This window comes from Anser brachyrhynchus (genome assembly GCF_964034855.1).
Source record: "Anser brachyrhynchus genome assembly, chromosome: 19".
Classification (NCBI taxonomy): domain Eukaryota; kingdom Metazoa; phylum Chordata; class Aves; order Anseriformes; family Anatidae; genus Anser; species Anser brachyrhynchus.
In genome coordinates this window covers 902,561-973,577 of record NC_137712.1, presented here as the reverse complement: position 1 = coordinate 973,577, position 71,017 = coordinate 902,561, and the positions used below count along the sequence as shown (strand labels likewise).

Below are 71,017 nucleotides of genomic sequence, written 5' to 3'. Positions count from 1 at the left end.
CTGACCCCGCCAGCGCTGCAAGCCTGGGTTTGGCGTGGCCCATGCCAAGGCTCCTGTTTTCCTTTGGGAGTGCTGGGCAGTCTCTACCAAAATAATGCCAGGGACCAGCAGCACATGGAAACTGCATGGCATCTCTCACGTTCTGCACAAAGCTGACTCAGTACTAAGCAAGTCTACAGACTTGTCAGGAGCATTTGGAAGGAGATGTGGATGTGAATGCCCTAACGAAGCAGGAGAGCAGCTGCTTTGCTCCGGCAGGATCAATGCAATCACAAGGAAGTGCTGCAATGAGAGAATGAGTACTGCAACCTGAGAATGTGACCCAAGCACATCTCGCGAGGGGACGCCAGCTCCACGCTGTGAGCTTATGCTGCGGTCATTACATACGGGAGTGCAAAAGAAGAGGGATGCTGCTGTCATGCTTTGGACAGAGAAATCAGACCAGGTGCCTCGGAAGCAGAAAAGCAGTGCTGCCAGTCTGCCCTCCGCACAGCACGTCTGGCACACGCTGTGTCAGGAGCAGCCTGCTCCGCTTTGCTGACAGTTTGGGAGTGACAGAAACTCAGATCTAAGTGCAACGGCGGCTTGGCAAGCCCTGCGGAGCCCTCAGAGGCAGCATGACGGGGGGACAGCGACTTGGGTGCTTGGGCACGTGTGAGCTCGAGCTTGGAGTAGATGTGAAAGTCCAACATGGCTCCTGCAGAGGGGCATCCGCAGTTGGTTGTTAACGTAGAGCTACTTAACCAGCAATCAGCCCAGCCTTGTTAATAAAATACATCCATTGGGATCACAGGGATTGTGCTGTATGCTGCTGGAGCTCTCAGGCTAATAGCAGCCTAGGCAGCCTGGCATCACAAGGGTTTGTTAGGTCCTGCAAACTTAATACATGCTTAGTTCTACATAAAATAGCTGGTAAGGAAGTAAATGATAGACTGCAGGGGCAGGCACTGCAATATAATAAACTCAGCTGGCACTTTTCCTGAGTTGTATTTGGCCTCCCACGTTCAGTGGAAGCCTGGCTGCAGGGCAGCATGTGCAAGCACACCGGTGCACGTGGAAGTGCCGCCACCCACACGAGCAGAAGCAGGACCCCCGCACGGTTTCCAGGTGTGTTGTCAGTGCCCGTAGCGGCTCGTATCCACTTGTGTTCCTTTCACGATCTGTCCCACATGAAAGAGGGGCCAACAGCTCCTGACTTCACATCAATCTTTAAACCTTTGGGTCCGCGCAGCTTTGAAATCACGCAGAACGAGCCTGCCTACCCAGTGAACGCCGCTGAGAGTATTTCTGATGGTGGGGAGTGGGGAGGGAAGCGAACGCATTTTTGTGAGAGTTGTCACTCAGCGAATTGTTCGGTGAGACACCTGATTGCAGTATTAGAAAGACAGATTGATGTTCTCAGGAAGATCAATGAATTCGCTAGGTTTCCTGATGACACACAGCTCGTCTCCCCCCCAGTGCAAGTGACAGCCTGCGCCTCGCTGCCCCGCTCCCTCCGACGGACGCAGGCACCCGGGGCTCGCCTGCAGCCCGCACCCACGGCCAGGCGGCTCCTGCACCGACCCACCAGAGGGGTGCCGGCAGCGTGAGACAGCCCATGGAAGAGCAGCAAAAATTAGCAGCAATTGGAGAGAACCAGAGACAGGGATAAATGAGCTGCTGGGCAAACTACGTTAGGAAGAAAGCAAGCGCTGAGCATGTGCGAAGCCAGGCTGTTAACTGCGACGGGCACCGCGCAGGCACGGGGCTGCAAGGAGCGGCAAGCTGTGCACAGAAAACACGTGGGAAATGGGGGGCAGGCTGTGGCTCGGGGGGCGTGGGGGAGGCCCCCAGGCTGGGACCAGCCAGCGCTGCTCAGCACACCCCGCACAGCCCGGCCTAGCGGCCCGATGCCCTCCGGCCTGGTGAGGGGGCTGGGGCGGAGGCTGGGGCGGAGGCTGCCGAGGCCGTGGAGGCCACCCAAGGGACACGGCACTGGGAGGGTGTCTGTCGCTGCTGCAGCACGGCGTGGAGCTCGGGAGGAGCTCAGCGATGGAAGAGCCAGGTGTTAAATGGGAAATCTGATTGTTCGTCCTTTGTTTTCCTCCTTCCATGCCGAGAGTGAATTAAGTCAAAGCCAATTCTGAGGAGAAGCAGATCTCTCCTACCATCCATCAAGAACGAGAGCACGGCTGGGCAGATCTACAAGCCTCTGAAGGCCTGTGCAGAGATGTTGTCCCAAATCTCATCTCCATGGCTCATGGTGATTGATCTCAGCTATTCAGATCTGTGGAGCTCAATGATTTCTGTCTCCTAACCTCTACCTGGTTCCTGGCTGTGTTTTATTAGGAAAAGATTCTTGTAGGATGGTCATGATTTAGAAATAAACTTAATCAGATCTAAAATAATGGGATTGAATCCGTTCACTGCTTGTAACCCAAATGTGCGTATCAAAGCTGCCCAGTAGCTATCCTGTGCTCCAGGGAAGTTCGCTTTACATGCTTACATTACATTTTGGCAGGAAACACAGAGTGAAAATGGGCCCTGGATTTCGGGGAAAGAAGGTGTTTCTGTGTCACCGGGCAAGCAGCTCCGGACAGAGCGGACACAACGGATCGAACAGGAAATCCAGGCCTGGCTTCCCTCTGGGTGCTCTTCCAGCCAAGCACCACTGGCAGCCGTGGCTCGTCTGCGGCTGCTGCCCTGTGGAAAAAGGGCTGTCAGAAGAAGTCCTGGCTGAACTGCTGGGCTGAAATGTGCCTATTTTATGCACCTTCACATTTGTAGGATGTTAAATACCTGCCTTTCTGAGCTTGGGGCACTGGTTATAATTTTAATACAAAGAGTTATAGACACGGGACTGGAGCTGACCTCAAAAAATCACCTCATCTCTCTATACAGCAAGGTAGGTCCACATATTCCTGGATGATTCCTAGCAGGTGTTTGTCTCGAGTCTGCAAAACCCTCCTGTGACAGTCCATAACCTGTTAGCTGCTCTAGAGTGTAACTTGCTTATGCTCTGGAAGTTGTCTTATTCTACATGGATTTTACTTCCTGCAACGTAAGCGTAATAATTCAGTCCTTCCCTTTATACAAGGAAAATGGACTACTCTTCTTTCTGTCTCAAACTTTTGAATGCTCAAAGACTTCAGTGAGTAGATCTCTGCTCTAAGCTAAGTAGTTCCAGCCCTACCAGTTTTCCATCACACACTGCATTTTCTAAAGCTGCTATTTTTGCATTGCCCCTGGATTTTCCTCCATTTTCTGTTTCCCTCTAAAAGCGAAAGATGAGGCCTCCCTTGTGAGGACTGAAGTGGAATTTCCACTTCAGGACAGAAACATGGGATACCCTCTTCCTCCTAGCACGGAATCTGTACCAGAGCATCACATTGCTGACAGATGCAGTGGTGACTGCAAACCCTGGATCTTCCCTGTCTTCTGCTGACTCAAGCAGCAACACATACTCTGCGTTTGCATTTGATTGTTCCTGCTTCCATGTAGAAGCGTGCTTGTCTTTACTGAATTTCACCTAACTGGTTTCAGACTACAGCCAAATGCATGCAAATTATTTTAAATTCTACTCCTGATTCTGAGATGCAAACAAATCTCTTTGCTTTGCCATCTGCAGCTTCTGCTTTCTGCCCAAGCCCCACATGCAATGCTGACAGCCAGCATGCCCAGGACCCGGCGACCACTCTCCATCGGCCTCCTCGGAGCAGAGGCTGAGGCCTCTTCCCTTGTGACACCAGGCTCAGCCCAGCCCAGGGGAGGCGGGGGAGCAGGAGTGCGCCGCAGACGTATTGCTGGTGTAAATTAGATCAGACGGTTACTGCTGCCTATAAAGAGGTCTGTGTAACTGCAAGTGCACCACTCCAGAGACAAACGCAGTGAGTTTTTATCATTGTAAAACGAAGAGGATGTCCTATTTAGTATAAAAGGTTTTAGAGGATAGGTTACAGTCTGGTAATGAAATCCAAAGGACATAGAAACAAGATAGTTTATACCTTTCGTCCCCGTTTAATGGATTTGGGGGATCGTTTTTGTTTTTTAGAAGTACATGTTGGGGAGCTTTACCTGCTGCTGCTAAACAGAAAGGGAGTAAGCCAGGGACTGTGAGCCTTGTTCTTGGAGCAGTGCATGTGTAATAGTTTTGCATAGTACATAAATTAGACTCCCGCATCCTAAATTACTGTTTAACATGCATTAGAGAACATGAATATTTTAATGGGCAGAACACAATAGGAGAGAGTTGCTACCCACCGCGCCGTCGGTGAGCTCTCAGTTCTCGCTGGTTATCACCGCCGCCAGACACGGGCACCCGAGCGGCTGCAGGGCAGGCACCGCCTGGGCAGGACCGTGCCTTGCAACCACCCCGGCCTGGCCTGGGACCCTGCTGAGGTGGCCCTTGGGGCCGGGCAGGCTCTGCCATGGGGAGCACCACGGGGTTGGGGGCCTTCACCTGCGTGCCCCCAGCCCCAGCAGCGGTGGCTCCGTGGGGCAGCGAGCCGCCCAGCAGGTGACGACCGTTCCTCTTTGTGAGCTGGCCCCGGGCTGGGTGCCGGGCCCTGCTCCTGTGTGCAGCCCTTGGTGGCCAAGGAGCATTGCCCTCAGCAGTGGCTTCTCCGTGAGCTCTCCTGGGGAAAGCTCTACCTTCTGTGGCAGCTGGCAGCCCCGGGATGCCGGGCAGGGGCTCTGCCTCTGCCAGGATTAATAGCACAGCAGACACCCTGCAGAAGAGCAGGAACTGGAAAAATTAGCTATGCCCAAACTCTGCTAAATGACCTGGCAAACAGTTCCGTCCCCTCCCTGTTTGTGCCTGAATACATCTTATTTGTCAATGGAAAAGTTTCCTCCTAATGAATTTGCCACAAAAAGGAGAAAAATGGCTGTGGCCTCAACTCTGAGAAAACGGCAAATCTGATCATGGCAATTAAGCAGGCACACGAGATGGAAAATGTGTGGGCTTCCCGGAGAGAAGGGGTTAAATTGCCATGGAAACAACCATGCATTATTTACATGGCCTAATGAATAAAACATTTAAGTAGTAGGCTAATAAATTTCAGAACACAAAGCAAAGTAAGCTATGATTTAAATATATGCCTCTGATGAATATAACTTGAGTTATAGAGCTGAAGCAGTGGGAGACCCAGCTCAGTTTTACACCCTCATCTCACTAACATGAAGGTATATCTTCTTTTTAATAAATGATTTTTCCAACGAGCACACAAATTGGCATGAAATTCTCTCCTGTCAGGCATCCTGAAGCCTTTTCTAATAGCTTTTCTTGTGAATTTCTGTTGAGGTAGGAATGCTTTTGTTTTTGTTTTTGTGTGTTTTTTTTTCTCTTTTTTTTTTTTTTCTCTTTTTTTTTTTTTTTCTCCTCCTGCACATTATGCCAGATTTCAGAGCAGGATAACATTAGCAATCAATTTGTTAAACTGTTAGCAGAACATATGTTGGAAGGTTTCAAACAGACCCAGACTGAAAGATGTGTTGTTTATTGTGTATTGTATATACGTCTGATCCATATGGCTCGAAGTGCAGCATCCCTTTGTTTTCTGCCTGCTGTGGGTTTCTGTGTGCTCCCTGCGCCGAGCAGGAGGCGGACCAGGGGCAGCGAGCAGCTCACGAGCGCCGGGCTCACCACTGCCTTTGCTTGCGGAGGGCACAGGGTGGGCTGCTGGGGTGAGGAGCCAGCATTTTTGACGTGCAGGACGGGAAAGCCCTCTGCAGCCAAAGGTTACCTCTTTTGAAACATCTCTTTCTTACATTTCCCACTGCTTAAATGGTCCCGAGGGGTAGGGCCGATGTACATTCCAGGGAATACTGCATGTGTGAAGGGGATCTATTGCACCGAGTGAGCCGATCTGTCACTGATTTCCAAACGAACCCTCGGTTTTCACAAGCAGGACACTGAAGTCTTCCCCAGGCTCAGAGCGGTTCCAGCCGTGCCCCCCGCGGTGCAGCAGTAGGGCAGCGGGCAGCGGGGCGGCTGGGGAGGGGGCGAGGCGGTGTCCTGGCAGCCCTGCCTCTGCCGCCTGCTCCTGTCGGAGCCGGGGCTCCCCCCGCAGCGCTCGCTCCCGCCTGTGCTGAGAATTAAGGTTTCTGCTCAGGAGTGAGGGGCTTGACCACCCACCCTGCAGGCAGGTGGGACGCTTTTATTACCTGCACCATTTTCTTACCGTGGACAGGTTGAAATCTGCAGTTGCTATTTTTAGAAGGATGATATCTATCAATTCAGGTAGCAGATTGCTGGCCACGAAGATAGATGAAACAACAGCTGGTGCTTCTGAAAGAGATCAGGATGGTGAAATAGCTGCTGCACGCTGAGCCCGCACACTTCAGTCGTCAGCGGCCAATTTGGATGCAGGAGGCCGCGCGAGGCCCACGGCCCTGCAGCCGCCCCAGGGTGCTCCTGCGGCTGGGGAGCCCTCGTGCTGCTCCCGGCCCCGCAGCCCCTGCGGTCCCCTCTGCCCCCGCTGCCCGCACCAGCACCTCCCGCTCCCCTCGGCCGGCCGGCGGCTGGGTTGGGCAGCGCGGGGTGGGCAGCCTCTCCCTCACCACCATCCCCGCAGCCGCCGCTCGGCCCGCGCTGCAGGCTGCCGTGGTGCCCGTGTTCCCCAGGCCGATGGTTGCTGCCACGGGTGCAGTGGGTGGTAAGCCTCAGCACGGCGCAGCTCAGCCCTTCCTTCGAGCTTTAGCTCTTCTGGCTGGTTGCTGAGCAATTGGCCCCTGTTGCAGCTCTGACAGAGTAAGCATCACTGTGGGATGGACTCATTTCTGGAGGTAATCAGCAAGCAAGCAGGCTTGCGCTTCACTAGTCAGTTGTTGCTTTTTTTTTTTTTTTGACAAATTTTGCTTGGGAAGATCTCAGTACCTCATCACTAGCAGCCTTTGAGGAAGTCCTCAAAGCCCAGCAGATGAAAGGCTCACAGATGATCTGGGTACAAAAGGTTTCTTGTTTTCAACAGAAAAGTTGGCTTTGATTTCATTCATTTTAAATTCTCTTTATTCAAAAAGCATAATTTAAGCTTGAATCATGAAATATTTGCTAAAATTAAATTTTGAATGGTGTACATCTTTGCAAAAATGTCATTTTTAGTCCTAAAACCTGATGTCTGCTGGAAGAAGTCTCAAACTGGGTGGCATTTCTGACGAAGCAGATAAGCTTCGGAGACAACATCTCTTCATCAGGTCAATGCGTGCCCAAAAGCAAATTCTTTTCTAACAACTTGCCAACTAGTCAATAAAAAAGACATTATCCTTTGCCTTGATCATCAGGATTTTTTGGTTCAGAAAGAATTATTTTCTGGAGAAATCCTGGAGTTAAAGAAAAAAAAGGAATGAAGGATAACATTGCCTATTTGTAGACAGGAGTTGGGGGGGGGGGGGGGGGGAGAAAAACCAGATGAATTGTGTTGTCTAAACAATTTGTTATGAATTATCCAGTCAACTGTAATGAAAACATATGGACAAAAATCTCAAGAAACTCCTCCAAAGGTTTGAAATCTGAGTGATGCTGATATTGATTGGGTGTATTTTATGCTGCTTGGTTAAATGGTGCTGCAGTGCAGGAAAGGGCACCTGAAAGAATTGGTATGGCAAAAATTTCACTGTATTTTTTTTTTTCATACCAGAAATTATTTTGATCAAGCTTATGTTTATGAGTGTGCAAAGTTATTGACTTCTTTTAGGTGAAAGGCTTGTTTTGGAGATGGTTAAGAATGTTAAAAATATTTTTAAAGCATATTTTCTAGGTGTCTAATGCCTATACTTAAATGCTGCTGTGAAATATTCCTACAAAGGTTCAATTTTTGCTGTTGAAATAGCCTTCCTCTTTATTTTATTTTTAAAAGCCTGAAGGAGACTCTCTTAACAATGAGTTGACTACGACTGAAAAAAAATGTATTTACATGGAAATTACAGATCTTAATGTTGAGGGTTCTCAATTACTGTAAACAAAATATATACTTATAGTAGTAACAGAAAAACTGTACTCCAAAAGGAAAATGGAAGAGTTTCAGAATTTCAGGAAAAAGCAAAGAGCCTTTTAATTTGTATAGGAAGCTTTCAAAATGCTTCATTTTATTCTGATTTTGGGAGGACTACCTGAACCTTCAGGGCGTCCTTCAGCTTCGAAGGAATGCGAGGTCTGCTGGTGCACGGCATGCTTTCCCCGCTGCCTCTGGTGGGTCTCGCCCTGCAGATGGGCTGGGAGGGGTCCCTGTGCCCTGCGGAGCCCCCCGCCACGGGCAGCCCCCCGCCATCCCCTCCTCATCGCCCCCATCCCGCTCGGCACCCGCTGCCCTCCGAGGGGCAGCTCCCGCGGGAGAGCCGCAGCGCCCGGCCTGCCTCCCGCCCCGTCCCGCTCTCCCCCCATTAATACCGCCACAAATTAAATGACAGCGATGCAAATGCAGAGTGCGGCGTGGGGAACGCTGCTGCCTGCATAATGGCCGTCATCGCTGCCTGCATCCCGTCACTCTCCTCCAGGTAATTAATTGCCCTGTAAAGTGCTTTGAGATACACTGTATGAAAAATGCTGTATAAAAAAGACTGATGCAATTGAGCTGTTGGTATTTAAAGTGGTAAAAACCAAGATAGGAAAACTGTTAGCAAATACATTTTTCGTCACTCTTCAAATGAGAAAGGTCCACAAATGAAAACTCGGCTAATTTGTTACACACACACGCACACACACACAGAGCAGTGTTACGTTTAAGGTACAGGCGTATACAGGCTAGAATCATAATCTCCATGTGAACTAGTTATTTATAACTACTGACAGTAGGAATTATGTGAAATAAACATAATTTATAGTTATTCCAGGAAAAGCCATCAAAATGAAAACTGATAAAGGTTTCTTTCAGCTAAAAAGGTATCAATTTGTTAGAAACCAATGGGCGATGTTAATGCACCTGACAGAGTTATTAATATATTTCCAAACTACATAATTGTTTATAGGCAGTCCACCTTGCTGGGCCAGGGACCACGGTGGTGGCTGTACAGTGAAGGGTGCTCTGGGGTCAACTTATCCATGGACTGTCTTCTTTGAATTGGCAACTCCTGTGTTTTACAGCAAGCACCAAAAGCAGCCCCGGCGCTGTGACAGGCGTGGATTGAAGACCGGGGCACAGCCGGGAGGGATGCACAGGGCGCTTGGGCACCGTGCTGGCAGGGGGCCGCTACTGCGAGCCCTGCATAGCCCCTGCCCCAGCCCCGTCCCCTACAGGGCACTGCCACTGGCTCCTCTCCAAGAGCTGGGGCTGGCAGGGTCCAGCACGGGGCCGCAGGGATTAAAGTTGAGGTCCCCGAGTCAGGGGGCTGAGGAGCATCCCCAGTCGCCGGGTGGGACAGCACGGTCATCACGGCACCGCCGGCACCCCCCTGCCAGCCGGTGGCTGTGGCTGGGTGGGATGGTGACAGCACCGTGTCATGGTTGGCGTTCAAATCCCCTACCACCATTACTGCTTTTGTATGTGGATTGATGGGATTGTCTTCCTGGTAAATTCTATTTTTTATTGACAAATGCTTTATTTCCTGCAGACGTTGCTGTTACTTACTTTACTACATAGTAATTTTCATAGCAGAATGTGAAAATAAACCCTGGGACCAGTCTTTTTGTAGGATGCACCAGGCACCACATGCAAGGCAGGGGCAGAGCAGAAGCAGTGGAAGGGGCACTGAGCAGAGCAGTGCGTGAAAGTGAAGAGCTTCAGAACCTCTCCTGACAGCAGTAACTGCAGGAACTCAGTGACTCATTTTCATTTCTTCTCAACAGTTCACCAGAATGCTTCGGACCTGCAGTGACATGCTCTGTACCCGCGTTTAAAATGTACCTGTAAAGGCTTCCCAGAGCTTTTCATTTGCTGCTTTTACGGTTCAAGGGCTCTCACCTGCATTTTGTATTATTTAATATTGCCACAAAATTTGAGAGAGCAATTTCAAATCAAAAAAGAAAAGAGCAAAGGAGAGATCCTCGATCCAGCACTGTGCTTCTACCTGTAACAAGGAAATTGCCAAGCTGTAGAAGAGTTTGTTCAGGTTAGACTCTATTCACAAAGCTAATGTTGAAAATCTTTGGTAAAAATGTGGTTCTAGCATGCCAGCTGGTAAAGTGTTTCAGCCTACATACATGAAAAAACCTCCACTGGCTGTATATAGAAGAATGACCTCTGCTGCTGGAACAACTTTCTCATGTTTGCTGTGGGCACATGTGCACATGTTCTCTCTCCAGATTGGTCAGATACGGAGTACAAAGTTTTTTGTGCATGCTTCTTAAAGGATTCAAATCACTTAGCCAGATCTTTCCAAGAGATTTTGATCTTTTCTTGATCTGGAATGAAAGATTTGGAAGAAAATTTATTATTTATTAAACCAATGATACAGTGTGGTTTGCTGCTTTGTCTCTAAGCTTCCCTTTATCCATTAACCCTTTTGGCACAGTTTTTCCCCATGTTTTGCATTACTGCAAGGAGACTTGCTGCTCTTGTTACTTCAGTAATGTCCCTTATGAGCCACTGTTGATTTTACCCTGTCTGCCACTGTCCATAGCACCACAAGAACATGCTGTGGTTTGGTGGCCTATCGCAGGTACTGCATGAGGAACCGCAGTGTAGAAGCCTCCCATAAGCTATTCCCTGCAGAGCTGGAAGTGGTCAACCCCAGCTGGGACCACCTAGTTCAGCAAGAGGGACCCCAACAGATTCATATTTCAGTCCTAATTTGTGATCCGTTCCCACACTGTTGGGTCTTTGTCGCTTGATGCTGCTATTCAAGGTATCCCCTTGGATCGTCACATGAGCAGCTCGCTTGGCTTATTTGATACTGCTCTCAGTCGGTTCAAATCTTATTTATCAAATAGACAGCATTTTGTTTCGATGGGTGATTTTTCATCTTCCATTAGTGAAGTTGTTTCCAAGGTTCCCCAGGGCTCTATATTGGGCCCGTTGTTATTTTGTGTTTATATGCTGCCACTGGGTTATATTATTCATCAGCATGGAGTAGCTTTCCATTTCTATGCAGATGATTCTCAAATTTATTTGTCTGCTAAACCTAGCGCTGTCTCAGCTGTCTCTGTGCTATCAGCCTGTCTCTCTGACATCACAAGATAGATGTGGCAAAACTTTTTGCAGTTAAATTCAGACAGAAGAGGTGAGGCCTGCCTCGATACCAGCATTTTATTTCCTGCGATGACACTCGCAGTATGATCACTACCAGGATTTCATCGTCGTGTCCCCCCTCATGCACTCCTGCTGTACCTAGCTGCTCCCTGCTTGATTTGTTAGTATGCACAGCATTCGACACTTGCCTCTGTCTGCAGCGTGATTTGTGGCTGCCATCGGAGGTGCTGTTCTGATGCATATTAAGGCGGTGGGATGGGGAACGTCATCCCCAACTCCTGCTTGTTGACAGCCCCCAGTCTGCAAAGGCTTCTGTTTATCTGCAGCAAAGTGAAATGGGTGTTTTTGAAATGTTTCTATGTTTGTGCTTGTTTATGATCCAGTAGCATTTAAAGTACAAGGTACAAACCCCAGGTAGCCCCGTGTATATTCTTTCTACAGATGCAGTTTGGAGTATTTACTTGTTAAGAGAAGAGCAGACAGTCCTGAACTACTGAGGACTGACGCTGGATCTCTCTGGGTAAACCACTGTGTTTCTACTCCTGCCTCTCAGCTCCTCCTTGCGGGCTGGGGGCAGCCTGGATGCTCACCTCCCGCTGGCTGTGAGCCAAGCAGTGCAAGCCCACACTTCTCAGGAGTTTTGCACGATGACAAATGCATTACAGTCGTTGGTATTAAACCTGAAATAGCTTAAAGCATGCATGTGACAGAATGCAATAAAGCAGGCTGTGGGTTTCAGGAGCTGTTGGTCAGAGGAGGAGCTGCTTCGAGCCCCTTGCTGGGTGCGGGGGCTGATGCGCCGCAGCATGGGACTCCCACAGCGCTCCTGGGGGGCTGCTGTGCTGGCGGAACTCATGGTGCTGACGTTAGCACAAGGCTTGGATCGCACTGAGGATGAGGGACGTTTGGCAGAGGCCACCAGGAGCTGCAGCCCGATTAGCATCCCCTTTCACTGGCGTGGGTTCGTTTCCTTCTTCAGCAGCATGCCAGCGCGGCGTGGCGCAGCCTCTGCCAGTGCTCAGGGTCCCTCAAGCCCATTTCCCTATTTGTGGTCATCCCGGAGCAACCCTGGCTTTCACTCTTCAGTGTGCTGCCTGGATCTTTAAACAGTCCTTCAAAAATAGTCAATTTGTTTCTATAAGGATGAACCAACTAGCTCTTTCAGAGACATCAAATAAATCCATTTCATACATTATTTGTTAACTTCATCAAATAAAGCACAATTTTATGGCTTAAATGTCACTCTCCACAGCTCATTGAGTTCTTAAAAACAGCAGAGAGACTTGCCTGTTTACAGAAGCAAAAATTAGGCAGGCAGCTTTCAGCTAGTGCAGGGAAACTGTTAATTCTTACACTAGGAAGAATCATAAAATATATTCAATGTGGAGAGTGTGTAATTTGACAAAGACAATTTGATTTGTCCATGGCTTTTAAAATATTCATACCACTTTGATGGACTATAGTTTTATAAATATGGATTACCATTAACTGGCACAGGCAGTCGCTGCCTACAGATAGTGTTGCGTGAGGCTTGTTCGGAATGAAGGCGTCCAATAAAAAAAATCATTATCTCTGCCTAAAAACCCTAATCAGTAATGTTTGGTTCATTTGCAGCTCAGAGGTCAGTAATTCACTTTAACTGCTTATGTGTTTGTGTCATTTGGGAGGAAAAGGGCTTCATGGTTTTACTCCTCAGATCTAGAAAGTGCCTCTGGAGCCAGGAGGCAGGCAGGCACCGGAGGAGGGGACGGAGCAGGGGGCAGCCGCGCAGCCCCTGGCCAGGAAGAGGAGACGACAGCAGGGCCAGCGGCAGGGCTGCCCACGCAGCATGGAGCCAGCACAGGAGGCCGTGTCTGGCCCACGTCGAAGCTGGCGAACAGCATGCTGCGAAGGCACAAGAATATGTTGAAGAGTAGGAAAGTCCCTATCCTGGATGAGAAAACGGGAAGTGGCTTGAACTCAGTGAAACTCCTGATACTCATCTGCAATTTGCCGAAGAAATGCCTCCCTGTTGTGCTCGTGCTGTTTCCACGGCTGCAATGGCCTGGCTCGCCGTGTGAGCACGCCACGCATGGCCTGGTGGTCTCAGTCTCCTGGGAAGAAGTGCGGCGGCGTGCGGCAGGTACAGCAGCAGCTGCAGCGCCAGCAAGACCGAGGGAGCAGCGCGCAGCACCTGCCTACCACAGCGGCAGCTGCGCAACCCCGGCTCCCTGAGCGTTCGTCCAGGCAGCAGCAGGAGGCCTGGGGAAGAGCCGTGCTGGCGGTGGGCTGTGAGCGCGGGGCCATGCTGCACGGTGAGGGACGGGAGGTCCAGCGATAGCGTCTGCGCCGGCACAGCCCAGCAAGGGGTCAAGAAGGACGTGCAGAGAAACTTTACTGCTGCATCTGTCAGAGAGTTAAAGTGGCTCTTTAAGATAAGGAAAAACTAAGAAGTTGATAATAAAACAAATAAAAAAATAGAGCTGAAATCCAAGGAAAACAACTATAAGACTTGATATTGCTTTTGTTGGCTTCAGATCAGAAACAAAGTCTGAGAGTACGGGTAATGAGCATGTTACACACTACTTCAGGCTTGTTGAAGCAATAAACCAAAAGCTAGCATGTTCTTGGCATAAACTATTTTCTGTACGGTATGTACACAGTCACGCATCTGCAAGAAAGCGCTCATGAGTCTAGTAAGCAGCCCGAGAACCTGAATTAGCCGAGAAGTGCTTGAGTTGCTAACAGTAATTCAACTTGTGAAGTAGCTTCGGTTCCCAGCCCAAAAGTTTATTCAAGTTAAGAAAACACATCCTCGGATTAAAAAGAGTATTGCACCACTGTCAATTTTCAGACGTTGCCATCAGGAAAAAAAAATTACATTTCAGGCTGACGAGCGACTAATCAAGGCAAGTGAAACGGTGCTGCAATAAATTACTCCACAGCGAAATAAACCACACAAACAGACCGATGATAATAAATGTAAATTATTTCTCTGAAGAAATTTTCTTGGTATATGAGTAATACGAACCATCAGGAAGGAGTCTTCCTTAACATTAATTACAGAAAATGACAAGTGAGCTGATGACTGCGAAGGCTCATTATCTGAGAACATATTCACAACTTTGCAATTTGCGCGAGATGTACTCGGGCTAAATTAATCTCCCTTCTTTGCATGAGCCTCTTCTAATTTTCATGTTATTAACAGGTTTGCAGTATCACTCAGTGCTTGTCACTCTAATCAGGTTTCGGCATGTTCGCAAAAGCGAAGTGTCATTTATAAGGATAAGCCCTCATAATGGCGCTCTCTTTCATGTGGAGAATTCTACAAGGTTGCTTTTAATAAGGTCCTTTAATCATCTCCCTTTGCTCAACTTTTGGCCCCTCTGTTTTTTCATGAAGAGTCATTAAAAGACTTTGAAGTTCATCAGGGATGAAAAATTCACGACATTGTTGCAGGCGGGAGGCGGCGGGGCGCGGGCTGCGGCCGGGCCCGGCCCAGGGCAGGCGGCGGCGCCCCCGGGGTCCCCCTGCCGCCCCCCGGCTCCCCCCGGTACCCCCGGGCTCCCCCCGGCTCCCCCCGGCACCCGGGGGCCGCGGGGCGGAGGCAGCGGCCGCCCCGGCAGCGCCGCCCGCTCCTCCCAGCCGCGTGCACGCAGCGGCCGCCTCCCTCCTGCTCCCCCCCCTTCTCCTCTCCTCTCCTCCGCTCTTCGTCCTCCGCCTCTCCTCCTCCTCCTCCTAATCAGCAGGCCCGGGGGGGTCGGGGGGGCCGGGGGAGCGGCGGTGCTTCGGGGGGAGCGTTAATGGAAGGCGACGCTGCTGCAGGTTTGCGGCGTGGCTGGGCTGCTCGGAGGTTAACCGTCTTCCTCTTCCTTGACTCGGTAACACCGGACTGGTGTTTACGCTGAAGCTTTTGAACGCAATGGAAGGAGGGGGAGCGCTTTATTAAATTTTTGAAATTCATTTAAGCAGGGATAGCGTAATGAATTGCCAGATCTTGTGTGCACGTTGTCCCCGGAAGCAACAATAATTTAGGTGGACATAAACCAATATGTAGATTAAAAATGTTTAAGCCAAGTGTCGTAAAATATATAAAAACATAAGGCAGAATTAACATATCAAACTTTAGCATTATAAGTAATGACGGGTCAGATATAAGGTTATGTCTGCAAAATTGCATTTCAATATAATAAATCCATTCAAACTCTGTCCAGAGACGCAAATTGAATCTATAGACGAAGCAACTGCAATCCATTGAATGTTATGAAGTATTCAAGTGAAAACAATGCATTTAGAAAAGGAAATTGAGTATTTTAAATATACAGGTGCTTGGTACTTCCATATAGCTTTATGCTCGTACAGATTTGTATACACTGCATACACAGCCTACTTTTGACAAAGTCCTCAAAATGATGAATTTCTGATGGAAGACTTGATATTGCAGCAGATCTGTTATGCACCGCTTATCCTGTAACACAAACCATTAATAATAATCACACTTCCCACCGTACCGAGCTCTCTCGTTAGGATTTCAAAGCTTTTGTCACTCCACACGCCCCGGGAGGTGGCAGCGCGCAGCGCTCGGGCGCAGGCGTGCGAGGAGCGGGAGGGCCGGCGCAGCCCTGGCTCCGCTTGGCCCCGCGGCCGCGGGAGCTCCCTGCTCCACCTGCACCCCGCGCCACAGCAGCATTTTGCCTCCCTCCGGTTTCCTTAGCCTAACTGGCCCAAATGCTGGAAACTTCTCGCGGAGTTTCCCTGCCTCCTTCCTCCAGCCCAGACAGAGCAGGAGACACAATGCTAATGAGCGTGGCTGGGATGCTGCGAGCCCCAATATCTAATGAATATTTGATAGAAGCACAGTCCTTCTCTAGCTACATTAATGCATTGCTGAGCGTTATTACTGCTAATAATGCACTGCAAGACCGGAGCACAAGACTGGAGCACCGAGCAGCTCACATTTGCTCTGTGGCCTTGGGGAGGAGCAGAGCTGGCCCCGCGCTGCTGCCCCGCAGAGCAGGGGCACGCGGGCAGTGCAGGTACCCAGCTGGGAGAGCCTGGGCAGTGCAGGTACCCTGCCGCAGCACCTGGGCAGTGCGGAGAGGAGGCAGGCAGTGGTGCCCCTCGTGCCTCTGGAAGCCTCTGGCTGCAGAGGTGGGCAGGACAGCCGTCTCTCCGCCGAGCTCCCGCCAGTCTCCCTGCGGGCTTGCCGTGCTGCTGCCCTGGCCAAGAGGGGACCGGTGCCTTGGGGCCATGGGGCAGCTCGTGTGGCCAGCGGCAGGGGAAGGGAAGCGGGGACCCTTCCCACGCAACTCGCATGGAGCAGGCAGGAATGGGGGAAAGCAACAGGCAACCCCCGCAGCGGGGTGAGGGACGGCTCTGGCGGCAAGGCCTTGCAAATGGAGATTAAAAGGTGCTTTTGGGAGCTCGTGTGATGGGGAACGCAGACTTTAATAGACATGTTCATCTTTCGGCAGTGTGTTTTGCATGTAATAATGTCAGCACACTTCTCATTCTGGCAGAAATTCCACAGATAATTGGAAAGAAGTAAAAATGAAAACATTAGAATTTGCCATGTCATATGTTAACTTTTTATTATTGTATGATGCCAATGGTCCACTGACAGATGCTGTGTTATTAACATTTGATTAAAAATCACTTCAGGTCTAAAGCAGCCTGTTCAGAAGAGAACATCTTGACAAGCCTGGTGGTTTGTGATTGACAATTAATAACATTCTGTGTGTCACAACAGAGATAGTGTGACTTATTGGTGCTGGTGTAATGCAACACTTTTCATCTGAGCTCTTCAAATTGGTATATAGAAATAGGAAGGAAAGAGTCTAATTCAGCTGACTTTGATTACAAACAAAAGAGAGTCCATGCAGGCTTCTCCATCCCCTTCCCCAGAGCAGCCTGGCAGCAGTCAGAGCCCGCAGCCTGCCTGTGCGCAGCAGGGGACAGACTCTGCTTTTGTTACACAACCAAACTTGCCTGCAAAACCTCAGCATTAGTCTATGCAGGTATAACAGTTCTTTGTAGTGGTAAAAAAAATTAAAAATAATAAAAAAAATCTGCTTATTTAGCAAATTAGAAGGAAATATGATTCACTTTCTTAAATATGAAAATAATTCATATCTGGAAAGATGGTATGTCAGCCCTCTGAGGTTCGGCTGGGGACTCTCCTAATTGCGTACTACTACATGAGATTGGGTGTCTGTCTGTCAATAGTGAAATTTGTTAAAAATATGTAAACTATCTTCTTTGGATAAGGTCTGCAATGTACCATTTTAATTGCCTTTACTCTAGCAAAGGTGAAATTCTCATGAACTTTTATTGTTCTTGACCTACTTGAAATAAAGCTTTAGCAGCATTATTAATTATTAATGGCTGCATTACAGTGAGTAGAAATCTGGGCAGCTCTGTTTAGGAGCAGTCTAGACCCCTGCAAATCCAGCAAACCCCACCCAAGCGAGCCCTTGCCAGCTTTGTTCCATTATTTATTGGGAACGCCTTTCCAAGCACAACGGAGCAACGTGCCCTTTGCTCAGAGGCAGCAAAGAGCCTCGACGACTCCTGCAGAGGAACGGCACCAACATGCTGCCCGCGCAGAAGTCCCAGCCTGCAGGGCTGGACGTGCAGTGCCGCTGCAGGGGACAGAGCCCGGAGCACTCGAGGACACGTTCGTTCTGCTCAGAGGGGTGGCGAGGAGCGCTGGCGGGTCTCGGGGGCTGCGCGGTCGGCCTGCCAAGCCGGTCAGCCACGCAGGGCCCCCTCCCTCCCCGGGCGCTGCCTTCTCCCTGCTGAACTTGGGCCGGGCTTTGCCACGCAGAACAGGGTTACAGCTACAGACTGAAGCAATGCAAACACTTTCCCAGCCCTAATGCAGTAAGCAGGGGAAATAATTACAGATTTCCAAGGTTCAACAGGGAATACTTCTGAGAAATGCGTCCTCCACTGGGAGTTTCATAACCATTTAATCTAATTTTTCTTGATGTTTTGATCTTCCTTTTAAACAAGGCATTTGTCATTAGCTTTCAAGGAGACAAGTTGCTAATACATTACACTCTTAAAAGGCCCACAGTTAGTGTCAATGTCTTCTGATGGCTGTTCACTAACAGCACATGAAAGAATTGCCAGCATCAGTTCCTCTCCACTTGGTTGCAGCAGCGGTGACGGCACCAGCCCCGCCGACGGGGTCGCCTGTCCAGGGGGCAGGAGCCCAGCTCTGCCCGCCCGCCCCTTTTTTCCAGGGTGCTTTCATGGTGCTTTCACCATCTCACTTGTGCTTGGATTGTTCTGGGCACTCATGAACATTTCTAAGTGGATATAAAGTGAAGATTTATTAGGAGAAGGACACTTAAGTGAGAATAAATCCTCTACCACAGAAGTCCTGTTCTCCCATGAATTTCACCCCTGAATAGGATGACAGTCTCTGACATCATAGTGGCTGAAGGCAGCTCTGGTTACTAATTAGCTCCAATGAAGAGCATGGAACAGACAGAGCCAAAAAATGGCAGGAGGTGAATTGGAGGAGAGAGGTGCCCGTGCAGAGGTTGCAGGTGTGGTCCTGGTGGTCCCCAACACAGCAGCACCCTGCAGCTGCCTCCTGGCCTGAGACAGCCTGGGGGAAACTGCAGCAGTCGTTGGGAAAGGGGGTTCAGAGCTGGAGGGTGAGGAGAACAACCTGAAGCCAAACCTGAAGCCAGGGCTGTGGGACAAAGACAAGCTGCTGCTTCGGTTTCTTTCCAGAAGGAGGAGGCACAGCCGCGCACTCCAGCCCAAACTGACTGTGGGCACTGCCCTAGCCTGCCACAGGGCACCCACTGCAGGGCAGGGCGGGCAGCTCGTGGGGCACCACAGTGGGCTCTGCACCCTCCGCGTGCTTGGCCACGCTCCAGGAGCACAGCAGGGCAGCGGAAACCTGGTACAGGGACGGGGACATCTGGAGGGACAGGCACCCGTGAACCTGCACACGCACACGAGCCCCGCTGCAGTCGCTTGTGCCCCCTGCGTGCTCTTGTGCCACCTTCCAGAGGGCTTGGGCTGGCAGCGTGCAGGCTACGCCTGCGCCTCTGCCCATCAGAGGCAACCCTTGGGCCGGCCCGGGCTGAGCAGCTGCTGCCCTGGGGGCAGGGTGGGCACAGGGAGGCTGCACATCCTGACGCTGCTGCTCCAGTCCTCAGAGTGGGAGCAAAGCAGATAGAAAAAAGTTTTGTTTTGTCTTTTGTTTTGTTTGTTTGTTTGTTTTTACATCTTGGATGACATAACTTGCATATTAAATAATAATGAAACAATAAATTACAAGAAACTAAACCAGAAGAATATGTGGAGTTTGGAGTGTTTATAAATGAATAAATCATTCATGATCTATAAAGCCGATGTAGCTAAATGCATCATTTACTGAACTTGAAAGCATTTCACAACATATCCACCTCTAACCAGCTGGTTTTAAGGACAGACGTACAACTCCACAGAAATGTCTGTTGATTAGTGGCTCGTGGAGATTTGCAAAACCCATTCACTACTCTGTTGGTAAGAGAAATAACACATCTTTGATCATTTTCAGTATTAACATCTCCATGCATCTCACGGGGCTGCCCACCTGATTTTCCAGGCAGTTCCTGGGGGCAGCTGGACGGGACAGATCCTGGCTCCTTCAGACACCCGCACACGTCAGAAAATCCACGAGAGGCGCCAGGCGAAGGCAGTCTGAGGCTGCCTTCGGGGGCTCCAGGAGCAGCGCCCCAGTAACTCGGGCAGCTCTGAACCTCCCCTCCCGTTCCTCGCGGTGCAGCCCAGGCGCTGGCGGCGGGGAGCAGGTCACTGCTCTCAGCTTCCCCGTCTCTCACTTCAGGTGGCTGCTTTTATATGCCCCGTGTTGGCTGCTCAGTGCAGAAGCCTAAAAGCTGTTTGATGCCATCTTAGCAGCAATCTTCATGCGTGGAGCATCCTGGCCACTCTTCCAGGTGAAATCCAGGAGGAAGGCAGGCACCTGGGAGGCAAAGATCCATCGCTGCTGCTCTGCGGAAGACCGGAGCCATCAGACAGCCATCACCAATGTATCTGTGCTCTTGGGTCTCGTGGACCTAGAAAGTTTGCTCCGTCCCACGGTACCCCAAGCTGCAAGAGCTGCTCCTGGCATTAATTGTGGAGGAGACCAGAGTGGCCTGGTGCTCCTTGTTTTAATCGCTACACCTGTCATATGGTAATTAATGGGTGCGGGATTTCTTTTGACAGGAATTCAATGGCCTGGAACAGACTTTGTGCCAGTCTTTTGTGCCTCAGGCAAAGTGCTTACTAAGTAATTTTATGGATACCAAGCTCAAACATTTCACAATTAGCACTTTGCTTGCTTTCCTTTGTAAAAGGCAGGGCCTTACCTCTCCCGTTGTGGCTGACAAACCAGCTTCACAAAAGCTTAAGGTGCTCTTTGCCAAGCGCTGTTTTTGCAGGTATCAACCTGTGGAGCAAGCTGGTTCTGAGCAATGGAAATCCCTGCAGAGTCAGGGGGTGCCCAGGGCCCCCAGGGGATCCTGCCCCAGGAAAGAAACCAGGGGTGGCATCACATCGCTTCCCCCCCCTAACCTTCCCTTCCCTACCACCCTTGCACTTCTCCCAACACCTTTGATTGCCAGAGATTTGAAGACAACACCAGGCAGGAAAGCAGCTCTGCCTGCAGGAGCAGCAGGCCAGGCAGGACGAGGAGCGGGGCTGCTGGCAGAGACCTCCCCGGGAACCTGCGCAGCGCTGGAAGCAGGGCAGGGCGCGCTCGGCACAGAAATATCTTACAGTAAACAGAATATTGTTTTATATGAAACCATTAAAAAGGTCCCTGAGGGCGGCCCTAAGTATATATTATATTTTACTCTGAATCCCTGTTTTGACTTGACTTTATAACAAAACCATGTTTTCTGTATTTAAGCAGATGCAGTAAAGGAAAGGTCGTGACTGGTGCTGACATGGAAATCTCATTTGGCTCATGGGTCCCCTTAGGGTCTTTATGCTGTGTGGTACTTTAAACATATTTCAAAGTACAACACTAAATGTCACCCTTTAATAGACAGAGGCATTCCGAGTGTTTCTTGAATTTCCTTGGAAAGTGCTTTCCTGAAGTCAGTGGCTCGGTGATGGTGTGGTTTATGCCCTGGTGCAGCAGGGAAGGTTCCGTCAGAGCCGAGCAGTGGCACTGCCCTGCCTGCAGTGAGAGGCACATCTGCTCACCCCACCTGGAGGTTCAGGCCTGGCACTGGCTTTTTACAATAGCTGAGAATCAGGAAGAATTGCAGAAAAAAAAAAAAAAAAAAGACAAAGAAAAGAAAAAAATTTTTTTTCACATATTTAGCATATTTTAAATTAATTTCCTTCTTTCCCTTTCCTCTTCCTATTTTTCACACTTGTTCAGCAGCTCTTTTGGGACCTTAAATAGTTAATTTGACTTTTTTAAAGTGCTTAAGGTCTAACAGAATCTTTACAAGTCACTACAGCCTGGTCCTCAATCCTGAAGTATCTTGAAAGAGCAGATAGATCTTACTCTGCTGCCAGCCTCAATATACAATGAAGATGAGCAGCTAGCCAGATGGCCTGGAAATTTATTTTATTTCCAGAGAATTCATTTGGTTAATTTCTTCAACAAATAAGAAATTTACTGAAGAAAATCAGAGGGATTAACACTGGTGAGGAAGAACTGAACTGCCTTAAAGTAGCTACAGCTCTGAAAAAAAAACAGCTTCATTACAACAGCAAGATTGGGCTTTATTTGAAAATGAACGTTTTCATTTACAGCTTATCCTACAAGAGGGAGGGGCAGAAATGTTCCGTAAAGTCTGAGAGGTGAATCCCTGCTCAGCTGCACGCACCATCTGGGCTGATCCCAGTCAAATATCAGTTCCTTGTTTGTGCTCCATCACGATGAGTATTTCCAGTTTTACAGTTCAGGCAAAGGAAATCCAAAGAAGCCACGTGCATCCAATTCTGGCTCTTGGAAGGGTCATTACCATGGCGCTTCTGCAACCAGCCTGGACAGGGAATCATCAGGATCCTGTCCTTGGCTCTCCACAGGGCTAAGATTTATGGTCAGTTTATGCTGTGTGTAGTGTATGCAAGCTTATTTTTCTCTTAGCTGCTATAAAAATTAAAGATTTAGGTATATACTGCAAAAGGTACTACCAATTTTATGTACTGGCATTTCTCTCCCATGATCAGGGTATAAATCCAGCTTTTTCAGCATGTCTATAAATTACTCTTATCAACAGGGCAGTTACAGGTCAACTAAGCAAAGCCAGATAAACCTTTTGTAAGTTCTCACTATTGTTATCATAAACCTCTCAAACACTTTAGGGCTGCTTTGTTGCGTGTCCTCACTTACAATCAAACGTGTCTTCTCCAGAGCTGTCGGAAAGGTCTCTTCTAATAACATTTTCTTACTTCTGAATATTTACCAGTGCTTTTTAGTTAATTGGTGGCAGTCTGCTTGGAAATTGATTCTGCCAAAGAGCCGCGTGCTGGCTGCTCAGTAGCTGATGCGACACTCATTCAATTTGAGTTTGAAAAGCACTTCTGGAATTTCATCTGTTAATTCTGTTCTCAGAGCGAGGCAGTGGTTGCCTGCACATACGTACAAGCATTATTGCTGTCAGGATGTCCCTGTAAATAGCCAATTTTTGTCTTATGAGAAGGATCCCAAGAAAACTAAAGGACTTATCATGGAAAGCAGGAAAACTTTAATGTACCTGCCCAAAGAGGGACACTGGTTACCGACTTCTCTCCAGATTCACACACTGAAACCCATAAGGCACGGTAAGTGCGAGCAGCCTCACCATAACAGAGCCACTTCTCCCCAGGTCCCAGGTACGAGCCAGGCTCCCCGTGTGAGCCGCATCCCCTCTCCAAGCAGCACCAAGGGGCAGGACCCTCCTGCTTGCACTGTCCTGCTCGCTCAGAGGCCACCGTGCTAGAAGCGCTTCCTTGTGGCACGGCCACCAGTGCCCAGAATGCTTGTTGCGAGTAGGGCAAATAGGATTTGTACCTACATGGTTCTGCAGTTTTCAGAAGACAAGTTACAACAAAAAAAGTTAATGTGACAGTCACCAGAGGTGAGGTAGCTTTAGGTCAACATCCAATGCTTCCAAACCAGTCCAACAGCATCACTGCACATTTTCCCCTCTACTTTTCATCCTATCAGTCCTCGCAAATATCTCATTTACTGTGATCATTGTGAAAAACAATATTTTTGTAGTGTAAATGGAAGCAAATATTTGAAGTCACATGGTGCTTTCTTTGCATTAATTAGCAATTTACTGAACAAATATTGCTGTGTAAACCAACAATCAGTATCTTGTAATTAAAAGCCTGTTCATGTTTATCTGTAATCTTTCCCTCAAGATAAATACCCTCTGAAAACCAGCCTACAGATGTTTCCAAAATAAGTAAAATAGTCTGATGATTCGGACCATGTACATAGATGATGAAGATCACTCTAACATTTTTAAGCCTCTGTCTGGACAGGGATGAAGACAGTGAAAAGCAGCGTGTGGGGGCATTGGCCAGCTTTCCCCCCCTCTAGTGTGGGTTTAGGGCTGCAGAAACTTCGTCGACGGCCCTGCCTTTATGCCAGCTGGGTGCTGAGCAGCGCTGCTCTGCCAATACGCCCTGAGCTGGAAAAACCAGAGAGCCCGAGGTACAGGTATAGTCAACACTAATACAAGCTCCATGCATGCGGGCAAATCCCCTGAACATTTGCAAATACATCCGTGCCCTGCGTACTCAAGCAGCTGCATTTTTAATAAGCCACCGTGCTCTTTTCAAGGGGTTAACTTTTGAAGATACTTCTACAGTTCCACACTGAATTCTCCCCAGTGGAAAAAATTCTAATCTCCATTAATATTTAAAAATGAAAGCACTGTATTCTCGGTAGAATACCAGACACAAGGACAAATTAATCTCTGGGGTAACCATTGAACTCAGTCGCATTACACTAAAGATACGATTCTCCAGTTCCTTCTGCTGATTAAAAGTGAGGCTAAAGACCAGGACTTGTGGGCCTGTCCCTGATGCGTTCCTTACTCAGAACGCCTCAAACAATTTCTGGGAACAGTTCGTTTGCAGATGTTTGCCTGGCAGTTCGTCACCTGTGCCACACCTGATGTGGAGCTGCTGGCCGAGCCCCGCGCTGCCGCCCACCCCGCAGGCTCCTGCCTTGCAGGTGTCAGCACCTTCACCAAGGGCGGCGGGCGCAAAGCCAAATATTTTCTAAGCAGTTATGGCTTTTTATTTTCTAAGCAGTTATGTTTTTTCAGCCCTTCATTTTTGAAGGCCAAGCCATGGCTAACACCAGTGCCATGCATCTTGCTCTCCAGGACGTTTCCTGGCTGATGGGAACCCACTCCACTGCTGTGGCAGCCTGAGTGCTCAGTAGCTAGCAGGGATCTCGACAGGAAAATTCACAGCAGGTGTGTGTGTGTGCATACGATCCAATGGGGGGCTTTCAAACAGTATCATGTAAAAAACATTATTGCCAAAATAATGTTAGCAGGAAGATATTTAGTTCTGCTGGAAAATAAAAGTCAGCCGTTAGCTGGTAAAGGAGCTGGGACTGTCCCCCCACACGTCCCTTTCCCCACTCGGCCCCGGTTGCTGACTACCTGCCTCTGCCAGCCTGGGCAGCCAGGAACCCCTGCTGAGGGCTGCCACATGCGGGCATGTGGATGAGAAATCCAACTTCTTTAAGTGTTAGTAAGAAATACTTCCTAAATATTTATAAACATAGCCCTCTATCTTTTTACACTAACAGATATTTTGCAGAGTTCTCAGGCGTTCATGCACCTGTGCGATAGCCTTTAGTGGGGATTTCCCCAGCTTTCCAAGGTATGAGCCCCGCTCAGTTCACAGAAACACCTCAGAGACCTTAGCAAAGGAGCAACCACCACCTGAGGGCTGAAACCACCACCTGAGGGCTGAAAGGGTTTCTGTTCCATCTCAGGGGATTGTTCTCTCCAGCGCTCACGCACAGAACTGTATTCACTCGAGCTCTTATACACCAAAAACGCCCCACCATTATAAAAAGGTGGAGCTTTGATTTAAAAGTGTCTGCTTAAATTGTAAGCAAAATATTCCAAAGGCATAGCACAGTGAGAGGTGTTTGGATTCAGGACTTACTCTGTTCCTGTTCAAAGGAAGGTATGCTCCATTTCTGTTTGTGCTTGTACAATTAAGGAAATACCTTCTCTAAAACAGTTTCATATTATTTTCCATGCAGGATCTCCATCCCTGCACTTAGTTATCGATAGCTGTTTCCCCGTCACAACTTTTGTCATAGGGTACTCACATTCTACCAGTTAATGTTTTGCAGAGTCAAACCATAAAATTGCTACATTCGGTAGAAGTCATACATCAATAAAAATAAAAATTTGAGTCTAGTCCCATTTTGTATTTAACCCATTTCCTATTGGCAAAGCTTGCAAAGATCTTTAGCCTCCAGATTTCCCCTGGTCAAACAGCATAAGGTCTGAGTGGCATTAAATATCACTTTTGCATTACACACATTTTTCTTTCATATAGAGTGTCATAAGTGGATAAAAACCCTGATATTCTAGGTACCTAAAGCACAACACAGCTTCTACTGAAGGGACCTTTAGGGATAAGAGGCTAGTGCACTGTTAAAGATTAAAACCCAGCCGTCTGCTTTTATGCTTGAGAGTCCTTCGCAACTCCCTGGTGACATCACATTCATCTCACTGTATTTGAAAAATGCATTTAAATGTCAAAACTAAAGTACCCAAACAATGGCTCCTTAGCACACTAACTGTTAACACATTGCTTAGCCAAACGCCTTCCTCAAGACATATGGGACCGGCTTTATCCATAAAATATACCACAAGAAACACACAAAGTCCCAGAGGAAATAAATACTCTCTGCTGTACTCTGACCTGGTTTTTCCTCCCAAAACGCACTCATGAAGACATGTTTCACTGCAGGAGTGGACATCAATTTCAAATACCTTTCTGCAACATTGCACCTTTGTATGGCTGAAGAGATCTTCTCCAGGCTGAAGCTGCAGGGCTGAGGTTTCCAGAAGGGATGGATTCATGAGAAGGGCTTGCGTTGACTCCACTGTCAAGCCCAGTTCTGTCAGGAGCAGGGGGCCCTATGGGAAAAAGAAAGCAGAAGTTTCTGATAGCCAACCCGTATCGTCTCCCACCCTGCGAGTGTTTCGCATCCAGCTGCAGGTGGCCTGCACATACCCGAACCAGGTCCCCTCCGTGCTCGCGCGCTCTGCCTACAGCCCCAGCAGGCCCCCTGCTGCTGGGGTACAGCCCCGGGCAACCTCTGCCGCCCTCCCTGCTGGCCCTGCTTTGAGCACGAGGTCAGACCAGAGACTTCCTGAGTCCCTTCCAGTCTGAGCTAACCTATGATCTCTCTTGCTACCACACAAGCTGTTCCAGGGATATCTCAAGGTTTACATTTGGTTTGGCTTTAGTGCTATGCTCTCTCAGCCCAGCACCTCCCCGAACTGATACAGTTGCTACTGATTGCAGGTAAGGCAAAGACCTTGGTGCTGCGCGTGAGCCGCACAATGTTGATGAACTGCCAAGCGCCACGGCATCTCTCCGATAGCAATGCAGAGAATTGCCATCGAGCATTCTCCTACCAGCAGCTCAGAAGTATTCGCGAACGGGGCCAAGCCTCTCAGCAGGACTTTGGTGGGTATGTCCCCGGTGAGTTCAGACTTGGATATGTGGTTACCTCCAGGGCCACACACAGCGTATGCTTCATCCCAATTGAAATAAAAGTGTTCAGATCAATGAATGCAGTAATTTACTTCAGACAGACCTAATCAGAGCAAGGCAAAAGAGAGGCAACTTTGCAAAATGCAAATGAACTTGACGTCAGAGATGCAGGTAATGGGAATTCAATGGCTGTCTGTGTACAGAGCAGCAGAAACATTAGCTGCCCTTAATTCCAGCTGCTTGAGTAGGGATGTGGGTGGCAGGTAGGAGAGGAAACAGGCTCCTCTTTTATTGAGTGAGAACAGAATGCTCAGCTTGGAGGTTCCTTAAAAGCCCTCTGCCCTGCCCACCTCTCCCCGAGGGCTATCTAAAGCTCTGCACACCCAGCACCCCAGGGGCGTCAAGCTGCTGAGATTTCTCTTCTCCCTGGACAGGTCCCAGTGCTCTGAAAGCACAAGATAAAGCTCAGCAAGGCCGCCCTCAGTCCGACAGGGAAACAGAAACTGCTCACAGCCAGTAGCTCCTACTGGGGTGGAAGAGCCAACAGCCATGGGGCTGTGGAAGGGCAGAGGTGGAAAACAACTTTCTTAACTGATGAGGCTTGCCTCCAAGTAGCATGAACGCCATTTTCCTCTGCTCAGTAACAAACTGCTGCAAAGCCACTCATGCAGCTGGCTTGGCACTGAGTGAGCATCCTGTAGTGGGCAGGGCAGGATCAGGACTCACAAACCAGTCTGTAATGGACTGTGCTGATTTTTGCTGCATTTTAGGCTCTGAAGAGAAGCATCACACCTTCAGACCAACTCAAGGCATTTGTGCTTCCCCACTTAGGGACCCCATGCCAGGGTGCCCCGTCCAGCGCAGGGCATTTCTGCGGGGTGAGTGCAGCCCCAGGCAGCTCTGCAGGGAGGCAGCTGGGTTCGGGGGGCTGGCGAGGGGCTCCGACACCAGGGAGTCCTCGTATCGTGAGAACATCGCAGTGACTACTGGGGAGGGCCGGCCCTTGATCAGAGCTGGCAGCTGGGAACCACAGAGCAGCCATGGAAAGGAGTGAAGCCTGTGACCAGTTTGCTGGGAGAAGCCCCGTTTTCTTTTGGCAGTTTGGAAATGAAGCAAGGGGAAGCTGTGCTCGTGCCATGGCACTGATACTGCAGAGGAAGTACTGGCTCTTTTTCAGAGAAAAGCAGTTAGGTCTTCATAATGGACTGCAACTTTCTAGAATAATTTAATTTTTTCCTACTGTTACGATGCCAGAATTTCAATCAGACAAAACTGTATAATGGATTTCTTTTGCTGGGCATGTTACATAAATTGCATATTCAAGTACTATAAAATATTTGTAACAGACAGGTACTTTTCTAAATTGGGTCTGACAGTAAGCAATAGTGACTGGAATATTTATGTGATGGCACCTATGTAATGAGACAAAATACAGGGTGTGAGACTGTGAAAATGCCAGCAGGAATCCCATACAGCAGCTTCCAGCTTTTCTCCCCTGCTGCACTGGGATCCCAGACCAAACAACGGCTGTCATCGGATAGTTTTGGCAAAGCCCATCAAAGTCTCGTCAAAATCTAGAACAGTTTTTTGGGTTCCAGTAGCTGTCCCAGGTACAGGAGCTGTCATTGTGCCTCTGTAGGCTGGGGCAGCAGGCGAGCCCTGCCAAGGGCTGCCTCAGGTGCATTTCCTGCATTTGGGTGCCCTCACAGCAGGGGTACCGGGAAAAACCCCTTCCCTTCACTGCTGTGGGCATCCTCAAAAACACATCAGCCAAGCACCCTGGCTCCCCCAGGTGATTGACTGTGCAGTGCCAAGAGCAGCTCCTGGCGCGGCCTTGCCGCTGCAATCCGTCACCACCCGGAGCCCGACTGGTGCTGCACAGCCCAGCCTCTGCAGAGACACCGGCACTCTGCCTGCAGGAGAGGCTGGGCCTTTGTCCCAAGTCCTTTGGCACTGGGAGGCAGGTTGCGCTGTGGCCAGCAGCCCCCAGGCTGGCTCCGAGCAGCTGGAAGGATGTTCTTGCCCATACCGCTGCCCCCAGCACTCACCCGAGGACTTGCTCCATTGCCAGAGCCTCCCTGAGACTAAACACTCCTTTCACTAACATTTTCTTGACGATCACAGTTGGCGGGTCTGTATTTAGCCTTTTTACAATTAAAATATTGTATTGATACAAATAGGCTCTGGCAGCCGCTTCAAGAGGTTTTTAATTGAATGATTATTGTATTAAATAACTGTTTTTAATGGAGCATGAACTTGCTTAAACAGTGACTGCGGAGCTATCGAGGTTCCAGAGAATTTCTCAGGTATTTCCAGCTTCTCACCAATAAATATTTATGTCACGGCAGCAGCAGGATTTCCTGGCTGGCAAGGTGGATGCTCCCAGCCACAGGGAGCGCAGCCCTGGGCCGAGCAGGAGCGCTGCAGGTTGTGGCTCCGTGGGACCCACGACCCCCCCACAAGGGTCTGAAGCCAAACCATCGCCTCGCTGCCGGCCACCTGCCCCCTCCACAAGGGCATCACAGCAGAGACCTGCCACAGGATTACAGTGTGCTGCCCTTGGCATAACGCCAGTTTCCAGTGGACAAACTCCTCCACTTGGAGCTGTTTTATGACAGCTGCCCGCAGGAGCCAGGCAGCTGGATGCGCAGCGCGCCGGCCAAGGGAGCGCCGTGCCGGGTGCTGATGCCCGTGGGCAGCGGGAGCCCCCGGGCTCAGTGCCGGCCTCCTTGCAGAGGCTGCCGCAGGGGCGTGAGTGCCGGGTGGGCAGCAGGACGAAGGGAAAGGAAAGCCAGACCTCGCTAACCCTTATCACAGGGCAGCTGCAGCAAAGGCACGCCGAGATGCGGTTGAGCCACGGGGCCCTGACACCCCCTGAGCCACAGCCTAGGGAGAGCACAGCATCTGCTTGTCACTAAAACCTCTGTGGTACAGACACCTCGGTCTATCTCGCTTCAACAATAGCTCACGTCAATTCATATTACACATGAACAGCAGAAGCAAACATGAAGATGAACCCTCCGGAAAAGGCTTGCACAGTTCTTCAGCATGAGCAGGATTAATCACATAATAATTACCATACCAAGTGATAATACTTGCGTCAGATCAGCCTTGTCTCCCCAGCTCCCAGGCAGAAGGGACGTATTGAAAGCAGGGGAAACAACGGTTGTGGTACATCCTTGCATGAACAGCAACACCCCCTTCTCTCCCCCCTTAAATCATCGCTTGCATTAAGTCCAGATTTCATGATTTATCAAATCAGGAAGCAAGGCACCAAGCCAGCAGACCCACGAGCCCTGTGAAAGGCTCAGCCTTCCCTTTAACCTTCTGCTTCTGCTTCCAGCAGTGCCTTTCCAGCTGCGTCTACCACAGCTTCTGAGCAAGGGCTCCTTTTGTCTGCGGTGCTAAAGCACTACAAAACACAGCCAAATATGCCAAGACCCAGTAGCAGGACCTACAGGACATGTTTGACCAGCAGCACGGTGTCACTCCTCTGGGATTTCACACCAGCACATCTCGGGTGAGCCACAAAGCTCCCGGCAATAAAATCTCACTGCAGAGCAAAAGAGGACCCACTTGCACACACCAAGCTCTGCGTCTACTCAGCGCCTGGATGTTGCTGGCAAAGCCACAAGAGAGAGGAGGACGTGGCTGGTACCCCACCAACCCGCCGGCAGGAGGGAGAAGCCCTCCCCTGCTGCGGTGGCCGCCGCGAGCCTCACTTCTGCACGCCGACGAACGCTCAATTACTCTCCCAGCTCATGCGGCTGCATACAGCGTGCACTATTGGCTTATTGCCTCCATTAAGGCTCCAATAACTTAACAACAGATCAATAAACCATTATCACCCTCCGGCTTTGAAAAGCCAGTCACCCCAAATCCACCCAGCTCCGATAAGTCCAGTTTCTCATCACCAAAAGGCAGAGGCGATTTGTTAAAGCAAGGCGCTGTCAGAGCATCCTGTGCTCTGGGGGGGCGAAGGGCTCCCTCCCGCCCACCTGCATCCCAGCACCCTGCACCCCCGCCTGGAGCCAGCAAACCCCAAGGCTGGGGCCCGCCGGCCCCGCTGTGAGAAGCACGCCGCAGCCCTGCCCTGTCCCCAGGCCCGCAGCCCCCAGCAGGCTCCCCACGGACCCCCCCCGGCCTTGCCACGCCACCTGACGCCCTCTCCTACTGGTTTCCGTAAGAAAAGTCAATATTGTTATTTTAGCATTTAAACACCTGTATGGTTCTCACTTCTAAGAGTAAATTTGCAATTTGAAGTGTTAACAATTTATATTACTAAAAACTTAAATTAATTCAGCAATTTTCAATAAATCACATGCAGCTCAATAATAAGAATACCTTTTCTACATTTGGATTCCTTCCATTACTGTTCCTGTTCATCTTGTGAATAAAACAGCTTTCTAAAAACAGTGCTATTTAAAAGTATTTTCTGAAAAGTGATATTGAATTGATACATTAGAGGAGAAAGTTAAGTTCCCTTTGTAAGAATCATACACTTCCTTAACAAAGAAAGTTGTCTCTGAATGCAGTAATTTAGTCCTGAAAAAAGTGACAAACAAATAATTCCAACTAAACTAGAGAAAGAAAAGAAGTGACTTTTAATTATATAATCTTTTGATGAATTTATTTCTGACAGTTTTATAGGCTGACAAGAGAAAGTATTTTATATGCAAAAAACGTTATTCACTCTCAGCTGTTAAAGCATAAAAATTGTCAGATGATTTTAATACAGTTTTAAGTTTAATGTTTATTGTCAGAAAAAAGTCCACAGCAATTACCAAGTCACATGGACCTTAATTCTTTGCATTTCTGACAGCAAAAACAATAAAATATGTTTTTGCCCAAACCTTTTACTGTACGGATTTATGAGGTTTAAAAGACAGCTGTTTTTCTTTTTCTTTTCTTTTTTTTTTTTAAAGGAACCAAACTTCTAGTGATTTTCCAGCATGAGACAGTCACTTATCTTAACATGAGCAATTATTAGATAAGGCTCTGTACCTACCCCTGAGTGCATAGTTCAGACTTCTGTACAAATAAATATGCTTCCTCTCCATAGCCATCTAAATTAAAACAGTTTTGTTAAAAGAAAAGTTTTACTTCATAGCTGGCAGTCCTTTCCCCAAACCGTGCTCTTCTGCAGAATGAGGCAATTTAATTCACACCAATTTTCATCTGTCCCAAATCCTTTGGAGGTTCAAATATTTCTCAAGGAGATCGAGGACAACATTAAAACCTAACTTCTCTTATTTACCAGTGATGAGATTCTCTTGCATTTAAGGGGTTTTGAAAATGATCTCTGCAGCTTACTCCTGTAGATCTGGGATTCCACGGTAAGAAGCAACCCTACTTACATACCCGTGTGCAGGATTTTAGAAGCAGCTCCTCTTTTTCTCTTCCAGAATACTGTCAGAAACACCAAAGCGTTGTCCCCTCTGTGGTGACAGAGGTGCTGAAAAGAGGACTTTGCAGCTGAGGTTTCACCAGATGCTTTCAGTGTGCCCCGCTAATTCTATGGGGCTTGCTTTATTTTGCCTATTGGAAAGGTTGGGCTCACAAAAGGCATAGTGTGGCCTGCAAAGGTTGTGAAATGGTACATAACTAATGATTTTTAATATCAGAATAATGAAGCCAAGCTGAGAAATATTAATCTTTAAAAAAAATGTAAAGAACTACAGCTCTGTTTCCATGGCAAACCACATTTTGCACATTATCTATCAACCGGGGATTACGGTGGCATGGTAAATAGAAGGGGTAAATACAAGAGAGAGGCACTGCGTCTCCGTCTGCAGAAATCAGCGGCGCTGCCAGCGTGCAAGTGTAGCAGCATTCTCTACAGCTGACAGCCGGCCTCACCAAAATGGCAAGGTTTCCACCCAACCTCCCCAACCCCTGGAGGCCCCACTGTGCCTCAGCCCCAGCTCCCCATGAAACCCCTGGCCTAGGGCTCAGCACCTCACTGCAACAAGCAGTTGACTAACAGGGGTTTCTCTACATCTGAGTTTATTTCTTGTCCTCGTATGGGAGGTTTTAGAATTTGCTGTCACAGCAGCAGCAGCTGCCTCATCTTTGCTTTGAAACACCCGTTTGCTGCAGCTGCTCTCCCGTGAGACATACTGAACTGCTGCCTTTGCTGAAGGGCACCTTGAATGCAGCTGCAGCCCCTCCAGGCACTGCTGCGCCCTCCTCGGGGCGGGGGCTGCTGCACCCTCCCGGGGATCTGGGAGGTGGTGGGGAGCCCACAGCCTCGGTCCCAGCCGGAGCAACGCTGCCATGTACCTGAGGAGCCAGCTCTTGCACCCCATGGCACTCGCCCCCACCAGCAAAGGAACAAGGAAAAATCCCACCCCAAGATTTTGCAAACTTCCTCGAGTTTGCAAAACCCTGCTATAAATAGACCCCTAATAGGACACTGTAATGGGATACAATTTATTTCCACATCTGATGGGCTGACCTTCATCATCACTCGAGGCTCTACTTGTCATGAATTATGGGCAATTCACTCACTAGTGGAAATAAATTGTATTACCAGTGCTCAGCATCGTGTCCTCTGCACGGCACACACAGATGGACAACAGCTCTTTGCCAGCGCTGTCAGGAACTCGCTTCCTCCCATACTGGTGCAAAATCCTCCTTTGGGGAGCCACTCGGCAGCTATTCGACCAGACAGGTTTCATGAGCCAGCTCAGGAGGTGCAGGACGGCAGCAGCCGCCCCGCGCACAGCCTGGGGCTGCACGCAGCATCACCGCACCTCCAGGGCAGCGCTGGCCGAGCTGCCGCTGGCCTCCTGGCTTCCAGTGCTGTGGCACAGAATCATCGTCCCTTTTTCAAAGGGGATTATAGGGCTTCATGGGGATTAGACTTAGCAATCTGGGCCCTGTGCCCCCCAGAACACCATCTGCCCCTGGCTCCTGCCTTGCTCCACCCTACCAAGCCCTCCACACAGGTGACAAGTGAACAGGAATCTTGAAGAGCAGTCATACCATTAATCAAGCACAATTAAGACCAATATAAACAAAAGCATTTAATGCTGAGCAGAGCCATGGCGATGTTAAAAATGGAGGCTGGCATGGCGAGCTGCACTGACCCCAGGTAGCAGAGCCCGTGTGCCAGCCTGCCCCCCCAGCATCCCCCTCGTGTTTCAGCATCGCATGTCGGCATACGCTGGGCAGTGGGGCAAACAGGGCGCAGCTCCCAGAGCCTGGACACTCACACCATCAGTCCCAGGCCCTGTGCTGCCCCGGTCCCCACACACCTCCAGCCGCCAACAAAAGTTTGACGTTTTGCACGGGCGTGTTGGTGGCAGCAGTTTCAGAGCAAGCCTAATGGATGCATTCAGGCTTGTGATTAAGCATGAGCCTACGGGTACAAAGCAGTGAGCTGCTGTGCTTAAGGCCATTTGTTCAGCAGATCGCTGAACAGGTCGCTACAGCCCTGCTGGAAATAGAAGCACCAGCACAGGACCGTGGTGCACCAAGGGCTTGGTGGGCAGCGCTGTGCTGCGACTCCACGCTGCTTCCCAGCGGTTAGCAGCACGGAAAGGGCAAAGATGGGCCACGTGGGTGTGGGCAGGAAACAAGAGAGGTGCTCTGGAAAAACTGCCCTATGGACCCACAGCCACGCAGATGGATAAAGGCCACAAATCTCAAGTTTGAGACACGAGGATGCAAGCAGTGTAACAATGCTTGGAAGCCAGCACAGCGATTTCTTAAAATAAACCCTTTTCTTCCTTTGCTCTTTAACAGGCAAGTGTGGAACATGGAACAAAATTGGGTTTCATGCAGAAAAGCTCCAGCACGCAGCTGGGCCGGGGGAGCAGGGTAGGAGCCGCCCCCCACTCGTGGTGCTGCTGCGGAGGCGCGAGCAGCCCCGGTGCACACGCAGCGCCCTGCCTCTGCCGAGCTGTCAGCGGGCTGGGAGTTATTGCCAAGTTCTGTATTTATAATGTGCTTGCCCATGCATACACAATAAAGGATTTCTTGAGCTATGTGGTGATGAGCTCCTGTGTAGCTCAGATTAGAGAAGAGCTTGCGGTTAGTATTATGCAAGGCACACATGAAGCAGGAATTCATTATTTCATGCTAGAAATTCTGTACCTGGAATTCTCCTTAAAAAGGAAAGAGCAGCTCAAGCTTGCCAAAGAGCAGCAATCCCCTTGCTCCCCACGAATGTTTCCAGCCCCTCTTTCTCCCAGCAAAGCCCCATCCCTGCCTGCAAGAGCACAAGTGGTCAGCCTGCACCACAACAGCTCATTAAAGGCAGCAGCAAATATCACGGTTTATCAACAAATCATCAAGGCCCAGACCAAGAAGTGGCCAAACATGAGGTAAGTTAAAATCCACAAGATCAAAGAACAAGCCACCCACTACCAGGAGACACTCCGGGCCCTGCCAGGGGGGCAGGAGCAGAGCAGAGCTGCCCTCCCACCAGGACCCCGCAGGCCACCAGGGCCATCCCTTGTGAGCACCCTGCATGAAGAACACTCTGAACTTTGAGGGCTTCGGCTCCCATAGCTTGGCTTCCCAGTACCAATTTGTTATTGAGCTGGCAGCTTTATAATTAGCTGAGAGGAATTTGCTGTTCTGTTTCCTCTTGGATTCACACAGGTGAGATCTCACAAGAAACTTCCCTTCCCTTGCCAGCTAATGAACTTAGCTGCTCCCCGAAGACTGAGTCCCTTCTCCAGGTCTGAAAATACAGTGAGGATTGGATACAGCAAGTAATACATCAGCATTCTTCAGCCACTCTGGCTTGTTTGTAAATAAATTAAGTGACAGAAATGCCTTCTGCTTCTCCTGATGTAGGCACAGAAATAATCTCTGCAAGCCAGTGGTTCAGAGCTCCTTCCTCAAGCCATGGAAGAATGTCAGTGCTTCTCTGCTGCTTGAGTCAAGCCAGCTAGCACTTAGATGACTGATGTGCTCTTGCTGCTAACACCTAGGCAGTAAATCAAGAATTAGCCTACATGAAGTCTAAAAGGAAAAAGATTCATTAAAAGTTGAGCCGCAGAGGAAAGCAAGTTTTGTTCTGTAGTTCAACATAGGCATATTGGAAGGAGGATCAGAACTGCAGCAGCAGAGGAGTCCAGAGACTGAATGCTTTTCCTACACTGATGCAAGAAAACTGAGTCTATCCTCCCTAAACCTAAGCGCTGTCTTTTCTCCTGAAAGTTACCCAAGGCACGGATTTCACAAAACACTAGCTACATTTAACCTTTATGACTCTTTTTTTCCCCTATGGACTAGCTAGAGCTTAAAGGAGATCTAAAATCCGGAAGAGACTTTGCCCTTTTGTCAGCACCATGCAGTTACTAGGAGCCCCCAGGAACACAATCAGCTCCAGCTCCCCCCACACACCTCACCCCCAACATGCAGGGCACCCCCTCAGCCCCACACTTATGGGGCTGACCCCACATCAGGGTAGGGCTTCTGAGTCAAAAGGCCTCACGGCTGCCCAGCTGGGTGATGGCTGCTGAGCACCCTCCTAGGTAGGCAGCTGTGTGCTCCGGGGGCCAGCAGCGCTGGAAGCAGGGGCTGGGGCTGGAGGGTTGAACGGAGACTGCTCTAAGTCTCTTGCAAAGCTTTCTAGGCTAGGAGGTCCTACTGCAAAGCAAGCGTATGATGTTTTCCAGTGGGTAGAGGTTTAGAGGATAATATATACTAAACGCTTGTTTCTCTTTCTGTCTTGTAACTGTGTAGCATCAGCTTCTTCTTGCGCTATGCTAGCATAGTCTAGAAGCAGCCAAAATCGTTCAGCTGCAGCCATCAGGGTTTTGTGGGGTGCAGGTAAAGGAGGTAATGGAGGTGTTCTCAGTGTGCTATGAAAAGAGAATCTTTTTCTCCCAATACTGTGGCTCTCTTCCAGCCCCTCTATAGCTGAGATATGCCCTGAGAGGCTTGTGGAGCCCTTTATGGACTTTTTTTCTAGCTTCTTCTCAAGGAGAATGAAGGTCCTGACCTCGTTTCCTGGCTGCCTGAAATGATCCTTTTCCATAGCTCTTCCTCTCTCTTTGAGAGGTACATGAGCACTTAACTATCTTCTTTTTAGTGTTGGCTCTAAAACAAGCTTTCCTGTTTTTTTTCTTTGTATATAGCCCTAGTATGTAACTTGCTTTATGAAACATGGGCAATTTCCTAGAAAAAAAGGCCACTCCTATGAGAAGGTATAGGAGAGTCCCAATGGCTAAGCAAGAGACTCCGAGAAACTTCTGAGTGCACGTTTTAAAATCAAAGCTTGGGGATGCAAAGAAGCATTGTAAGCAGGTGCATTATGCCTCTTTGTGCATAATGCTTTTTTTTTTTTTTTTTTTGGTAGCTGCTGTGGACACCCTCCCTTCCCTTGAGTCAGACGGCTCAAAATAGATGAGTGCCCCGTGTCTTTGATGCCGAGAGCTTCCTTTGGTTGAAATCACTTTAGTTCAAATAGACTGAAAATACCAGCTTATTTTTAATAATACATCATTATTAAAATGCTTATAGGACAAAAATCTGTCACTCTTCTTAATTATTTCTGCAGCAACTCAGTGTATGTTTTTCAAACAGTAAGGTACTACAAGGGTATTTTTCCTGTCTTCCTAGCTGCAGATGCATAGAGAATCCTAATTAAAACCTTTAAGTCTCATTCCATTTACAAGAAGGAGTGTATCATTTTTCTTTCAGCTTTTTTAATACAGGGTCTCAATGCCCATTACAAAAATTCCAATGCATCTTTGAAGTTAGCAGCTAATTATATTTCTCCAAGTTATATATCTGGAGTTCTAGAAGTGGGGAAAGGCAATTACTTTTTTTCTCATTTAGCATAACAATCTCCAAAGCTTTATTGGAGCTCCAGTGAGTCATGCTATAGATCAGAGCCCAGGCTGGGAAGAGGAGGAATTTGGGGGTAAGGCAGGATGCTTACTCAGCTCTTCCTGGCTTCTTCCCTTGTTAGTATGCCATCCCCACCAGGATGCTCTCTAATTGTTTGTTGAATGACCGCAATGCTTTTTGCCTCAATGACTTTGCTTGGTAGGTCATTCAACACATTCATTATGGGGGCACCTGCTAGCACGGCTGTAGCTAAGGGTCTGTCAGCATTTTACGGGAGTTTATAACTTGGCTGTAAATGCTTGTGTGGAGCTGAAAATTGTTGCATGATTTCTCCCAGGCAGAAACAGGCTGGTTCAGCCCATTTGTTACCATGTCACTTCACCCAGGTGCTGTCTTCAGGCTGCAAAGAGCACAGCTCCTTTCTGTGCCCTGGGGCCACTGTCCTCTGCTCAGCACCTGCGCTGCGCTGCTGGCTTCGGGCTGGGGCCGGCTCTGTCCCCTGCAGCACAGCAGCCATGCGGGGTGCAGTCCCCCTGCTGTGCTGCTCCCCCTGGCAGCGCCTGACACCAGCCTGGTGGGAGCAGGGAGGACGACAACCTCTGGGCACCGCGGGGCTCCAGGCGCCCTGCAGCAGCTTGTGGTGCTGGCACGGGTCTGCGGGGGGCACCTGGGTGCTGGCTGGGGGCCTGGTCCCAGGGGAAGCCTGGTTAGCTGCAGCCTTCATTAACCTTCCTTAGCTGAGTCGTTACAGGCTTCAGCCTGACAGTCCTCTGCTACTGCTTTAGAAAGGTCGGTCAGTTACACTCAGAACTTTGCCTCTTTTCTTTTCACAAAAGTAAACCCAAATGTTTCCTGAGATGAACCTGAAAGTTGTGCATTAGCCCAAAGAAATGCATATCTGGGCAAGCTGTGGTACCTGATGATCGTGGGCATAAGTAGTTCTGTTTGTTTTCATTCTACCAAGGCTGCACTTGAAATAATGTGGAGAAAGAAACAGAAACCAAGTAAACTCTTCCACATGCTGGAACATGGGGGCGAAACTGAAGCCAGCTCCCAGCCGGCTCACAGCTCAGCCCCCGTACTTCTGCCCCGAGTACAACAGCTAAGGCGATGGGCACCTCTGCGCCTGCCTGCACCAGGGGCAATGTGTCTACCCCCTGGCAGCTGATTTATCCCCTTCACTTCTGTGTGTCTTATTGTTGGGGCTGTCTCAGACCCTGACTGTTTCTCCAAACTTGTCTGCTAGCACTCCGCACAGATGCTGACACCAGGGGTGAGTTCCCAGAAGTGTTTTTTGGGAACAAAGGAAAAGGACCCAAATGGACGGAGACCAAAATGGGTCTGGGCAGCTCTGTTGGCATCAGGGTCTCTTTACGGTTCATCTTCCTGCGAGCTCTCACCCTCTCTGCAGACGGAAGAGATGCTGGTGGCGTCAGGAGTGGAGGAGAAACAAGCAGGCCCCGCAGGCTCCAGCCCCTGCTGCTGCTCCCAGGTGGCAGCCACGGGCCCGTGGTGTTGGAGCCCCTGTGCCCTCCTGCGGCCCGGTGTGAGGCCGGGTGTCTGCAGCCCTTTACTGCCTTGGTTATTGTGTTATTGGTCTGAAAGTGCTCCCAGAGCCTTGGTCTCCAGTGTGCTGCCTTGAGTGCTTAGCCCAGAAATGAAGTCCGAGCTGTGCAGTGATGGGGAAATGCCACCCTCACTTGCCCTGCACCAGGCAGAGCCACTTCCCCGTGCCTCTGAGGACAGAGCCCTGCTCTGGGGCGTGAGGACCGGGCAGCTGGGCCTGGCCCCGCGGCCGTGGAGCGGTGGTGGTCGCTGGGTCAGGGCTGTCGGCACATGTGGGCTGCAGCACAGAGATGTTTCGCTGCTGGGGAACCAGCAAGAAATTAAATTCTCCACTTGGCTGGTCTGGGTGACTCGGCTTTGCTCTGCTGACTTGTTCCTTCATTATTTTTTGGCTGTTAACTGACTGCAAGCTTGTCTTGTCTGTTTAATGCCAGCACAACGGCTCCGTGGGAGGCAGAGCCTCACTGGTGTTGCCTGAGCGTGCTGCATTACTGTCCTCACTTTGTTCCCTCTGCGGACAGGAGGGAGAAGCCCCCAGGCGCTGCAGGGCCCAGCAGCTGCCCAAGGGTTTTCTCTGTGGCCAGAGCAGCCCTGTGCTGGCAGGGGCTCAGTGCGTGGGGGCCGCACACGTGTCCTGGCCGGGGGGGCAGCCTGGGCTGGCCCAGGCTAGCTGCGGACAGTCATTATTAAGATTAATCTTCCCATCACACCTCTTGGAGCATGACAAGGGAATCTCCAGGCAGATGGGTTTGTGATGGACGTGCCTGTCCTGGCTCTCTGCAGTGCCCGGTGCAGCCACACCTGGAGCCGTGGAACCAGGGGGATGAGTGTGCAGGGGCTGCCCATCATTGGGCATGGGGTGCTTTGGCCCCCAGAGGGGCTGCAGGGAATGCCTGCGTGATGTCTCCATTCGTCAGCTCCCTTTTTGGCATTGTGCTCTGTGCCAGAGACAGGGCCCTGCCCTCTGGGCGCAGCCATGGCAGCTGGGCTGAGCCAGGGTCTCAGAAGTGTCTGAAGCAGTTACATGGTGCCTGGGGCCCAACTGATGCCCAAAACATCCCCATGCTGGGCTTTGGTGCTCTGCAGCATGACTCCACAACACGGGCCTGCCTCCTCCGTGTAGCTCATGGCATGTGCTTCAGCATTACTCTGTCCAGAGCTCACAGGACACAGGAGGAGGAGGCACCCAGTTCACAGACCTTGATTAAGCTGGCATAGTGGGTAGCCCTCCTGGCAGCAGCATTAATTCCCTAACTCTGTGTGGCTGCTGCTTCCCATTGCAGACAGGGCATCCGGCATCCATTGCGTTGCTCTGTCATTCTGAAGACAGAGGCTGGAGACCCTGCAGCTTGTTGGGTTTGGGGCTGTACTTTCTCTATGGACAGCAGACACGTTATTTGTAATGTGCCACTTTGCTCTAAATACACTTTTCTGTCTAGACTTTTGCATTTTGGAGACTGCACTGTGGACCAGATGCAAGTGCCCAGGAGCTGATCTGGTGTGGGGTTAGAGCCATGCACCCAGGTAGACCTGGCCCCTCTTGTCCCAGGTGTTTGGGCAGCTGGCAGCAGAGGGGGTGCTGGTTTTGTCCCACTTGATGGGTCTCTGCCTGGGAGGCTGACTGCCTGGACTTGGCGGTGGAGCCACTGCAGCCAGGCCCTCAGAGCAAGGCTTAGCAAGCATTGTAGAATTTTGCTTAATTAAGAGCAAGTGGGGAATTTAAAGATTGGGTTTTCTTCATCCTGTGATAAATTAACCTTCTTCTTGCTCAGGAGGACAGGCAAACACTTGAGATCAATGATCTTGCTGACGCTTGGCCTCTTCCCTGTTTGGAGGAGGGGGAAAAAACACAAAGTGTGTCAGCCCGGGCCCCTCCTGCCGCATTGGGGGGCAGCAAATGGAATGTCTGTGGGTAAAGATGATGAATGGCATGATTCATACCGAAACTTGGACCTAAAGCTGGAATTTTAGACCCTATTCATGGAATAATACAGCTCCTGCTGTGCTATTTGGTGGAATTTACAGCGCAACTGAAGGCTCTGGAGCTCTCCAGGAAAATCTCCCTGAAGACAGGGCAGTCCTTGGGCTGCTGACTTACGCCTGCATTTAAAGGACCAAAGGGCTCACGTTTCCATGTAGTAATGACAGCCTGCAAACATTGATCTGAGCGCAGGGAAGCCGGCGTGGCCACGTGCTGCTCCAGGCAGGTGGGGCAGCACTTGTTGCTCCCTGCTCCCAGGCGCTGCACCCCGAGCACCGTGTCCTGACCCCGACCCGCTGGGCACCTCGCACCATTCACGGGTGGGGTTGTGCTCAACATTGGGGGTTAGGCAGAGGGTCAGAGCCCGAGACCCGAGCAGCTGTCAGTAGCCGGGGTCCAGAGCTGGGCCTGGCAGCCCCTGGCCCTGTAGCCTGAACCAAAGGAAGCTGACACAAAATGAGTCCTAGTCTCTAGTCTTTTCATTTTTGAGCATTTAAAAGAAAATAATAGTGTTTTCAGTTTCTCAGAAATCGCTAGTTAGATGATGCAACACCTGCTGCTCTGTCCAAACAATGCTGATCCTGATCTGTAGTTTTTGCTTTTCTAAACTCCTTCTTTAAATGTATTCTCATACAGCAGTGTTGACCTTTTCCACCAGCCCCTGTGGAGTGAGGTTGTATCTTGTGTAAAAGTCATATCAAATGGGCCACAAAAAATCACTCTTGCCTGATTAAAATGAATAGTCTAGACGACATGTGCATTTTCCTTCTGTGTCGTTAGCTTTGTGTGAGAGCTTGCAGCAATCAGGGCATTTATGGGAGAAATACAGCTACAGGTACTGCTAGCTGCCTTAGCGGATACTAATTACAATCCTTGTAAGGATTGATTTGCAAAGAAAATTTCTATTGCCTCAAGGACAAATGCTTGTGCAAATCATATTATTGTGTATAAAGAAATTGGTAACACTTTGTGAAACAGTTCATTTATAAATACTTTACTATTTATTAAATTAAATGGTATAACAATCCTTTTGCTAAGTTAAAATATAGTGGTTTTTTTTTTTTTTCATTATTTCTGTGCTGTGAAACAGGCTATTAGATTTTGGTCTATATCACTTGTTAAGATTTTATCGTCTGTGCATTTTGTAACATGCTGCATCTTAGACATCTAGGGCACCCGTGCTGTGCTGAAGGCAATATGGAAGGTAGCTAACTTCAGCAACCCCTTTCCATTTTCTTAATTTGGTCCTGAAGTTCTAGAATAGAATAATTCTGAAATTGCCTGTTTTTTGGAGCATGGGATTTCACTGGGGCAAATAACACAAACTACAAGCCATCTCCATAATTATAGGTTTCACTTCTGAAGTGAAAATGGTCCGTACCCAGGCTCTGTTGGAAACAGGTCTGGATGCTTTGGGGACCAAGGTTAACTGCTTTTAAAACATATGAGAAGTGTTTCCCACCCAGGAGTGAGTGTGCTAGTGGAAAGCTCCATTTGAATTCACCTGTGCAAGCTGCAGCAAGCAGAAGCGTGTGGCTGCCTGGTCAGGCAGCAGGGGCGATCCCGTGTGGGTTCCCGGCCCCTCCGGCACAGTTCACACAAACAGCAAGTGCCCAGCACGGGTCCCTGACCTCCTGGCAGGACATCTGATTGCTGCTTAGGGGAGGATCAGCAGCTCCCTCATCCACGCGCTCAGTCCTCCCCAGAGAAGCTGGTGGAGACTTGCTGATGGGAAGCATCCTGCACAGTGTCCAAATCCTTGGGCTGGTTTGGGTGTTGCTACTGTGTGCATGCTCGGAGGTGCTGGTGCTTCGCTCTGCTCATGCTGTTGGTCAGGAGCCGAGTTCTGGTTATTTGTATTCCCATGGAGGGTGGAGTGAGGCCAGGCCCTGTGTCCAGATTCACCGTTGTCCCCCTGACCACACTTCCAGCATGGAAATTATCCAGTTATTTTATTCCTATTGTGTACTTTACCTTGAGAAATTAGGAAAGGAAGAACTGTGCAAGGGGAGATGAGAACGTTAGTTACATTTATCAGCAATCAAGGACCTGCACATTAATGGTGCTGCGCCAGCACTCCCAGGTTTGCCACCTCCATTCCTACTTGGAGAAAAAGAAGTTGACCTTGCCTTCTAAAATTCTTGTCCACTCTGGAAAACAAGCAGACAGGACATCTTTACTGAGCTAGAAATTTCTCTTGAATGTACCCTCTTTAATTTATGTTCCCTCTCACTTCATTGCCTGCAGCAAAACCCATTAATGGTGGCGGTTTGTGACACAACTGCAGGCTCCTCTAATGGGTAGCTCTCCTGCAATCCCACAGCTCTCTTGCTTCAGAGGAATTTGCTGGCATTGTGGTGCTCAGCTTCTCCCCCTCTATTTCCCAGACTCCAGAGACTAATCCTTCCTTCAGTTGGTTTTGCTGCTACTATGGCAATATTTTCTCCCCCATAGTGGTAATCATACAGTGGTCTCTGAGAACAGCAGGAGAAACGGTGCCTGTTAGATGCATAAAAGGTAAGATGAACTACATGTCATAAAACTTTTAAAAGTTCCTTTTTTGTGTTTGTGCGGGGGTTATTTTATATGGCTTTTGATATGAAGCTAAAATTGCACATCAAAAAGGATAATGCATCTTTAAGCTGTTACAATGACTTCTAAATTTTTCATTTAATGTCAGTGAGGAAAAAACCCCCTCAGTTGGCTGAGTTACGTTGGTGAGATGGCTGTTTCATTCCATAAAGTGTCTGCAGTGGATTTGAACAGTAGGAAATCCAAGGGTGATAAATAGCTATTTCTAAGTAAATTTCATGCAATTGCCCTTTGGTTAAAGTCTTTCCTCTCAGCACTTTCCTGTGCACATAGCCCAACTAATAATATTCAGGAGCAAGTGCTTTCCAGTGTGACAACTGATTGCACTTTGAAGCAGTAAATGGCTGATTTCATAATTGGTATAATTTTTCACAAGTACCTGAATGTCATATACAGAAAGAATAAGCAACCTGGACTTAATACGGGAGCTTTTTCAATTCTCCTAAAAATCAATAATGTATTAAACCCCTCTAACTGATTAAAATAATGTGAACCCTGAGTAGGTTTTGTGAGGAAGGCAGGTTTCTTCAAGGGTGGCAGATTTATGGCAAAAGGGTTAATACATGGGGAGAATGGGGATATGTTACAGATGGAGTCAGTTTTCCTAATTAAACTTTTATCAAGATTTTCCTGGTTTGAATTGTTTCACTTAGTGCAATGGAAAAGAGCATTTCCTTTATTGTTCAGGCCAGCACTTGCAGCGCTCACATGTGCTGAGAGCACCGTCCTCGCAGAGAAGGTGATTATAATAACAAGAAAGATGGTATCCATTCTGAAGATTACATGCTAGCTCCAGAGGATTCCTCTGCCCTGTGACAGGAAAAGGCACAGAGCAGTTTTTCAGCGGTGAGCTTGTGTTTTCACGGTGTGTGGATGCCTGTGCAGTCTCCTGTATGGCCTGGAGCCCGGGGCACAGGCCCAGCTCTGGCCTGGGGAGGATGTTGCAGTAGAAATTACTTCCCTTTGTGGTGGGCAACTTTTTTTTTTTTTTTCCTCTTTGCATAGGAAAGTTCAATTAGTGTCACAGTGACATGAATGTTATTAGCAGTGTTACAAAAGAAAGAGCCTATCTATCAGGAGATAAACGGAAGGTTATATTTTTTTTTTCCTCAGGATTTTAAGATTTCTTGAAGTCCTTTCGGGAGGACTATTGAGAAAAAATGTTTGAAGATCTATCAAGAAAACATTTGTAAAGAGAAAAGCACAGATGCAGTCTGACAGCAAGGACATGCAGGCAGGTGCAGGGGTTCCTGGCCCCGCGATGGCTCCATTGGGATGTCCGGCAGCCGAGTGTGCCGCCAGCGTCGGGGGGGGGCAAACCAGCGGGGTGCTTAAACACCCGATGACTTCCATTAAAGCTTGCGCCAGCTCCTGCAGCCCGTGGTGCTGTTTTAGTCCCAGCGCTGTTCTCCCCCCGGCCAAGTGGCACTGTGTCCCCTGCCCCCAGGGGACACGTCCCCACCTACCCTATTGCAGGCCCCTGGGTGCCAGCTGTGACCCTGCCTGCCCCGCGCGCTCCCGGTGCTCTGCGGCCCCGTCCCTCCCCAGGAAGGCTCTTATCTCCCCAGAGCTGTCATACACAGGTGATTTGGGGAATCTATTGAAACTTCACTTCTCAAGATCAAACATCTTAAGCTCCATATTATTCACGTTTGTCTACTGTTTCTAACTCATTTCCTATTTTCCAGCTGAGGAACTCTGCCAGAAGCGCTCTTTGCCAGAGATTAAAACAATTTAGGAAGCAGACACCCAATTCCTTTCTGTGGATAGTAGGCAAATTGGATATCTGTGAGAAGCAAGCAAATTTTATTATCGACAGATAGTTTGCTACTTAACTATCCTTAAGAATCCCCAAGTATTTACAGGTTTTTGTTGAGTGTCCCGAGCCAAACAGAAAACATCGGAGCGTGCTCTGCTCTGTGGAGGGACCTGGAGCCTCTTGGCCCTGCCTGGCCCCCGTCCCTCTGTCTGTGCGCCGTCAGGTGCACCTCCTGCGCCGTGCTGCCACCCCTCCAGGGCAAGCTGCTCCCGGGCCGGGTGCTGCAGCCCCATCCCTTCCCCGTGCAAGTGAGCAGCAGCTCGGCACCGGAACTGGTGTGCTTGGGATGTGGCTGCGTGTGCCCAGGTCGCCCAGCACAGCCGCTGCCTCGCCCACCGTGGTGTCGGGGCCTTGTGCTCCGTCTTATCGCTGGCTTTTGAAGTGCTCCCCCGGGGGCTGCGGCGTGACAGCTCCCAGAGAGCCGACCCCTGGCTGGGGCAGCTGTGGGCATGGTGCGGGGGGTGCCCGGGCTGCGCTCAGGGGAGCCTGGCGCTGCCGCACGTGTCGCTGCCACGCGTCACGCAGCTTGCGCCGCCGTCACCGAGCACAAGCTACTGAAGTGAGAGCAAGTGTCCGGGAGAAACGAGCAGAACTCAAATGCCACAGGCTGAAGCGTAGCCGTAAACGAGTCTTCATGGTAGCTGTGTTCTGTTCAGGGCTCGATGTTTTATACCCACCAGAAAAGCTTTGTTCTGAGCTCGTTGGAGGCAATGTGCTGTTCTCCTAACGCAGCTTGTGCTGTGTGAATTTGCTTGGATGTTTGTAATGAGGCCAAGGGACATGTGAAATAGCATTTATGTCATTAGCAGTGGCTCTCATTGATTTGTATCAAAATAGCTGTTTTAAATGTAATTACCACTAATTTGTGAAAATGCACCATTAGATATGTAAATTCATTGGCTAATGGCTGCATGAGGCAGACTACATTGAGTGGGATGACGTGGGCTAACGAAACCGGCATCATTTCTCAGCTTGCTAAGCAGGTTCCTGTGAGCTGGTGGGTGCCAGAGGGCTCGCTGGCCTCCCCCGGGCTGCGCCAACATCAGCGTGCACCGCCCGCGGGGTGGGAGCAAAGGGGGCTCGGAGGGGCCGTCCCGGCAGCGTGGTCCTCAGTGCGCTGGTGCACGGCAGCGATGCCTCACGGCCCTGCTGCAAGCGTGGTACGCGGGGCTTGGGTGGGTACTGCCAGGATCCAGGAAAACAAAGGGGCGATGGCTCTTAAATTTACACAAAGATCAAAAAAAATCATGGGATCGTTCATCAGGATTGCTGTAGTTCTTGACCACATAGTAAATGATTTATTTAATCTTAATATATTCCATAAAGAGTCCCCATATTTCCATAAATATGTCATATCTACCTAATACATAGTAATGAACCTGCTCCAAGGGTAAATAAATAAGATCTAAGCTCAGCAAGCCAATGTTTATCAAAGGGAGATATACAGATATTGAGTCCTTTAAAGTACCATTCTTCACAGCAATCGCAGCCAAGTTAGGCAATTTATAACATGTCAAGTCAATTAGAAGTCCCAGTGGGCACAGCGTGAGCCTGGGTGTGGAAAGGGGGAAACCTCTGACGAGGAGTGGGTCTGTGGTGCGTGTCCAGGGGGTGTGCGCTCCAGTGGGTGTGAGCACGCTCGTGCACGGCCGCACAGCTGGCACACCGCTGTGCGACGCCGCAGGGAAATGCCACCCGTGCTGCTCCTCCCTCACGGGTACTTCGGAGCTAGGGGGGAGTTTTTTCCAATACATTATCCGTCTACTATGGCTATTTTAACATGAGTTACTTTATTTTGGGATCTCTTAGTTTCCATGTTTAGAAAAAAAAATCTTTTGTTTTGAAGCTTTTTTATTTAAAGCAATTGAAGTAGTTTCAAGATAAATTTTTCTTGGATTGTTTTAATTTTACTTATTGCATTATTTCCATGGAGTTATGTGTAGTAGTGCATAACATAGCATAATATACTAGTCAAGTATTTATTTTTATACAAATACATTATGATACAATTGCAAATGGAATTAACCATTAATTTGTAAAAGTTGCACCTTTTAATCTTATTTTCTATAGCAAAGTGTTTCCTGTCTCTGTTGTAATTAGTTTGACAAAGTCAATAATAATAGAATATTCTGATTATGTCAATATGACATGTAATATTATGCACTTCTACTACTATTATGCATATTATGACATGACTTGACATGATATGACAGGTCACATTATGCGCTACTACTGATGTCATAAAATAATGTAAAAGTAATGAAAACAAATTTTGAAATGAAAAATTTTTAATGAATTCATGATTTTTTCTAAGACAAATTCCTAGGCCAATTGTCTTCATTTCCAATTTAAAAAAAAAGTTCGTTTTCTTTTCATCCAGAAGGCAAAAGGGTTCTGTAACATTTCCCACGAGCAGGGAGCCCCTTGGTTTTGAGCCGCTCACCAGCCCCAGCTGCTTCCTCAGCGCGCAGCTCACTCACGGCCCACACGGGCACCTTGATGCCTGCAGCCTGGCGTTTGGCACGTCTCACCCGCTCGTGCGCGGGTGCTCTGGGTGCACGTGGGTGGGTTGCCCCTGGCAAAATGTGCCGCAGGGCCCCTGTCCTGGGGCACGAGCTGCTGGCATGCAGGGCTGTGTGGTTCCCTTCCCTTTCCCTCTGCCTGCCGCCTCCCAGCTCTGCTGCCGCTCACCCTGCTCTGCTCGGGGCGCTTGCAGAGGACGCGGGTCAGTCTGCTTCTTTCCCAAGTAAAATATTTTATTCCTCACACCCTACTTGACTGCCTGCTCATTGCTTTGGTCACCCACAATACAATCTGGTTTTGTGCTGACTTTTAAAATCCTGAAAAGTGGGACGTAGAAAACTCCGTGTAAAACTTGGCCGTGTCCTGGCAGCTGATAAGATGTGTGTGATGGAGACGCTTGCTGACATCAGAATGGCAAATGGTTTATTTGTGAGCTTTTTAATGTGAAGTGTGCAGCATGCTGCTCCTATTTTATATTCATTTTTACTGAGATACAGTGATAATTCTCACCTCCCAGAGACACAAAACAGTTTGGAAAACATTTATAACAAGTCATTAGTGAGCTGGATGCTTAAAACTCTGAGTCTGTCCTGGTTTCATATACGTTGTACTTCTGAAGGTGTAGATTCCCTCTGCAAATCATTAAGAAAAATTGGTACTTGCTGGCAGGTAGGTAGGAGTTTTAGTGGCCTGGAGATTTAAGCAGAAATCAAATATGGTCACCGGGGAATGTAGATTGTGCTCGACGCTCTCCTACCTAAGAAGCAGTCAGATAACGCAGCAGCTGGAATTTGGATTCATTTTTAATGAAATACTTTTTGCAACAATCCTACAGCAGCCCCAAATGGTGGCAGATCAGAGGACTGCCAGGTGGAAGATCTCCGCCTGTCTCAGCTAATTCAGGAGCCCTTTTCTCCACGCAGGGCCGGGGCCGTCTGGGGAGCGGTGGCTGCGGGCGTGCGGCTGAGCACAGCCGTGGCAGGCAGGGGCACGGGGCGTGCGTGGGGCAGGCGGCAGCTGGTGACTGCAAAGGGCTGCACGAAGGAGAGGCCCCTGGCAGCCCCGAGCCCTTTCACCTGCGGCCGTGCACCAGGACGGACCACGAGGCGCAGCTGCCGAGGCGCCCCTTCCAGCACATGGCTCGGCGGGGGTGGCACCAGGCGCACCCAGGCCTGCCGGCTGGGTGCAGCCCCCGCAGCCCCCCGAGGCTGGGCTGGCGCGGCTTTCCAGCGCTGTCTCCCTGGGAAGGGGGAGGACCTGCTCCAGGGCCCGCTGGCCCTCAGGTGCGGTGGGCAGGCGTGCACCCGGCTGCCCGCTGGGCGCTGCTTCCCGGCCTGCTGGGCGCCTCCAGCGCCTTTGGGTGCCCTGGTACGTCCTGCGCCCCCCTGGCAGTGGGACGGGGGCACCAGCAGCACGGCTCCCTCTCGGCGGCCTCGCTGCCAGGTCAGTGCTGAATCCCCCGGCACCGCTGCCCAGCACAGAGGAGCCACGCGGGTACGTGGGCTCTGGAGGCGTTTCTGAGGGGCCGTGGGTCTCTACGGCAATGCCAGCCGAGTGTGACAGGCCTGGCCAATGCAGTTCGCAGAGGAGCCAGACCCAGACAGGGTCTCCTCCTGACCTGAATTTCCAGCCGTTATAGGACCCGCGGCCCCACGCCTACCTCCCCAGGCACTTGGAGCCCCCCCCTCGATGTTCCTGTTTTACCATGACCAAGTCCCATCTTTGCCATTTGCCACCTCAGCTGGCAGTGGAGGTCTCTGCACAGAGTTGTCCCCGCATCCTGTGCTCAGACTCGTGCCGGAGGGGTCCCAGCAGCACTGCGCCTTCCTTGCCAGCACTGCAGTTACTGCAGGAGGTGCATTGTGCGTGTGCTTCGCTGAGGCTGCTCTCTGCTGCTGTCACTCCTCCACTGAAGCCACCACAGGATCATGCAGGTGACAGCATGCTGCTGCTCTGGAGACAAATTTGCTTCTACGCACATCCCACCTCTCCTCAGCCCTGCGGCGGTGCCAGCACTCCTGCTCCTGCAGAGCCTGCGCCAGGAGGAGCACAGCACCCGCACACATGCAGCCACGGCCCCCGTCTGCCCTGCTTCAGGGCAGCGTCACGGTGCGGGAGAGGCCCACATCTCCAGTGCAAGGTGGGGCTGCTTTCTCCCTACCTCTTGCACAGGAGGGCAGGGGCCGGCCCCCTGGGATATTCCCCACCTGGCAGCAGCGGGAAGTGGTGGGTGAGCCCTGCAGAGCCCATCCTTCCCTGCTACCTCTGTCCAGTAACGTGTCTTGTTGGGGCTCTGTCCTTCGTGCACTGGACGGGCAGCAGGTCTGACAACAACTCCCAGGCACAAGGACCCTGGTGATACAAAAAAGGTCATTGAGGGACCTCACCAGGGTCTTTTTCAAATGGAAATGTCATTTATTATTATTTAGAGCTGAGAGTGCTCAGAATAAAGGCAGCTGATGGCTGGGGAAGCTTCAGCCCTGACAGCCTCTGCTCCCAGTCACACACAATGTGGTGTGGAGGAGCGCTGAGCCGCTGTCCTCCTGTTTGGCAGCTGCAGGACTTCCCTGCCTGCCTGCCAGGCGTGGGGACTGGTTGGCGAGGGGCTGGGTGCTCCCCACACGAGGTCCCCATGCCCAAGGGGCCCCGGAGCCGTCAGAGGAGGTGGCCAGGTGGGTGCCCAGGTGCCAGGAGCTGTGCAACGCTGCCCCTCGTCAGCACCCTGACCTCACCTGCGCTGCAGCCAAGTCTGCAGGAGGGAGTGGGACCCGAGGGGGACCCCGCCAGGTTTGGAAGCAGGGGCTGGGTCTCAGCTGTCCTTCAGTGGTGCCACCCTTGCTTTCTGGGAGGTACAAGGCTGGAGGGACCACCAGCCTGCTGCTGCAGTAGGACATGAGCATGCAGCATCCTCTGTTTCTGCTTGAAACGCAGCACAGCAGAGGTGTGGGAAGTGCCCTGCAGTGCTGGCTGCTGCCGTCCCTGGTGCCGCCTGCTGTGGCTGCCAGCTCCCAAGGTCAGACAGGGCTGCCAGCACATCAGACCCACAGGAGTTTCTTACAGAGCTGTGAGGCAGCAGGGGATGTGGGTGAGGAGCTGCAACATCTGCTGATGGCTCTTCAGAAACCAGGGGACACCAACAGATGCTCGGGCACAGACGTTCTGGTCCTGGTGGCCCAGCTGCATGGGCCAGCCCCATGCCCCCACCAGGCTGCAGCTCCGGCTGTGCCGCTGGCACAAAGGATTGCAGCCGTGCTGGCAACACCAGGCTGCCGCCGACCCCGGGGTCCGGCTTCCTCCTGTCCTCCCGAGGTGCTGCTGGGGCAGGGGAGCGATTCCTATAACCGCTGCCCATCAGCACCCGTCTCTGGGTCAGAGAAGGGAATTATTAGTGCAGCCACCACATAAAGCTGAAATCCCAGCAAGGGCCCAAAGAGGAGCGCGTTGCCCAGGCACAGCAGCCTCCACTCCCCAGCTCCGCTCGGCCGCTGGCCTCCCCACCTGCGGCACGGGCTCGGGCTGTGCAAACAGCCCTGGCTGGGAGCTATCTCGGTGCAGGCGCTCGTTGGAGTGCCACTGCCACCTCCATGAAAGCAAATGAAAGAGTTTCGATCCAAATTGCATTTCCCCTCTTAGTCTGGAGTATGTCGGCACATTACAGCCTATAATATTCCACTGCTGCTCTTTTGCATGATTTTTTAATTAAAAAACTATGGAGTAAACAAACATTCTGCTCTGGAGTAGCCCTGCAGAGACCCATCGATAGGCACATTTACATCCCTACACTTTTTCAAGAAAGTTTATATCTTAACAACAAAAAAATAATAATAATATTACCCACCCAAACAGTTAGTATTGGATAAAAGTTTGAAGTGAAAGGCAGCTGGCAACCTTCTCCAGCCCATGAAATGATATTAACATTTTATTATTCTAAGGTGAGCTTTTTGAAACGGAATTTTAAATGTTACCCTGCTGTTCCAGAACACAAAAACCTTTAATTTTATGCAAATGAACAGCGAGGAGCTGAGCGCTTAATGTAAACGAACACTTTCTTTGTAGGAGAGGTTGGAAGAGAAAAAAAATTTCCCAGGGATTCTTTAATTGCTGTCTGAAATTATGTAAATCCCACCGCTAGGCAGAACGCAATTATCCCGTGCCCCTCTCTGCCAGCATTGCTAATGTCTAACAAAATATCGGTGGGTGACATTTAGTCGAGGTAATGCAAATGAGAATTAATTTTTTTCCAAGACAAAGGGCAGCTAAAAGATCACCTCATTCATATACAGCAGAGGGGGTGTGGGGAGGCAAAACCAGAGGACTCTGGCAGGGAGGGGTGGTGCGGGAATGAAGGAAGACAGAGGAAAGTTGTAGTTGTGACAGTCCACGGGAAGCTGGGACCCGGCCAAAGTTGATGAGCATTTCTGTATCTCTTTATTTTTTAAAGGAATGAACCTCTGGGCGGGGAGCTGGTTGTTTGTTTTTCTGTTTAATTCATGGTCATCCTGACAAGGGGGTAGGGTGGGAAATGTGATTGAAACCCCCTAATGGCTCTGCCTTGTGTTGAGTAAAGACCGCTTGTAATTTATCACCTAGTTGTGCTGATAACTAGCAATAATTCTATTAAATATTCAAAGTGAGGCTTTCGCAACACAATTATCAAATGGGATTTGTTAGTTCAGAAATCCTTCATGAGCACAAAAAGGTGCAGAGAGTGTGCTGTAGGGTAATGGGCTTCCCTTACTGCTGCTGCCGCCACCGACTCTGGGGCTACCTCCCGGAAAGCTACATCCCTGCCAGCATTTGGAATGGGGAGGGGGAGGCTGCTTCTATTTTTGTAGCAGAGATCAGGGAATTCACACAGGATTTTTCCTTCTTTTCTCTTTTTGTTTCCCTTTCTGATTTTTATTTTTGGTTCTTGAGTTTCATAGCTGTCTTTGCTTCTAAGTCCGCATCTAAGAGCTTGCAACTCTGCTTACCTTTTAGAAGAGAAAAGCAAGCCCCAGTGGGAGATGGTGCAAGGCAGGGGCAGGTATATGTGAAGAATGATGAAGTACATAGATGCTCAGAAGCCTCCAGATCACGGTAAGGAGTGCTGCTGGAATTATCCTTTGAAATGTACACTCTCTGCAGGGAGGCCCCAGGGATCATCCTTGCTGGAGGAGACGGGCTGAGTTGCACCATCTGCTTGGGATTTAGGACAGGCAGATCTGTGAAAATATGAATTAAAAATACAGAGTACCAGGAAATAGTTTCCTCTTGCCCATCTTTTGATATTATACCGAGCAAACCTGGGTGGCTGGTGCCGCCTGTGTGCCACGGTGTCCTCACGGCAGGGCTCCGCTGCCCGGGGCTGGCTCCAGCCAGCACGGACGCTGCCACGGCTTGCGCCGATGCCCCCGCGCTTCGCATTCAGCCCTAGGGTGTCAGCACCCCGCGGCCCGTCCCAGGCAGTGGGGCTGGTGGGCAGGGCCCCGGTGGGAGTGCTCGCGCCTGCTGCAGCGGGTGGGTGGTCCCGGTGGCGGTGGCAGGGGCGCGCAGCCCGCGGTTCGGCCAGGGCCAGCCCGGCTCACATGCCTGGCAGTCCGGTGTGCGGCGGCACTCATCCGCGGTGCCTCGGCAGGGGCACCCACACAGCGTCCTCTGGGCCTGGGCCGGTGCGCTGCCCCACGCTCCGAGGAGCGGCCAGACCCGGCTGGGTGACCCCGGCAGCGCAGCCTGCAGCCCGCACCCGCTGCACAGTCACCTCGCGAGTGCGTGAGCTCCAGCGCTGAAAGGAACAGACAAATCATCCGTTTCCTATTGTGTTCCCTTCCCTTGAGTTGTTCAGCCTGGTGCATTGGAATTCCTAAGTGAAAGGAATTCCCAAGTCACCCACAGGGAGCTCTCCAGGCTGCCCAGAACCTCCTGCAGCTGCTCTGGGAACCACAGGGCTACGCGCCCGTGCGGGCTGCCCCGGCGGCGGCAGTGCCGGGGATGGAGGTGGCTCGGTGCCATTGCAGGCAGAAGCTGCCCCTTGCCTGCAGGGCACTGCCGCCGTACAGACAGCAGCTGTCCTTGTCCTCCTAAAATTTATAATCTTTATAATCTAAGATTTAGACTCTTCAAAGCTTTATGCCTGTCTTTAACCTGTAGCACATGCATAGTCTCAGTGGGATTTCTCATCTGCTAAGAGTTAAGCATGTGCATAAATCTTTGCAGGCTTGGGGCCTAAGGCATTCCTGCTCACACATGCACACACATTCCTGCGCACACGAGTCATGGAACGACTGCCGTGCAAATTCTCACTCGCAAGGCTGTGTGTCAGAGCAGGGAGGCATGCCAAATCCTTTATGCTCGCACCAACCTCCTGAGCATTTCTCAAGCTTTTTGGATGCCGTGGTGGTGTTGAACTTCTGACACCACCTTTAGCAAATTCCCATTCTCTGTCTGCATTTCTGGGAAGCACAAGGAGGGCTGTTAGCAGGCAGTAATTGTGCCGGTGGTGAGCGCAAGCAGGGAGCAGTCATTCACAGTCACAGACGGCATTTGGGTCAGGGTGAGAACAGCAGGTAGCTCAGGAAGAGTACTGGCATACCAGGTACTTGGCATGAAAAGGAAAGCATGCTGAAGGCTTGCTGGGCCGTGAGTGCTCCTCTCGCCTCCCTCCCCTGAGCTGCACGCTTAGAAACACGGCCAGGGCAGCAAGCACTGGGCCCAGGGCTGACCTATGCAGGCTGACACTGTCCAGTGCAGCCTTTTGTGTTCACTGTTGTGAAGATTTTTTAACTGGCTCTATCACATCAGTTTCGGTTTCATCAATGCAAGCTAGCCCAGAGTGAAATCCAGATAAGAAACCAGTGCAGATTTTTTGGTGGCATAACAGAACTGACAAAGCACCACGCCTACCCCAGGCATAGCATTCTGATAGCCTGTGTTTGTGGAGTGCTTCTGCAGGTGCTTGCACTTGGCAGCACAGTATTTGCAGGGGTCTGGTCTATGAGACTTCACTACAGGAATATATAGCCTTTACTTTCTAAGTAGTAGTTTCTGCCATCAAGTGATGAAAAAAGAAGCAATCCACTTTACATTTAAAATCATCACTGCAAAACTCCTTTTTTGCCCTCATGCAATGTTGATGTTGTTTTAAGTCAGATGACATGAACTTTCATGAAATTACTCTTTTCACTTCATATCTTGAGTTTGCAATGTGAATGGATACGGTATTTTTAATTTAGGGTTAGAAAATCCAGGCAAAGACATCAGGTGAGAAGTGGCATTTCATAAATGTCTTGTGTTCTACAGCATTCACTTTGTTAAGGACGAAATCACATTAGTTTCCCTAAAACATCATCTGCACGCTGCACAAAGTTATTGCTGTTAGAAGCAAACCCTCGGAGAAGAATTGCACACACTGGCGTTTGCGATCTGCAGCTTGCTGCGGGCTGCTGCCCACTCGCCGCGCGGCCGCGAGCGCCCGCAGTCGCTCAGGTCAATTGCTATTTGTCAACGGGAGCCGTGGCTGTGCCCCAGGCAAAGTGCTGATCACAGCACAGCACCCTCTGAACTGACCCGGGCATTTAGCCTTTTCTGAGAAATATTTACAGAAAGGTCAGCAAATGCTTTGTGACAAGACGCTAGCACATCCCTAACCTACTCCCATCTCGCTCCATGCCTCGCCTCGTGTTCTGGGCACAGAGCAGCAGGAAGAGGAGGTCCTGTGTGCTGTGGTTTCCAACCTATTCCTTAACATTGCAAAAGCACCTCGATGAGCTGATCTGCCTACCTGGGAGGGATGGGCTTCTGCAGGTAACCCAGTCTGTTTCCAGGGGACGCCTTGCAGCAACCAGCTCCTTCCTTTGTGGCCCCATGAGGTCCGGACCCTGCCATATAAAGAAGAGCTCTGCTTGTTCTGGTTGCAGCCTCCCACCGTGCCACTGTACCTCCATCCCGCAGTGTCGGATTTGGGAGCTGTGGCCGAAAGGGAACGAACAGGACCTGTTATTGGAATGCTGGTAAGGGGAGAACGTTACAGCGGGGTTACGGGGAGGATGGCTCTGTGCACTGCACCATAGCAGCACCAGCTGTCCTTTGCTGACAGCACCAGGTACCCTAGGCTCTGCAGCCAACTGTACTTCGCCGTCCTATTGACAATCAGTTCTTCTGGCAAACGTGCCTTTGCTGTGCCCCCCATGGCTGCGTAAGGTAAACTCAGCCACCAGGCACTTGCTGACCTGGCGGCTGGCTCCGTCTGGGGCTCCCGGCCCGACAGGCAGCAGAGGGAGGCGAGCTGGACCTGCCCCGCCTGGCAGTGCCAGTTGTTACCCGCGGAGAGGCAGACAGACAGACAGACAAAGCAGCAGCAGGAACCGATCGCGCCGAACAGATTTAGCAGCTAGGAAGTTCCTTGTAAGAAAATAGAGCTGTGAGGGGCAAATGGTCCTGAGGAAGAAACAGGCTTACTGTCCCTGAGCCCCCCCTGCCCTGAGATGGCCTGGGTTTCTAAGCAGATCAGAGTAAAAGCCTCCCGTAGCTGGGTAATTCTGCCTCTTTCCGATAAGCCGGTAACCCCATTAATAGAGAGTCTGGCATGGAGGGAGCTGTGCTGGGAAAGCGCTGCACCTCCACATGCACAGCAGATTAAAAAGGACTTAATCACAGTGCAGCCACAAAGTGCACTACATGGCATTATTCCTCTGAAATAAAATTTTATATACAGCCTATCTGAGAGCAGCACAAAATAAATACTTTTAAAATCTATGATTACTGTAGGTTTTTTTTTTTTTTTAATTTTATATTGGTGGCTGAGTTCTGCTCTTGCTCCAAAGGATTAGAGGGATAATTCTATTACAATTTAGTAACAAGATTAAAAGAGCCAGTTATCCATTTATGGGGGTCTATGGAAACGAGCAGTGGCTTCTGGAGGTCTCAGGATCTGGGTAGGTGTATCACTCACATCACAGACACATCCAAATCAGGTTAAGGCACAGGCAGGACATGCATGAGGTGAAAAGGTCTCCAGGGCCACCTGTCCTTGCATTATCATGAGAAGTGTTCAGGGACTCAGAGGGCAGAAAGGACACAGATGGGCAGACTTTCCAGTGTGAAGAGTCATGGGCCAGAGAAGAAAGGAGGAAACAGCAAAAAATGCTCTAGAAATAGAACAATCCACACAACCCACCAGGAAGGAAGCACCAGTACTGCCACGTATCCATGTGAGGAGCTGTTCCACACAGCAGCCGATGCCAGTGCCAGGGGTCGCAGTTTTGTTGCTCTAAGCTGTCTGTGATTTTTCTGCATTGATAAAGCCTTGGCTCTGCAGATGAGAAAGCCTGAGGCTGGCAGTGGGAATTCCTGCTGGGGTGGTGAGCTACGCAGGACACGGCTTGTCCTCATTCCTCCCACGTGATGCAGGTAACAAGGACAGCACTGTAATTACGCATCTGAATGTCAGCTTTGCACTGATGATCAGTTATACAGTTATGAGGATATCTGAGCATTTGAGTTTAAAATGTGCTTTCCATGAGCACTACTAAGTTTCCGTTGCAAGGATGTCAGCTGAAGATGACCATAGCAGGAGTCACACCCAAGTGAAGGAAGGGAATTTTTTAGCTCTTTTGATGAGTACATGTGCAAAACCATTCACAGTGTCTCAGACTGGAAATTCCATTGTCAGAAGCTCCCTTGCAAAAATGTTGTACACGTCAAGCCACACATGTGCAAATGGCATGAAACACTCAGGGTTATAAACTAGCTGATGCTGTCATTGTTACGTGTATCTTCTGTACTGATTAACTGATTAATTGATATTTAATTGATTGCGCTGTCAGAGTAGGACTTTAGCATGTGCTGATTGTCTCACCAACTGTTACTAACAAGTCTGAATTGCATTTAGTATAAATCCATAGGAACTGTACATAGGAAAGGTGCAGAAACTGCTTTGGTGGCAACAACGAGCTGAGTTCCTGGAGCACGGTCAGTGAGCAACGCCATCATTCAAGTATGAAAAGCTGTTTCTTCTTGCTTTTAAAAATAATTGTTTAGATAAATTTGAATTTAGCTGGTCAGGTGGGGTAGGAACTGTCCTCTGTTTGATTGTGCCAGCACGCCCCATGCTCACCCGGGTGCCGACCCAGCGTCCGTGCCGTTCTGCACCGCCGCCTGCCTCGGGCAGGGGACTGCTGGGGCAGCAGGACAGGGCTCGCAGGCTGGGCAGGATCGTGCACACCACCGTGTGCTGGACCTGCTTTGCTCCTGGGGAGTGGTCCTGTGCATGTACGGTACTTGCTTTGCTGTTTGTCAAGAGCTTCTTTAAAGGCTTCTCTGCAGTTACAGCCTACAGCAATCTGTCCTTTTCTCCTCAAACAAACCCTTTATAGACTTGTTCTTGTGAAATTTATGGGTTGTTGGGTGAAACATTAGGAAACATTGCATCAAAAATGCGGAATGCTTTCCCCAGCCTGAACCAAGGTCTGTGGCAAGTGCTGCCTGCTGAGATATGGCCCTGACAAGCCTTTTCTTCACAGCGGCTGGAGCTCCTAAATAACGGCAGCCAGCACGGGGAACCTGGCCCCGGGGCTGGGGCACCCGCAGCCCCTTCAGCCCGTGTCAGCGTGCAGGACCAGGTCATCCCTCCGGAATTACACAGATGCAGAGGATGTCACGGACCATCTTTTACAGATGCGTAAGTAGGCACGCCGGTAAACCCCCCGAGTTCACCGAGAGAACAAAGCTGGCTGCAAAGCAGTTCTAAATGAAGTATGAGAATTTGAAACGACCAATAGGTTTGCAGAAGAGCCACCAGACAATTGTAACAACGTTGTCTTGCTGTATTAGTTTAATGTCCACTTGAATCACTGACCTTAAGGTCTGAAAAGGACTAAATCTAGAAACAGATGATTTTTTCCATGCAACATGACAGAGGGGCTGTGGTCGCTTCTAAATGCAATTTTACGTTCACTTATGGAAATGCATTGTTCCTCGGCTACTTTAAAAAAGAAACCAATATATGTTCTCTTGAAAGGGGTTAGACCTCAATTATTTTAAAGCCATTGTGCACCGCGGCGGTGACATCGGCTGGCGGCGCGGCAGCGCCGTACCAATGCTACCCCCTTGTGACCACAAGCGACGGCTCGGGCTCGGCGCAGCGCGGCGCCGGGGGAGCCGCTGCCGGGCCGCGGGGCCGTGCGGGGCCGTGCGGGGCCGTGCGGGGCGGCCCGGAGCGGGGCCCCCGAGCGCCGCCCGCCCCCCGGTGCCGAGCAGGGCCCGGCCGCCCCCCCCGCGCCGCGCCCGGCCCGCAGCGGAGCCGACGGGGAAGCCGGCCTCGGGGGGTCCTCGCCGGGCTCGGCCTCGGGGGGGCCCCGCCGGGCCCGGCACCGCGGGGTGCGGCCCCCCCCGCCTGGCCGCGGCCCCCTCCCCCCCGGGCCGTCCTGCGGCACCGGCACCGCCGCGCTCGGGCGGGCGGAGGCGCGGCCGGGTCCGGAGCGCGGTGCTCGCCCGTCGGCGCCTCGCGCTGCTCGCTCTTTGCGTCTTGTTAATGAAAAGCATGGATGTAATTTCAATTAAAGATAATTACATATTTAAACTTAACATTAAATTCTGCACTAAAACAAAATTACACGAAATCTCAGTGTGCAGCCGTGCTGCAAGGCAGCGCGTGAGGCGCGGAGGAAGGAGATGCTGTTATGCAAAGTGAGCTGATCCCTTCCACGCTTATCTCCTGCCCGCGTGACGCTTCCCTGTCCGGCAAGTGAAATCGAGTCTGTTCCCACACGCCACCTTCCCGGCTGATGCCTCACACGCGGTCGTGCTGGGCAGGCCCTGCAGCCACCCAGGCATGGCTATTACCGCGTGGTGTAATGCAGACAAAAATTAAATACCCCATGAGCGAGAACATCCGTCAGCGAGGTTACAAATGGGGCTTTGGAGAGATTCTCATTACCAGCAGCAGTCACTGCCTTGGCCAAGCAGTCCGTTCCCAGCCGCCTCTGGTATCCATGGGAGGCAGCTGAGAGACGATGCAGTCGGAGGACCTCTGGTACTGACCAGGGTTCGGCCTCCTGAGTAAAGCTGGGAAGGTGTTTTGAATTAGCGGTGAAAAATGTGGTTCCCGGACTACAGAACTGTTTTGTGAAATCCATCAAATGTTTGCCTAAGAAGCAGTTTGCTGAAAATTGAAAACTTTTTTGATTTTTCTTTACAATACCTCCCCAAATCCCAAACACATTTCATTCTCCCAAAAGCAAATGCATTTATTTCCTGTCCTCAGACACGCTGAAAATTGCTGGTTTGAGATAACATAAATGGATCTTTACTCTCCTTGCTCCCTGTATGACCAGCATCTGCCTCTGCCTGAGAGTCCAGCATTGTCCTCGTGCTTGCTCGCATGTCAGCCTCTCGTGAGCACAGCGTGGGAGAGCAGCCGGCAGGGGAGCAGCGAGCATCCAACGCCCCCCCGGCCCTCCGCTGCAGCTCCAGCTCTGGTCTGTCGTGATGCCCTGCTGTGGCAAACCAAAGACACTGCGGCACCATCAAACCTTTACAGAGAGAGGCTTTTGTTTAATAAAACATGAAAATTATTCATTGTGTGATTTAATTTGATAGGAAATTCATGCTGCTCCTGTAATAATTATTATCATTATTGATTATTGCAGTGTGGCTTAGCAGCTGCAGCCACGGGCCAGAGCCCCACTGTGCACGTTGTGTTGGAGGGCAGACCTTGCCCTCGCAGATACACTGCACAGCCAGAACTGGATGCAAATGCAGCATGGAAATAGCAGTTTTGTGCTGGGTAAGGGTCAAGCCTGCTAGCAGACTTATAGCTGCACCAGGTTACACAGTTTGAGGACGAGAGAGTCAGGACTTCAGCTGAGCAGACGCAGTGCCCGTGGAACAGCGGGCAGTCTCACCCTGGTGGTGCTATCATTAAGTTTCGGCGTGATTGCTGCCTGCAGAGCCCTTTGCTTCCCTCCCTGGCAGCAGCTGCCTTCCAGCCTGAGGCGAGGTGGCTGCTCCTCAGCTGGCTGGGGGCTGGGGGGAGGAGGCTGCCGGGTTTTGCTCCTTCCCCAGGAGGATGCCCCGAGCTGGGGTGAGGGTCACAGCCCCACAGAGGGGCAGCACATGGGCACCCCCGGCACCGTGCATGGCACAGCCACCGCACACAGTGCTGGGGCTGCTCCTTCCGCATCAAGTGACTGCAGTTATCAAGCACTGACAAGTGGCATTAAAATTTATTAGCCAGCATAAAGTTTTATTTAAGGGATGGCTAGAGATTTTGTAGGCTCTGCTCGTCCCTACTTTGGCTGTCGGTGTCACCTCCAACAACTGCCGGACACAGCCCCACAGCCTCGAGCCGCTGGCCGTGTGTACGGGATGGGGTCACAGGGACACCGAGCGTGCTGTTCCCCTGGCGGGTCCCGTGGTGGCCTCGCACCCCACGCCCGCTGCTGCCAGCCCCGCCGTGCCACCCGCCCGGCGCCTGGCGAGGGAGCTCCGCCAGCAGCGCTCCCATTAATCAGTTTGGCAATCGTGAAATACACTACATGCGTACTGGAGTTTAAATCCTGGACTCACTAATGGTTTACTACCCACTAAATCCCCTTCATGTTATTTAACTTTTAAACCTAAGGAATATTCCAAATCAAAGAGGCTCTGTGTCACGCTCAGTCCATCTCAAAGAGCCAGGAATTAACATCTCTTCATGGCTCGACAGTGCCTGCCGCACTGAGCCACAGCTCTCTCCTTATTAATATTTATGATGGGGAGAGAAAGTTGCATAAATCTTAGTTGATACTTAATTAAACCCCACTTCTTTTGATTTCTTCTCTTTCAGCTTCGCTTAGTGTGGACTGTACAACTATTAGATGCTCATCCTGCAAAGAATAGCCTGGCACGCACAGCACACACACACGGGGCTAAATAGGATTTAATGTCCGCGGCCACCCCTGCTTATCTCCTGTGAACGGTCCCCGCTCATCTGCTGGCTTTTGTCGTCTTGGGCTTGCTGGGACGTCAGCTGGAGGCTTAAGATTATAAAGGCCCAATAGGCTAATGTGAGCCATGGCTGGAAAAGCACAAACCAAACTTCAGCCCCTTTGTTTTGTTTTATCTGTGTCTTGTGTCTGATCTTTCGTGTGATTCATAAGAAAACAGTTAACACGCAGCTGACATATCTTTGATACAATGATCATACAGAGGAAGCAGCTTGACCCCTGAAGGTTCTCGCATACAGCAGGATTGACACTTCACATTGACTTTGCTTCAGGCTTATCAACAAATCTAAGCCAATTTTATTAAAGAGCCGTGTGTGGTGTGTGGAACATGCCAGTTAGAGACAACTTCATTTATAGATGGCTCAGAAATCAGGCAAGTGCTTGGCTGATTTTCTTCTCATTCATGTTTTCACTTTGCTGGCAAATTTAACTTTAAAAAACTCATTGCGTGTTTCAGTGAAGGATGGAGAGCGGTAAAACCCCTCAACATTTCCTGGCCCTTTTATTAAGAACTGGGAGAGAGGTGGCAGGTCCCTGTTTCAGGGTAGTCGGGTCTGTCAATGAGCAAGCGGTGGCTGGTGAGAAATGCACAATGCCGCGGTTGCGGTCTGTCCCAGCCGGACCGGGGCAGTAAATCACCCCGGAGTCAGAGCCGAGGGAGATGCTGCCGCACGCCCTGCCCGTGCAGGCTCAGTCGGGCCCGGTTAGCCGCGGGCGGACGGCTGGAAGCCCTCCCCGCACGGCAGCCGCCAGCCGAGGCAGGGGGAGCGGCGGGCGAGCGGCCGGGGGGTGAGTGGCCCCCGCGCCCCCGGCACCCTCAGTGCCCCCACGCCCCTGCTGCCCCCGTGCCTGCCCTGCCCGGGAGGTCCCCGCACCCCGGCTGCTCCCGGGGCTCCTGTGGCTGCTGTCGGGAAGGAAAACTGGGGGAAAACTACCTCCCCAGAAATACCACCCCAGATTCAGCCAACCCCTTCTGCGCGGCCGTGTGGGCAGCACTCACTTTTCTAAACTGGCTTACCGGTTTTGTGCTTTATTTTTTAGCTCCATTTAACGTGCGTGCAATATTTTTAGCACTGAAAGAAGACCAGGGCAGGGTCCCTCAGGATCAGGAGCGGGGCAGTAAGCAGCCAGCAGGATCCACTGCTCTGAGGCATCATTTGGTAATTATGTCTCTTTTTATTCATGCAAATTTTATCAATATTATTTATATATTCAAAGCCATTTATAAATAATATATACATTTATGCTAAGGTAATTGCCTCAACTCGATTATTTGTCCCAGTTTTTATTGTCTATCCAGATGCTGAATATTAAAAGTATGTTTTCTTGTGTACATTAGTAGCTCAGAGCTGGATGCCTTGTCATGGGAACAACGCTGCTGCATCTGTGTGTGTGATGGGAGCAGGGAGAAGGCGGAGGGCAGCTTTGAGACCACGGTGCAGGAGCGGAAGAGATGCAGGAGGGACCGGGCAGAGAGCAGGGAGCGTCCTGGGGCTGGGGGCTGTGCTGAGGCCCCAGGCGAGGGCCGTGCACAGTGGTGCTGTCCTGCCCCAGTGCCCCAGGTCCCCCACAGAGCATGGCGCTGCCTGGGAGCCCTGGGAGCCCCGCTGTGCACAGCACGGGACGAGCACTGGAGCATTCCTCCCAAAAGCAAACACAAAGTGTGCCAGCAAAATGCCCCAGGCAGCCCCAGGTGGGCTGTGCCCTCCAGGAGGGGCACGGTGCCTGGGAGTTATGGCCCAAACCCCGTCCCAGCATCGCTCACATCCGCCTCCCACCTCCTCACTTACCAAAACTTGACATCGCAATGAAAAAAGATTAGGAGCATTGACAGGCCTGCAAAGGTGACAGCTACAAAGAAATATGGAGCAATCACATTGTCAGAGTGCCTATTAGGAACCTAAAAAACCTCAGCTCTCCTGCACAAGCAAAACTGATTTATTGCACAGCACAGTTCATGAACTCATCAGTGGTTTTGCATGGAGAAGAGATGGATTTTCTTTCAGATGTTTATGGTGTGAGCAGACTGTCCTGAAAGTTATTGTTTGATTTAATAAAATCAGTAGTGCTTGCTAGGGTGAAATAAGAACAGACCTGGATCTCCATCCAAAACACAAGCCAAAACCCATCCTGAGGCCTGAGGAAGGTCCATGCAATGCTGAGATAATGTTGCTCAGGAACAAGCAGTACCGCCCTCACCGGCGGAGGACCACCAGCACGGAGCAGGGCTGTTCTGCGGTGGCGGCAGCCTGGCTGGGGTGAGGGTTATGTTTTTGTCTCCCAAGAAACTCAGACCATGTAACCTTTTCTGACTGCCTTCCCCATTAAGGTGCAGCTTCCTCACGCGTTAGCGCAGTGTGTGGCAAGCTGGCGTGACCGCCGTGCTGGCACTGGTGCAGCAGGAGCAGCGGCTGCAGCGGCTGCGTGATGCCCGCAGCCCGGTGCCCGCAGCCTGGTGCCCGCAGCCCTGTGCCCGCAGTCCGATCAATGCCTGCAGCCTGATCAATGCCCGCAGCCTGATCAATGCCTGCAGCCCGATCAATGCCCACAGCCTGATCAATGCCTGCAGCCCTGTGCCCGCAGCCTGATCAATGCCCACAGCCCGATCAATGCCCGCAGCCCGATCAATGCCCGCAGCCCGATCAATGCCCACAGCCCGATCAGTGCCTGCAGCCCTGTGCCCGCAGCCCAATCAATGCCCCCAGTCCGATCAATGCCCGCAGCCTGATCAATGCCCGCAGCCTGATCAATGCCCACAGCCCGATCAATGCCCGCAGCCTGATCAGTGCCTGCAGCCCGGTGCCCGCAGCCTGATCAATGCCCACAGCCCGATCAATGCCCCCAGTCCGATCAATGCCCGCAGCCTGATCAATGCCCGCAGCCTGATCAATGCCCACAGCCCGATCAGTGCCCGCAGCCCGATCAATGCCCGCAGCCCGATCAATGCCTGCAGCCCTGTGCCCGCAGCCCGATCAATGCCCCCAGTCCGATCAATGCCCGCAGCCTGATCAATGCCCGCAGCCTGATCAATGCCCACAGCCCGATCAATGCCCGCAGCCTGATCAATGCCCGCAGCCTGATCAATGCCCACAGCCCGATCAATGCCCGCAGCCTGATCAGTGCCTGCAGCCCGGTGCCCGCAGCGCAGCGCTGCAGCAGCAGCCAGCACGTGCTCCTGAACCCCTCCCTCCAGAAAAGGGAGTCTCAGAGGTGTGAAATGAAGTAAGAGGCTTGGCTTTCTGACAATCTTGTACTTCTGTTAAACATGTAAATATTTCCTTCTCCTGCATAGGATTATGCTTCAGATGCCCCGGGAACAGCTGTGGTTTATGTAGATTTTAAAGGTGAACTTTCATGCTCAGTGAAATTTTAAAAGCAGCTGATTTACACATGAATCCATTTCTCTGCAAGTGCCTATGTAGCTGTTTCTCTTCCTTAATGGCTTGTGACTGCAGAGCCGTGCTGCACACAGGAGGTTCCCCGGCGGAGGAGCCCTGCCTGTGGCAGCTCGACCGCCCCGGCCGTGGCCGCAGCCCTGTCCCCTCGCCCTGGGCACCACGGCCCGGCCGCGGCACGGGTGCACCGGGGCAGGGGCTGCGTCCCCCACGGGCGGTGGAGGCCACCGCAGGGCTGTGCCCACCTCCACCTGCTGGGCGGCTCTCCCGAAGCCGAGAAGCCGCATTGCGAACACAAAAGGAGCGCTTCTGCAGCTACTGGTGCAGACCCAGCAGGAGGGTACGGAAGGTTGTTTATGGGCAGCAAGCGCTGGTGACTTGACCATCTGCAGAGCCCACGGAACGAGGGATCCATGGCCTGGCGTTGCCATTTAATACTGTTTATAGCAAACAGTTCAGAAAAATTCATGTCTGCTACTGAGCTGCTCTGCTCCGTTATGCACTGCTGCAGGTTTCGGAGCTGCAGGACATGACCTCAGGCACGCTGTCCCTTCAGCCGCGGCGCATCAGGGACCGGCCCCGAGCCGGCTGCCATCACAGTGCGCTCCCGGCCACGTCAGCACCAGTCCCTGAGCCCTCGCTAGCCCCGATCCTTTAAAGACACTCTCTCTTTTTTCCTTTAAAAACACAAACTTTAAGTGGCTCTGAATAAAATAAAAGAGAATAACTGAACTGTGAAGGGTGATGATTGTATTTCTTTCACTTGTAAGAGAGACCTTTATAACTCTCTTGGGAGGAAAAAAACAATAATGGTCCTTCATGGATGAAGTGCTCTAAATATGGTGTATATTTTTTAAAATACCAGTTCTACAGTTATTGAAACAAATTATTGTTAAATGCATTTACAGCATAATAACTGTGCTAATTTGCTGATAAAAAGCATCCAGCGTTAAACCCCCCATACATTATTTTGTCATTAGCATTTGTTAGCTCCTCTTAGGTATTTTCAGACAGAAGGCTTTGTTCTGTATTTAGCACACAGGCCCTGCATTCCTCGCTCTCCCCTCCCTTTGGGATTTGCTTGTGCGCAGAACTGGAGCTTTTTTTTTTTTTTAACTTCATGTTTAAAAATGGAAAATTTATTTCATTTCATTAATGGGCAAGGGAGGGGAAGGGAAGAAGGGAGGAGGGCGCGTGATTTAGTGAGCAGCGCGTCACGTGCCAGGCCAGCGTCAGCAACAGCCACGCCGGGCACGGGCGCTGCGCCGAGGGCCGTGGGGCTGTGCCGATCCCCCCGGGCACGGGGCGCAGACCCACGGCACCGCCGCGGCCCTGGCCTCGTGCTGCCGCCCGCCACGTGCGGAAGCATCAGGCTGCACCGTGCCGGGGCCTCCCGCACAGCTCCTGCCCACCGAGGCCACCGCCGCGGGCACCCCACGAGCAGCGTCTGTGCAGCGGGTGTCACACCATGGGATGGGGACGGGGACGGGGACGGGGATGGGAATGGGGGTGGGGGGTGAGAATAGGGAAGGAGAACCTGGGCATGGCCTTGCCACGAGGAGATGGGGCAGGGCAGGCGGGAAGGAGTGGCACGAGGATGCCTGTCCCTGAGCATCCCCGCGGCAGCCGTGTCCCAGCGATGGAGCTAGAGGCACCACCGCTGCGGGGACGGCCCCCGTCCATCCCCACCGCCGCCTCTCCGTCGGGCGGGGTTTTCTAGAGCCACTGTTTCCATAGCAACTGTACTGCGATCAGATCATCACCAGGGGAAAAAAAAGGAAAAAAAGAAAAAAAAAAAAAAGCAGCTTTATTATCAACACAGATCTTCCCAAATTAACCCCTTGCACACCCAATGAGCACTAACGTGGGACTCAGGTCTCATGCCTGCTGCAGCAGGAGCTGATGCCCCCTCCCATCTTTCTGGCCTGGTCCCCACTCTCCCATCTTGTGAAAGCCCCAGTTTCAAACCCAAAAGATAGCGGTGGACCTTTTCCGAGGACGTTTTGAGGCTGGGGGTTGCTCTGAGTGATCAGGCCTCAGACAAGCCCTTGAAACATCTCTGGACACAGGTTTTTCCTCTCCGACGCCAGCTCATGAAGTGTCAGAGAATGCCCCTGGGTGGATGGTGAGCGTGAGGGACAGCGGTTGAGCAGCCCTGCAAGGAAAGCCATGGGAAGTTGTCCAGCACCAGGTGGGCTGCACCACGTGCCATGGGCGATGAGGTCTCATCCTGCTCTCCGGGCACACACCAGCGCACTGCTGCTGTAAAGCCTGGCACTGACATGTGGGGAGATAGCATGGAGGAAAACATTTTCATCAATTTTCAATTTAAATGAGGCTTGAGAAAGGCCCAGACTGATAAAAGGCATCAGAGGGTGTGAAGTGAGCATGCCTCACATGTCCCTGCCCGCCGTGCTGCCGTGAGCGCCTGAGGACGCTGCTCCACCCAGGGCAAGGCTCCCAGCCCTGCCCCACCACACGCGGTCGGGGTCTTCTGCGTTAATGAAACATTAATGCTCCCAAGTCCCCTGGGAGCATGTGAGCCTGTTGAGTGTCCCTTGCAATCATAAATGTTTATTATTGGCCATGTTACTATCAAAACTTTAAGTCATCCATTTAAGCAGCATCAATAAAAACACCAGCAGTGTGAAATGTGTGTTTCCTCGTGTAATGCGGTGCTCGGGGAGCCGTAGCAGTGACATATGGATCAGGTGGAGGGAGGAACGGGGAGCTCCGGGCTCGGGTCCCAGCCCACTTACCCCTCCTAGCTCCATTTAAAACAGGAGATATATATTTCCCCCCTGAAATCCTGAAATATTACTGCTAATTCTCGGTATGAATGTTCCCTGACCCTTCCTGTGGCCTCCAGATGCAGCCGCAGCACAGATAAATAATGACAGTAAGTAGCGAGGAGGGAATCAGAGCCGCGGCAGCAAGGAGCGATGGTGCCGGTGGTGGCGGAGCCACCTAACGCAGCGCGGCCGAGGGGCTTTTACGGGGCCCGGCTCGGCGCCCCCGCACTGCCGTGTGCCCCCCCCGTCCCCGCGTCCCCGTCCCGTGCCGGAGCGGGCGCGTGCGGCCCCACGTCCGTGCTGCCAGGCTCCCCCCGCTGCCCCGAAACTGACGGGCTGCAGAGTGAACACCTTAGACAAATCAATTAAGATAGCTACTGTATATTGATTAATACCCCAAGCTATAAAAATATAATTGATTACCTGAAGAAGAGCAGAGGTAATGTACAGAGAACCTGTCTGAAAAGTGATCAATACTTACATTCAGGAAACTCACCCAGGAGTATAATTGGACAAAGCAGAATTTGGGCCAAACCAAGCACCGGGAAAATAATTTTGCTAACAACAAGCCATTAGGAAGCCTGCAGGACTGACCGCCATCTATCCCAGGTTTAGTTTATGGCCACGGCAGCTGTAGTAACATTTTTATTTTCATTCCTTTGGTGAAGAAAGTGAGCCCCTGGGACCTGCCACTTTTTCTGCGGGCTGCAGCTCTCCAGGTGTGGGGAGGAGCTCCTCGAGGGGCAGAGCTGGGCCACGCTGAGGCCCCTTGAGGTTACTGCCATGGGGGGGGGGGTTGCCTGGCATGGCCTGGTGTCACCATGCTGAAGCGGAGATGTCCCTGTGGGCACATGCATCTGCTGGCCCAGCAAAGCCGGGCAGTGCTGGCAGGGTGGGCAGCCCCAAGGTCCGACCCGTGGGTGGAGGCAGGAGCAGTGCCACCCAGCCTCCTCGCCTGCCCTGAGGCTGCATCTGCCTCCCGGACCAGCGCTGTAACACTCATGGGAAGAAGTTGCTGCAAGGGGAAGGGGAAGAGGGACGGTCCTGGCTGGAGAGGGGGTAGGCTGCAAGACCTCTCTGGTCTCCGGCTGGCAGGGGCAGAGCAGCCTCCTGCCCTGACCTGCCTGCAGCGGGGCTCAGCCGGCTCTGCTTTGGGAAGCAGTGGTGCAAGGATGCAAAACGCTTGTTTGTTTTTTTTCCTGACCAGCCTGGAGGCACCATGTGGACAGAGCCTCTTCCCACGCCAGGCAGCCCCAGGACCGCCCACCAGCACATGCAAATCCCGGGATGTTTCCTGGCTGCTTCTGAGCCTTGGCAGCATCTTGCTTCTGGCTGAGGCTCGCAGGGAGGCTCCGACCCAGCTCTGCCGAGCGCCTTGCTTGCCTGCTCCTCCTTCGCCTGGGAAACGTGAGCCCAGAGCACGACCCTGGCCCAGTGCAGCAGCTCTGCTCCTCTGCAGCTGCGGCCCAGCCCCAGCCTCCCCGGAGCCGCCTGCACAGCACAGCCTGCGCCCGGGGCCAGGTGCTGGGAGCCGCGGTGTCAGCGCTGGCCCAGCGAGCACCCACGGCCAGGGGCAGCCCCACGCACGGGGACGCCGCCTGTTGTACAGGTACTGATCCTTGCTTCTTCATTGGCAGGGTGCTTGTACAAACGGGGGTGCCAGACTCGCTTCCTGCTTCTAACAGGGCAAGGCAATTAGCGAGACATGCCGCAAGATTACAAAATGCAATGAAATACTTAAAATCTACCCTCCAGACTAAAGTAAATCAGACATGACTTTGACAAGGTGAAACCAAAGTGATGAAACCAATCCATTGTGCTTGGGGAATCGATCTCCCCAGCAGGGAGTAGAGAGGCCATCGATTCACAGCCTCAGCAGTCAGGAATGTCAAGCTGCCTGATCTAAATTTCTATATGCATCACTCCAGATTAAATGATGGAGGAGCAGGCCGTGTGCAGGCATCCACCTGCCCGGTGGCACCTGCAGGGATCTGCAGGCTGCAGGACGCTGCGAGCTGCGGGGCGCCCACTGGGTGCCTCCTGCCCTGAGGAGCTGCAGGGGTGCTGGCAGCCGGGGGGTGCCGGGGGGGCCCAGCCTCTGGGCTGCCGGGGCACGCAGGGGGGTCGAACACCTGCACCCTGCCCGAGCACCAGAGAGTCGCACTGTGAAACCTTCTGTAGTAATTAAGATTTCATTCTTAAAAATTAAATATTTATCTGGAAACATGAGCTCTGGCTGTGAAGACCCTGGGCTGGATCCATGTCTCCAGACCGGGACGGGGGTCAGGGCCCGTCACGCGTGACAGCACACTGTTGGGGCAAATGCAATCAGCTGCTTTGTCATTGTCATACCAGGCAAGGCCATTAGTTTTGTCAGTGTGAGAATAAAGAGCCGTCTCTGGGGAGAGATGGAAAAACTCGATCCGGCTCCCAGCAGCCCTGAGGGGGTTGTGTTTTACCATTTCTTTATGACTTACCAGCTGGAACAAGAGCAGACTTAGCAGTCACGAGTGGCAGGAGCATTTTCTGCTTCCATCTCCCACCGGGAGTTTGTGACAGAATAGCAGGGACTTGTGGTAGGAAGCTGAAAAGCCAGAGAACAGATTGAGGAGGGGAGGGAAGATGGTGGAGTTCGGTTGTGCCGAACCTGAGATACTTGTGGGGTGCGCTCTGCTCCGCCTCACCCCGCCAGTGGGCAGGGGGCTGCGTGCCCCCGGGTTTGGGCGTCTGGGGGATGGGGCACTGCCCACAGCTCGTGTCACTGCACCA

General features: G+C 51.0%; 2 long non-coding RNA genes across 2 annotated transcripts; one reads left to right on the top strand and one right to left on the bottom strand.

The window, feature by feature from the left end:
- Positions 1–47,527: 47,527 nt before the first annotated feature.
- LOC308180192 lies at positions 47,528–57,378 on the bottom strand. Its single transcript, XR_013940802.1, has 4 exons — positions 57,252–57,378; positions 55,857–55,953; positions 53,071–53,301; positions 47,528–50,449 (listed from the first exon to the last, which is right to left on the bottom strand). It is a non-coding gene; the product is annotated as an uncharacterized lncRNA (long non-coding RNA).
- A 589-nt stretch (positions 57,379–57,967) lies between these two features.
- LOC308180191 lies at positions 57,968–60,741 on the top strand. Its single transcript, XR_013940801.1, has 3 exons — positions 57,968–58,070; positions 58,597–58,754; positions 60,339–60,741. It is a non-coding gene; the product is annotated as an uncharacterized lncRNA (long non-coding RNA).
- The last annotated feature ends 10,276 nt before the right edge of the window (positions 60,742–71,017 follow it).